Genomic DNA, 72089 nt, shown 5'->3' on the forward strand with positions numbered 1-72089 from the left:
CCTCTGTAGTATATATACAGTATACTGTCCTCTGTAGTGTATATATATACAGTATACTGTCCTCTGTAGTATATATATATACAGTATACTGTCCTCTGTAGTGTATATATACAGTATACTGTCCTCTGTAGTATATATACAGTATACTGTCCTCTGTAGTGTATATATATACAGTGTACTGTCCTCTGTAGTATATATATACAGTATACTGTCCTCTGTAGTGTATATACATTATACTGTCCTCTTTAGTATATATATATGTACAGTATACTGTCCTCTGTAGTGTATATACAGTATACTGTCCTCTGTAGTATATATACAGTATACTGTCCTCTGTAGTATGTATATATACAGTATACTGTCCTCTGTAGTATATACAGTATACTGTCCTCTGAAGTATATATACAGTATACTGTCCTCTGTAGTATATATACAGTATACTGTCCTCTGTAGTGTATATACAGTATACTGTCCTCTGTAGTATATATACAGTATACTGTCCTCTGTAGTGTATACACAGTATACTGTCCTCTGTAGTATATATATACAGTATACTGTCCTCTGTAGTATATATACAGTATACTGTCCTCTGTAGTGTATATACAGTATACTGTCCTCTGTAGTATATATACAGTATACTGTCCTCTGTAGTATATATACAGTATACTGTCCTCTGTAGTATATATATGTACAGTATACTGTTCTCTGTAGTATATATACCGTATACTGTCCTCTGTAGTATATATACCGTATACTGTCCTCTGTAGTATATATACAGTATACTGTCCTCTGTAGTATATATATGTACAGTATACTGTCCTCTGTAGTATATATACCGTATACTGTCCTCTGTAGTATATATACCGTATACTGTCCTCTGTAGTGTATATACAGTATACTGTCCTCTGTAGTGTATATATACAGTATACTGTCCTCTGTAGTGTATATATATACAGTATACTGTCCTCTGTAGTATATATATATACAGTATACTGTCCTCTGTAGTGTATATATACAGTATACTGTCCTCTGTAGTATATATACAGTATACTGTCCTCTGTAGTATATATATACAGTATACTGTCCTCTGTAGTATATATACAGTATACTGTCCTCTGTAGTGTATATATATACAGTATACTGTCCTCTGTAGTATATATATACAGTATACTGTCCTCTGTAGTGTATATACATTATACTGTCCTCTGTAGTGTATATACAGTATACTGTCCTCTGTAGTATATATACAGTATACTGTCCTCTGTAGTATATATACAGTATATTGTCCTCTGTAGTATATAGTATACTGTCCTCTGTAGTATATATATATACAGTATACTGTCCTCTGTAGTGTATATATACAGTATACTGTCCTCTGTAGTATATATACAGTATACTGTCCTCTGTAGTATATATATACAGTATACTGTCCTCTGTAGTGTATATATACAGTATACTGTCCTCTGTAGTATATATACAGTATACTGTCCTCTGTAGTGTATATACAGTATACTGTCCTCTGTAGTGTATATACAGTATACTTTCCTCTGTAGTGTATATATACAGTAAACTGTCCTCTAGTGTATATATAGTATACTGTCCTCTTTAGTGTATATATAGTATACTGTCCTCTGTAGTATATACACAGTATACTGTCCTCTGTAGTATATATACAGTATACTGTCCTCTGTAGTGTATATACCGTATACTGTCCTCTGTAGTATATATACAGTATACTGTCCTCTGTAGTGTATATACAGTATACTGTCCTCTAGTGTATATATAGTATACTGTCCTCTTTAGTGTATATATAGTATACTGTCCTCTGTAGTATATACAGTATACTGTCCTCTGTAGTACATATACAGTATACTGTCCTCTGTAGTATATATACAGTATACTGTCCTCTGTAGTGTATATATACAGTATACTGTCCTCTGTAGTATATACAGGATACTGTCCTCTGTATTATATAGACAGTATACTGTCCTCTGTAGTATATACAGTATACTGTCCTCTGTAGTATATATATATACATATATATATACACAGTATACTGTCATCTGTAGTGTATATATACAGTATACTGTCCTCTGTAGTATATATATATACAGTATACTGTCCTCTGTAGTATATATACATTATACTGTCCTATGTAGTATATATACAGTATACTGTCCTCTGTAGTATATATACAGTATACTGCCCTCTGTAGTATATATACAGTATACTGTCCTCTGTAGTGTATATATACAGTATACTGTCCTCTGTAGTGTATATATACAGTATACTGTCCTCTGTAGTATATATACAGTATACTGTCCTCTGTAGTATATATACCGTATACTGTCCTCTGTAGTATATATATACAGTATACTGTCCTCTGTAGTGTATATATACAGTATACTGTCCTCTAGTGTATATATAGTATACTGTCCTCTTTAGTGTATATATAGTATACTGTCCTCTGTAGTATATATACAGTATACTGTCCTCTGTAGTGTATATACATTATACTGTCCTCTGTAGTATATATATATGTACAGTATACTGTCCTCTGTAGTGTATATACAGTATACTGTCCTCTGTAGTATATATACAGTATACTGTCCTCTGAAGTATATATACAGTATACTGTCCTCTGTAGTATATATACAGTATACTGTCCTCTGTAGTGTATATACAGTATACTGTCCTCTGTAGTATATATACAGTATACTGTCCTCTGTAGTATATATATACAGTATACTGTCCTCTGTAGTATATATACAGTATACTGTCCTCTGTAGTATATATACAGTATACTGTCCTCTGTAGTATATATACAGTATACTGTCCTCTGTAGTGTATACACAGTATACTGTCCTCTGTAGTATATATATACAGTATACTGTCCTCTGTAGTATATATACAGTATACTGTCCTCTGTAGTGTATATACAGTATACTGTCCTCTGTAGTATATATGCAGTATACTGTCCTGTGTAGTATATATACAGTATACTGTCCTCTGTAGTATATATATGTACAGTATACTGTCCTCTGTAGTATATATACCGTATACTGTCCTCTGTAGTATATATACCGTATACTGTCCTCTGTAGTATATATACAGTATACTGTCCTCTGTAGTATATATATGTACAGTATACTGTCCTCTGTAGTATATATACCGTATACTGTCCTCTGTAGTATATATACCGTATACTGTCCTCTGTAGTGTATATACAGTATACTGTCCTCTGTAGTGTATATATACAGTATACTGTCCTCTGTAGTGTATATATATACAGTATACTGTCCTCTGTAGTATATATATATACAGTATACTGTCCTCTGTAGTGTATATATACAGTATACTGTCCTCTGTAGTATATATACAGTATACAGTCCTCTGTAGTATATATATACAGTATACTGTCCTCTGTAGTATATATACAGTATACTGTCCTCTGTAGTGTATATATATACAGTATACTGTCCTCTGTAGTATATATATACAGTATACTGTCCTCTGTAGTGTATATACATTATACTGTCCTCTGTAGTGTATATACAGTATACTGTCCTCTGTAGTATATATACAGTATACTGTCCTCTGTAGTATATATACAGTATATTGTCCTCTGTAGTATATAGTATACTGTCCTCTGTAGTATATATATATACAGTATACTGTCCTCTGTAGTGTATATATACAGTATACTTTCCTCTGTAGTATATATACAGTATACTGTCCTCTGTAGTATATATATACAGTATACTGTCCTCTGTAGTGTATATATACAGTATACTGTCCTCTGAAGTATATATACAGTATACTATCCTCTGTAGTGTATATACAGTATACTGTCCTCTGTAGTATATATACAGTATACTTTCCTCTGTAGTGTATATATACAGTATACTGTCCTCTAGTGTATATATAGTATACTGTCCTCTTTAGTGTATATATAGTTTACTGTCCTCTGTAGTATATACACAGTATACTGTCCTCTGTAGTATATATACAGTATACTGTCCTCTGTAGTGTATATACCGTATACTGTCCTCTGTAGTATATATACAGTATACTGTCCTCTGTAGTGTATATACAGTATACTGTCCTCTAGTGTATATATAGTATACTTTCCTCTGTAGTGTATATATACAGTATACTGTCCTCTGTAGTATATACAGTATACTGTCCTCTGTAGTACATATACAGTATACTGTCCTCTGTAGTATATATACAGTATACTGTCCTCCGTAGTGTATATATACAGTATACTGTCCTCTGTAGTATATACAGGATACTGTCCTCTGTATTATATAGACAGTATACTGTCCTCTGTAGTATATATACAGTATACTGTCCTCTGTAGTATATATATACAGTATACTGTCCTCTGTAGTATATACAGTATACTGTCCTCTGTAGTATATATACAGTATACTGTCCTCTGTAGTATATATATACAGTATACTGTCCTCTGTAGTATATACAGTATACTGTCCTCTGTAGTATATATATATACATATATATATATACACAGTATACTGTCATCTGTAGTGTATATATACAGTATACTGTCCTCTGTAGTATATATATATATACAGTATACTGTCCTCTGTAGTATATATACAGTATACTGTCCTATGTAGTATATATACAGTATACTGTCCTCTTTAGTATATATACAGTATACTGCCCTCTGTAGTATATATACAGTATACTGTCCTCTGTAGTGTATATATACAGTATACTGTCCTCTGTAGTGTATATATACAGTATACTGTCCTCTGTAGTATATATACAGTATACTGTCCTCTGTAGTATATATACCGTATACTGTCCTCTGTAGTATATATATACAGTATACTGTCCTCTGTAGTGTATATATACAGTATACTGTCCTCTAGTGTATATATAGTATACTGTCCTCTTTAGTGTATATATAGTATACTGTCCTCTGTTGTATATATACAGTATACTGTCCTCTGTAGTATATATACAGTGTACTGTCATCTGTAGTGTATATATACAGTATACTGTCCTCTGTAGTGTATATATACAGTATACTGTCCTCTATAGTGTATATACAGTATACTGTCCTCTGTAGTGTATATATACAGTATACTGTCCTCTGTAGTGTATTTATAGTATACTGTCCTCTGTAGTGTATATACAGTATACTGTCCTCTAGTGTATATATACAGTATACTGTCCTCTAGTGTATATATAGTATACTGTCCTCTTTAGTGTATATATAGTATACTGTCCTCTGTAGTATATATACACAGTATACTGTCCTCTGTAGTATATATACACAGTATACTGTCCTCTGTAGTATATATACAGTATACTGTCCTCTGTAGTATATATATACAGTATACTGTCCTCTGTAGTATATATACACAGTATACTGTCCTCTGTAGTATATATACAGTATACTGTCCTCTGTAGTATATATACAGTATACTGTCCTCTGTAGTATATATATACAGTATACTGTCCTCTGTAGTATATATACACAGTATACTGTCCTCTGTAGTATATATACAGTATACTGTCCTCTGTAGTATATATACAGTATACTGTCCTCTGTAGTATATATACAGTATACTGTCCTCTGTAGTATATATATACAGTATACTGTCCTCTGTAGTATATATACACAGTATACTGTCCTCTGTAGTATATATACAGTATACTGTCCTCTGTAGTATATATACAGTATACTGTACTCTGTAGTATATATACAGTATACTGTCCTCTGTAGTGTATATACAGTATACTGTCCTCTGTAGTGTATATATACAGTATACTGTCCTCTGTAGTATATATATATATATATATATATATATAAATATATACATATATATACACAGTATACTGTCCTCTGTAGTATATATACAGTATACTGTCCTCTGTAGTGTATATATACAGTATACTGTCCTCTATAGTGTATATACAGTATACTGTCCTCTGTAGTATATATATACAGTATATTGTCCTCTGTAGTATATATACAGTATACTGTCCTCTGTAGTATATATACAGTATACTGTCCTCTGTAGTGTATATATACAGTATACTGCCCTCTGTAGTATATATACAGTATACTGTCCTCTGTAGTATATATATACAGTATATTGTCCTCTGTAGTATATATACAGTATACTGTCCTCTGTAGTGTATATATACAGTATACTGTCCTCTGTAGTGTATTTATAGTATACTGTCCTCTGTAGTGTATATACAGTATACTGTCCTCTGTAGTATATATATACAGTATACTGTCCTCTGTAGTGTATATATAGTATACTGTCCTCTGTAGTATATATACAATTTACTGTCCTCTGTAGTGTATATATATACAGTATACTGTCCTCTGTAGTATATATATACAGTATACTGTCCTCTGTAGTATATATACAGTATACTGTCCTCTGTAGCATATATACAGTATACTGTCCTCTGTAGTATATATACAGTATACTGTCCTCTGTAGTGTATATATACAGTATACTGTGCTCTGTAGTGTATATACAGTATACTGTCCTCTGTAGTATATATATACAGTATACTGTCCTCTGTAGTATATATACAGTATACTGTCCTCTGTAGTATATACACAGTATACTGTCCTCTAGTGTATATATAGTATACTGTCCTCTTTAGTGTATATATAGTATACTGTCCTCTGTAGTATATATACAGTATACTGTTCTCTGTAGTATATATACATTATACTGTCCTCTGTAGTGTATATACAGTATACTGTCCTCTGTAGTATATATACAGTATACTGTCCTCTGTAGTATATATACAGTATATTGTCCTCTGTAGTATATAGTATACTGTCCTCTGTAGTATATATATATACAGTATACTGTCCTCTGTAGTGTATATATACAGTATACTGTCCTCTGTAGTATATATACAGTATACTGTCCTCTGTAGTATATATATACAGTATACTGTCCTCTGTAGTGTATATATACAGTATACTGTCCTCTGTAGTATATATATACAGTATACTGTCCTCTGTAGTGTATATACATTATACTGTCCTCTGTAGTGTATATACAGTATACTGTCCTCTGTAGTATATATACAGTATACTGTCCTCTGTAGTATATATACAGTATATTGTCCTCTGTAGTATATAGTATACTGTCCTCTGTAGTATATATATATACAGTATACTGTCCTCTGTAGTGTATATATACAGTATACTGTCCTCTGTAGTATATATACAGTATACTGTCCTCTGTAGTATATATATACAGGATACTGTCCTCTGTAGTGTATATATACAGTATACTGTCCTCTGTAGTATATATACAGTATACTGTCCTCTGTAGTGTATATACAGTATACTGTCCTCTGTAGTATATATACAGTATATTGTCCTCTGTAGTATATAGTATACTGTCCTCTGTAGTATATATATATATACAGTATACTGTCCTCTGTAGTGTATATATACAGTATACTGTCCTCTGTAGTATATATATATATATACAGTATACTGTCCTCTGTAGTGTATATATACAGTATATTGTCCTCTGTAGTATATAGTATACTGTCCTCTGTAGTATATATATATACAGTATACTTTCCTCTGTAGTGTATATATACAGTATACTGTCCGCTAGTGTATATATAGTATACTGTCCTCTTTAGTGTATATATAGTATACTGTCCTCTTTAGTGTATATATAGTATACTGTCCTCTGTAGTATATACACAGTATACTGTCCTCTGTAGTATATATACAGTATACTGTCCTCTGTAGTGTATATACCGTATACTGTCCTCTGTAGTATATATACAGTATACTGTCCTCTGTAGTGTATATACAGTATACTGTCCTCTGTAGTGTATATATACAGTATACTGTCCTCTAGTGTATATACAGTATACTGTCCTCTAGTGTATATATAGTATACTGTCCTCTTTAGTGTATATATAGTATACTGTCCTCTGTAGTATATACAGTATACTGTCCTCTGTAGTACATATACAGTATACTGTCCTCTGTAGTATATATACAGTATACTGTCCTCTGTAGTGTATATATACAGTATACTGTCCTCTGTAGTATATACAGTATACTGTCCTCTGTAGTACATATACAGTATACTGTCCTCTGTAGTATATATACAGTATACTGTCCTCTGTAGTGTATATATACAGTATACTGTCCTCTGTAGTATATATATATACATATATATATATACACAGTATACTGTCATCTGTAGTGTATATATACAGTATACTGTCCTCTGTAGTATATATATACACTGTATACTGTCCTCTGTAGTGTATATATACAGTATACTGTCCTCTGTAGTGTATATATACAGTATACTGTCCTCTGTAGTATATATACAGTATACTGTCCTCTGTAGTATATATATACAGTATACTGTCCTCTGTAGTGTATATATACAGTATACTGTCCTCTAGTGTATATATAGTATACTGTCCTCTTTAGTGTATATATAGTATACTGTCCTCTGTAGTATATATACAGTATACTGTCCTCTGTAGTATATATACAGTATACTGTCCTCTGTAGTGTATATACAGTATACTGTCCTCTGTAGTGTATATATACAGTATACTGTCCTCTGTAGTATATATATATATAAATATATACATATATATACACAGTATACTGTCATCTGTAGTGTATATATACAGTATACTGTCCTCTGTAGTGTATATATACAGTATACTGTGCTCTGCAGTGTATATATAGTATACTGCCCTCTGTAGTATATATACAATATACTGTCCTCTGTAGTGTATATATATACAGTATACTGTCCTCTGTAATATATATATACAGTATACTGTGCTCTGTAGTGTATATATAGTATACTGTCCTCTGTAATGTATATATAGTATACTGTCCTCTGTAGTATATATATATAGTATACTGTCCTCTGTAGTGTATATATAGTATACTGTCCTCTGTAGTATATATATACAGTAGACTGTCCTCTGTAGTGTACATATACAGTATACTGTCCTCAGTAGTATATATATATACAGTATACTGTCCTCTGTAGTGTATATACATTATACTGTCCTCTCTAATATATATATATACAGTATACTGTCCTCTGTAGTATATATACAGTATACTACCCTCTGTAGTATATATACAGTATACTGTCCTCTGTAGTATATATACAGTGTACTATCCTCTGTGGTGTATATATACAGTATACTGTCCTCTGTAGTGTATATACAGTATACTGTCCTCTGTAGTATATATATATATAGTATACTGTCCTCTGTAGTGTATATATAGTATACTGTCCTCTGTAGTATATATATACAGTAGACTGTCCTCTGTAGTGTACATATACAGTATACTGTCCTCAGTAGTAGTATATATATACAGTATACTGTCCTCTGTAGTGTATATATAATATACTGTCCTCTGTAATATATATATACAGTATACTGTCCTCTGTAGTGTATATATAGTATACTGTCCTCTGTAGTATATATATATACAGTATACTGTCCTCTGTAGTGTATATATAGTATACTGTCCTCTAGTGTATATATAGTATACTGTCCTCTGTAGTATATATATACAGTATACTGTCCTCTGTAGTATATGTACAGTATACTGTCCTCTGTAATATATATATACAGTATACTGTCCTCTGTAGTATATATACAGTATACTACCCTCTGTGGTATATATACAGTATACTGTCCTCTGTAGTATATATACAGTGTACTATCCTCTGTGGTGTATATATACAGTATACTGTCCTCTGTAGTGTATATACAGTATACTGTCCTCTGTAGTGTATATACAGTATACTGTCCTCTGTAGTATATATACAGTATACTGTCCTCTGTAGTGTATATACAGTATACTGTCCTCTTCAGTATATATACAGTATACTGTCCTCTGTAGTATATATATATATACACAGTATACTGTCCTCTGTAGTGTATATATACAGTATACTGTCCTCTGTAGTGTATATATACAGTATACTGTCCTCTGTAGTGTATATATATACAGTATACTGTCCTCTGTAGTATATATACAGTATACTGTCCTCTGTAGTGTATATACAGTATACTGTCCTCTGTAGTATATATACAGTATACTGTCCTCTGTAGTATATATACACAGTATACTGTCCTCTGTAGTATATATACAGTATACTGTCCTCTGTAGTATATATACAGTATACTGTCCTCTGTAGTATATATACAGTATACTGTCCTCTGTAGTGTATATACAGTATACTGTCCTCTGTAGTATATATATACAGTATACTGTCCTCTGTAGTGTATATACAGTATACTGTCCTCTGTAGTATATATACAGTATACTGTCCTCTGTAGTATATATACAGTGTACTATCCTCTGTGGTGTATATATACAGTATACTGTCCTCTGTAGTGTATATACAGTATACTGTCCTCTGTAGTATATATACAGTATACTGTCCTCTGTAGTATATATACAGTATACTGTCCTCTGTAGTATATACACAGTATACTGTCCTCTGTAGTATATATACAGTATACTGTCCTCTGTAGTATATATACAGTGTACTATCCTCTGTGGTGTATATATACAGTATACTGTCCTCTGTAGTGTATATACAGTATACTGTCCTCTGTAGTATATATACAGTATACTGTCCTCTGTAGTGTATATACAGTATACTGTCCTCTGTAGTATATATACAGTATACTGTCCTCTGTAGTATATATACAGTGTACTATCCTCTGTGGTGTATATATACAGTATACTGTCCTCTGTAGTGTATATACAGTATACTGTCCTCTGTAGTATATATACAGTATACTGTCCTCTGTAGTATATATACAGTATACTGTCCTCTGTAGTATATATACAGTATACTGTCCTCTGTAGTATATATACAGTATACTGTCCTCTTCCATGTCCATTACTTTACACAGTTTAGTGTCATCTGCAAAAATATATACTTTACTATGCAAGCCTTCTACAAGATAATTAATAAATATATTGGAGAATATGGCCCAATACTGACCCCTGAGGTACCCCACTAGTGACAGTGACCCCTCCAGTACTGACCCCTGAGGTACTCCACTAGTGACAGTGACCCCTCCAGTACTGACCCCTGAGGTACTCCACTAGTGACAGTGACCCCTCCAATGCTGACCTCTGAGGTACCCCACTAGTGACAGTGACCCCTCCAGTACTGACCCCTGAGCTACCCCACTAGAGACAGTGACCCCCACAATACTGACCCCTGAGGTACCGCACTAGTGACAGTGACCCCCACAATACTGACCTCTGAGGTACCGCACTAGTGACAGTGACCCCCACAATACTGACCCCTGAGGTACCGCATTAGTGACAGTGACCCCTCCAGTACTGACCCCTGAGGTACTCCACTAGTGACAGTGACCCCTCCAGTACTGACCCCTGAGGTACTCCACTAGTGACAGTGACCCCTCCAATGCTGACCTCTGAGGTACCCCACTAGAGACAGTGACCCCTACAATACTGACCCCTGAGGTACCGCACTAGTGACAGTGACCCCCACAATACTGACCCCTGAGGTACCGCATTAGTGACAGTGACCCCTCCAGTACTGACCCCTGAGGTACTCCACTAGTGACAGTGACCCAATCTGAGTATGTACAGTTAATAACCTCCCTCTGTTTTCTATCCCTCAGCCAGTTACTTACCCACATACAGACGTTTTCACCCATTCTCATTTTATATACTAACCTTTTATGTGGTACAGTGTCCAATGCTTTGGAGAAGTCCAGATATACGACATCCATTGATTCGCCGCTGTCAAGTCTAGAACTTACCTCCTCATAGAAACGTATTAAATTAGTTTGACATGACCGATCCCTCATGAAGCCATGCTGATATGGCGTTATTTGCTTATTTCCGTTGAGCTGCCCTAACATAGCATCTCTCAGAAAACCTTCAAACAGTTTACCCACAACAGATGTTAAACTTACCGGCCTATAGTTTCCAGGCTCTGTTTTTGGACCCTTTTTGAATATTGGCACCACATTTGCTATGCGCCAATCCTGTGGGACATTCGCTGTCAGTATAGAGTCCGCAAATATCAGAAATAAGGGTCTGGCTATGACATTACTTAATTCCCTTAGGATACGGGGGTGTATGCCATCTGGTCCCGGAGATTTGTCTATTTTAATCTTTTTAAGTCGCTGATGTACTTCTTCCTGGGTCAGACAGGACACTTTTAATGGGGAATTTACTTTTACATTCTGCATTTCATCTGACAGTTTATTTTCCTCAGTGAATACATTGGAGAAAAAAATATTTAACAGCTTTACTAACTCCTCGTCGCTCTCTGCGACTCCCCCCTCATTACTCTGTAAAGGGCCGACACCTTCAGATTTATACTTTTTACCAATTTTTATATAATTGAAGAACATTTTAGGGTTAGTTTTACTCTCTTTGGCAATTAATCTCTCGGTTTCTAGTTTGGCCGCTTTTATTTATCTTTTACATATTCTATTTTTTTCCTTATAGTTTTTCAGTGCTTCCGTGCTTGCCCTCCTGTTTTAGTGATTTACATGCTTTCTTTTTGTCATTTATTGCTTTCTTTACAGTTCTGTTTATCCACATTGGTTTCTTTTTGCTCCTTAACCTTTTATTCCCATACGGTATGTACCTCTCACATTGAGATTTTAGGATGCTTTTAAAGATATCCCATTTTGTGGCAGTGTTTTTATTTTTGAGGACTTTATCCCAGTTAGTTAGGCCTATGGCCTCTCTTAGTTGGCCAAATTTAGCTTTTTTGAAGTTTGGTATTTTTGTTCCTCCCTGTAAAAACGCTCTTTTGAATAACAATTGGAAGGTTATTACTTTATGGTCAGTATTTCCCAGGTGTCCCCCGACCTACACGTCTGTTGTTCTGTCATATTACAGTATATCTCTGTTGTAATGGTGCAGAACCCCAAACAACCAGACAGAGTTTAAACAATGTTGGATTTATTAAATGACAGCAGTACAGTCCAGACCAGAAATCCTATGCAGGTATCAATCCAAATAATAACTTGTGCAGAAAAACTCACAAGGGACAGCCAGACCGTGAAATAGTCCGTGTAACGTAGTACCTTGGGACGAGACATTTCCAGGGTCCGATCTGAGGTCCAACACAAGACAAACTGTTCCGCATGGAAGTTTCCCACAGGCAGTCTCTAGAGATGGATTGAGGAAGGCAGAGGCCATGCACAGGTAGTCTAGAAGAATGTGCACAGCGACATACACCCGGGTTGTCAAAACAACAGTGGGCACTGAGCAGCCCGGGAGATCACCTCTTACACACCTGCCAGCCAATCACAGAGTGCCATGTGTCTATTCCTCATAGGCCATATGATTATCCTAATCCCTGACACTTGTGCGGCCTTGGCTGGTCATTGATCACTTAACCCATGCCTGCCCTCTAATCTACTAGAGTTTATGTACAGGTATATTCCCCGTCAGCGGCCGGCGTAGCAAATAAGATGCGCGTACGTTCGGCTGCGTAACCCTTTGCGAACCTCCTCTCAAGCATGCACGCGGACGCTCCAGCGGCCCAGCATGGATACGCGATCACGTCGGCACGGACGCCGGAACCGCGTACGCCCACAAAGGATCTGATCCTACAATATTGATGCCACCTATCCCTCTTGTCATTTTGTCAGTATATGTGCCATATATTTATGGTCTTTCTTTTTCAGGGTATTTTAAGGGTTCAATGTTGGTGATTGTCTAGATTTTCACTCCAGGTGAGCCGCATCACCTGCCCCTCCTCCTGAGGGGGGAGGGGGGGGAGGTTCATATGGAGTGATCTCTACTATGTGCACTGGTCATGAGTAAGGACCGTAATATGAGTGTCCGAAACATGTGGACCGTGTACGTTCATCCTGTGTCTGGAAAACGTCCTTGATTTCACAGAATAAAGGATCTGCTTTTTAAAAGCTGGATTTTCTCTCTTTTGGCTTATATGACTGTGTATTATATCTCTGTATATTATATTACATAAGCAATGGAATATATTTATATCGTGGCTCACCCGTAATTGTTAATATGGTTAAGGTGCTCTGTTTTTTGGATGATTCACCTATTCATCCTATATAACAAATATAATCCAAATGAAAAATAAAAACAGGCCCTCACCAGCTGGTATGTGTCATGGTCTTACCTTCTTGCTGTTCTCCTTCGTTTGACATGTGCTGGCGGCCATCTTGGTTTCTAGGTTTCTTGTAGCCTTCCACCCTGCGGCTCCTGCTTCCCAGTGGGAGGAGCTGGATGCCTAGCTCATATATATAGGAGGTCTGTGGCTTCAGTTCCTTGCTTGGTCCTCCTGTGTTCACATGCTTCTAAGACTGCTGCTGCTTCTGGTTCCTGATCCTGGCTTCGTCCGACTACCCTGCTGGTTCCTGATCCTGGCTTCGTCTGACTACCCTGCTGGTTCCTGATCCTGGCTTCGTCTGACTACCCTTCTGGTTCCTGATCTCTGGCCTCTCAAAGACTCTGCTTCGGTTTCACCATTCGTTTGGACTTTTGCTTTACAGCTTTATTTTCAATAAAGCCTTCTTATTTTCACTTATCTCTTGTTGTACGTCTGGTTCATGGTTCCGTGACATTAGGACCAAGCCATGAATTCTGACGGTACAGGGCCATCCTCGCTACCCATGCTGGTTGCCAGACTTGATCAGCAGGATCACCTGTTGGGTCGGTTCGCTGTGGCGTTGCAAACCCTGCTTGAACGCACGGCTCATTTCGCTCCCGTTGCCGATGGGTCGGTTGTCGCTCCTACTGCCGCTCCGGTTGTTGCGCCAGAGTCTACCCCGACACCTGTTGTTGCGCCTGCGGTGTTTCGGGGTATGACCGGTTCTGCCCCTCTTCCACAGCGCTTTGGGGGAGAGCCAACTCAGTGCCGAGGTTTCCTTAACCAGGTGGGCATTTATTTTGAGTTGCTGCCACATGCCTTTCCTACTGAGAGATCAAAGGTGGGCTTCTTGATCTCGCTGCTCTCGGACAAGGCCTTGGCCTGGGCCAGCCCTTTATGGGAGAACAACAATCCGGTGGTTGCCGAGTTTTCCGGTTTTGTTGCTTCTCTTCGGAAGGTATTCGATGTGCCGGCTCGTGCTGCCTCTGCTGCGAAGCTCCTTATGTCCATCAGACAGGGTTCACGATCCGTAGCTGAATACGCCATTGAGTTTCGTACCCTGGCAGCAGAGGTGGGCTGGAATAATGAGGCTCTGGTCGCTGCTTTCTCTCATGGTCTCTCGGATGCCTTGAAGGATGAGGTTGCAGCTAAGGACCTACCAGTGGAGCTCGAGTCTCTTATTTCTTTCCTGATTTTGATTGACACCAGACTCAGGGAGAGACCTTCCTTTAAGGAGAGCCTGCGGAGGTCTTCTAACAGATTGGCGCCTACGTTTGCTGTCCCACCCGTGCGTCCCTCTCCTCCCACGCCTCCTGGGGATGACTTGTCTGGGGGTGAACCCATGCAGCTGGGGTTTGCTCGCCTGTCCGAGGGGGAGAGGGTACTCCGGAGACGCGAGGGTCGATGCATGTACTGTGGTCTCGGTGGGCATTTTCGGTTGGCATGTCCGAACCGTCCGGGAAACGCTCGTACCTGAGATCCTGTCGGGGGCAGATCTTGGGTGGAGTCTCCTCGTCCCCGGTTTCCCGTGTTGACAAACCACTGATCACTGTTGTCCTCTCCTGGGTCGGGGGCTCGGTGACGACCCAGGCGTTGGTGGACTCCGGTGCTGGTGGTTTGTTCATTGATAGTGTGTTCGCTGCCGCCAATTCCATTCCTCTGCAGGCTCGAGGTTCCCCACTGGCTCTTGAGGCGATAGACGGCAGACCCCTTCTGTCGTCACACGTGACTCATGAGACCCTTCCAGTGGGGATAGCCATTGGTGCCGTTCACAGAGAGTCGGTCTGTCTCCAGGTTATTTCGTCTCCACACTACTCGGTGGTCTTGGGGTACCCCTGGCTCCAGAAGCATAATCCGACTTTCGATTGGAGATCGGCCGAGATCCTCTCGTGGTCACCGCAGTGTGGGGCTAGTTGCATCCATGGGTCTGTCAAGTTGCTGTGTACTTCCTCGGACTCTCTGTTGCCTCCTGAATACGAGGAGTACCGGGATGTATTCGATAAGGTGCGCGCGGTTGCCCTACCTCCGCACCGCCCATACGATTGTGCCATAGAGTTACAACCTGGTGCCGTTCCTCCTCGTGGCAAAGTCTATCCACTGTCGGTAGCGGAGAATGAGGCCATGGAGGAGTACGTGAGGGAGGCGCTTTCACGCGGACACATTCGCAAATCCTCGTCCCCGGCAGGGGCTGGATTTTTCTTTGTGAAAAAGAAGGGCGGTGAGTTGAGGCCTTGCATCGATTACAGGGGTCTCAATCGCATCACGATCAAGAACGCTTACCCGATACCCTTGATTTCCGAGCTGTTCGATCGCCTTAAAGGGGCCACGGTCTTTACCAAACTCGACCTGAGGGCGGCATATAACCTGGTAAGGATCAAGACGGGCGATGAGTGGAAGACCGCGTTTAACACCAGGACCGGTCATTACGAATCCTTGGTTATGCCCTTTGGGTTGTGCAATGCGCCCGCAGTCTTTCAGGAATTCATCAACAATGTTTTCCGTGACCTGTTGCAGCAATGTGTAGTGGTCTATTTGGATGACATCTTGGTATATTCTGAATCCATGGAGGCCCACATTCTGGATGTCAGACGAGTGTTGCAACGGTTACGAGAGAACAAGCTGTTCGGTAAGCTTGAGAAATGCGAATTTCACCGATCCCAGGTAACCTTCTTAGGTTACATCATTTCCGCTGAGGGGTTCTCCATGGATCCTGAGAAGGTTTCGGCTGTCTTACAGTGGCCCCAGCCCAGTGGTCTTCGTTCCCTGCAGCGCTTTTTGGGCTTCGCCAATTATTATCGGAAGTTCATCAGGGACTTTTCCATGCTGGCCAAGCCTCTCACGGATCTGACCAGGAAGGGCAGTAATTCCCAGGTCTGGCCGCTCGAGGCCATCCGAGCTTTTGAGGCCCTAAAGTCCGCTTTTGTGTCGGCTCCGATTCTGTCGCATCCCAACCCTGGGTTGCCCTTTGTCCTCGAGGTGGACGCGTCTGAGACGGGAGTAGGCGCCCTTCTGTCTCAGCGTAGAACACCAGAGGGTCCTCTGCTTCCTTGTGGGTTTTACTCCCGGAAACTGTCTTCCGCGGAGTGCAACTATCAGATTGGTGACAGGGAGTTATTGGCCATCGTGCAGGCCCTTAAAGAATGGAGGCACTTGCTCGAGGGTTCGGTGGTTCCGGTTCTCATCCTGACGGACCATAAGAATCTGACCTACCTTTCTGAGGCCAAGAGATTGACACCACGTCAGGCCAGATGGGCTCTGTTCTTGTCACGTTTTAATTACGTGGTCTCCTACCTACCCGGTTCCAAGAACATCAGGGCGGATGCCCTATCACGGCAGTACTCCGAGCTGTCCAGGGAGGAGTCGATTCCGACTTCGGTCATACCTCCGAATCAGATCCTGGCCGCCATTCGCACCAGCCTGACCTCTCCCCTGGGTGAGCAGATTTTGGCGGCTCAATCTGGTGCTCCCCCTGGGAGACCCAACGGCAGATGTTTTGTGCCTGAGGAGTTGCGCACTCGGTTGTTGCGAACCTACCATAACTCCAAGACCGCGGGGCATCCTGGAAAGAATCAGCTGTCCTGGGCTGTTTCACGTCTGTTCTGGTGGCCTTCCCTACGTTCCGACATCGCCGCATATGTAGCGGCATGCTCCGTTTGTGCCCAGAGTAAGTCCCCTCGGCACCTTCCGTTGGGCCTACTGCAACCCATAGCCACCGGGGAGCGCCCATGGTCACACCTGGGGATGGATTTCATTGTGGACCTCCCTGCATCCCGAGGCCATACGGTCATTCTCATGATTGTGGATCGGTTTTCCAAAATGTGCCACTGTGTTCCTCTCAAGAAGTTACCCTCTGCACAAGAGTTGGCCACGATTTTTGCCAGGGAGGTCTTCCGGTTGCACGGTTTGCCCAAGGAGATTGTGTTGGATCGGGGGAGTCAGTTTGTGTCCAGGTTCTGGCGCGCCTTTTGCTCCCAGTTGGGGATTCATCTCTCCTTCTCCTCGGCCTACCACCCTCAGTCCAATGGGGCCGCAGAACGATCCAATCAGGCCTTGGAGCAATTCCTTCGTTGCTATGTCTCCGATCACCAAGACAATTGGGTTGACCTTCTGCCTTGGGCTGAGTTTGCCAGGAACACGGCGGTGAACTCTTCCTCTGGGACGTCTCCCTTCATGGCCAATTATGGGTTCCAACCTGCCGTGTTACCGGAGGTATTCTCTCCCCAGGATATTCCGGCTGTGGAGGATCACCTTTCCGCCCTACGTGCTTCTTGGGTACAGATCCAGAAGTCCCTTGAGGCCTCTGCGCAGCGCCAGAGACTCCAGGCTGATCGCAGACGAGCGCCTGCTCCTTCCTACCAGGTCGGAGACCGTGTATGGTTGTCAACCCGCAACCTCAACCTTCGAGTGCCCACTCCCAAGCTGGCGCCTCGCTTTGTTGGTCCCTTCCGAGTGCTTCGCAGGGTAAACCCGGTAGCCTATGCCCTTGCGCTTCCTCCTGGCATGCGGATCTCTAACGTGTTTCATGTCTCCCTGTTGAAGCCACTGGTGTGTAATCGTTTCACTTCCTCGGTTCCTCGGCCCCGTCCGGTCCGAGTGGGCAATCATGAGGAGTATGAGGTGAGCAATATCCTGGACTCACGCCTGGTCCGCGGTCGGGTGCAGTTTTTGGTCCATTGGCGTGGTTATGGTCCAGAGGAGCGTTCCTGGGTTCCCTCCGCAGATGTCCATGCTCCTGCCTTGCTCCGAGCCTTCCACGCACGCTTCCCTCAGAAACCGTTTTTTGCTCCGCGGAGGAGGGGCCCTTGAGGGGGAGGTACTGTCATGGTCTTACCTTCTTGCTGTTCTCCTTCGTTTGACATGTGCTGGCGGCCATCTTGGTTTCTGGGTTTCTTGTAGCCTTCCACCCTGCGGCTCCTCCTTCCCACTGGGAGGAGCTGGATGCCTAGCTCATATATATAGGAGGTCTGTGGCTTCAGTTCCTTGCTTGGTCCTCCTGTGTTCACATGCTTCTAAGACTGCTGCTGCTTCTGGTTCCTGATCCTGGCTTCGTCTGACTACCCTGCTGGTTCCTGATCCTGGCTTCGTCTGACTACCCTTCTGGTTCCTGATCTCTGGCCTCTCAAAGACTCTGCTTCGGTTTCACCATTCGTTTGGACTTTTGCGTTACAGCTTTATTTTCAATAAAGCCTTCTTATTTTCACTTATCTCTTGTTGTACGTCTGGTTCATGGTTCCGTGACAGTATGTCTATAGTTGGTATCTTTATATAATAAAATCACACATAAAATAAAATATACATCAAATACAATGTAGCATAAAATCAATATGCACTGAGATCACTGGTATTGGTACATATAGGTCGATCCTATTCACTCTGTATATAGCTATCAGGATGGATATAGTGCTTTTTACAATATATGCTTCAATAAATAAGTATCCTCACCAAAAACAATTCGTGTTGTAATGTGCCTACAAATAACTTGTGATACCAATAAAATCCAATATCCTGTAAATAAAATCAAAATAAAACAATTCGGATAACACAATAAGTGTCCTGTGAAAAATTATATATAAGTGTCCTGTGAAAAAATAGGATAAAATATCCTGTGTAGAAGTGTCCTGTGAAAGGAATCTTGTAGAAACCTAATGACAACTTCTTGTGTAGAAACTGTGTCCATCCAATGTAGCTCTATTGTAGCAACAGATCAAAGCAATTCCTCTGTTGATATTCTATGTTTCAATGCCACACAGAGTCCGCAATCAGGGTTGGGTAAGGCATATAAGTTAAAATATAAAAGGTGATCGGGTTTTGTAACTGGGGCGCCCCCCTGTTAGCAAACCCTCTTACCTTGCCCTTTAAAGTGCCTGTCCCTTATATGGTTGCTGGGTCCTTCGTATCTCCCGGGGTAGCACACGGGATCCGATACTTTAAGTTTTCCTGCTCGCTGCTCCCTGGTCTCGGCGTTCCACGTGGTTTCCTCTTTGCGTGTCTCCGTCCAGGAAGCACTCTGCAGAATTCGCGTGATCTCGCGATAGGTTAAACCAGTTTCTCTTTCACTGGCGTTTAGATCTGTATGGAGATCTTACGATGACCAATACTGTGTTAGGTAGGTCTTTGCTCGGGTTCAGGTGGGTAGTTTATCACTCGCAGGACCAGCCATTGAAACATAGAATATCAACAGAGGAATTGCTTTGATCTGTTGCTACAATAAAGCTACATTGGATGGACACAGTTTCTACACAAGAAGTTGTCATTAGGTTTCTACAAGATTCCTTTCACAGGACACTTCTACACAGGATATTTTATCCTATTTTTTCACAGGACACTTATATATAATTTTTCACAGGACACTTATTGTGTTATCCGAATTGTTTTATTTTGATTTTATTTACAGGATATTGGATTTTATTGGTATCACAAGTTATTTGTAGGCACATTACAACACAAATTGTTTTTGGTGAGGATACTTATTTATTGAAGCATATATTGTAAAAAGCACTATATCCATCCTGATAGCTATATATAGAGTGAATAGGATCGACCTATATGTACCAATACCAGTGATCTCAGTGCATATTGATTTTATGCTACATTGTATTTTATGTATATTTTATTTTATGTGTGATTTTATTATATAAAGATACCAACTATAGACATACCAGCTGGTGAGTGCCTGTTTTTATTTTTCATTTACATTATATCTCTGTATATTATATCTCAGTATATTATATCTCTTATATCTCTGTGTGTTATATCACTGTATATTATATCACACACTGGGGCCCCCCTCTTCTCTATAGAATAACACTGGGGCCCCCCTCTTCTCTACACAATACACTGGGGCCCCCGCTCTCCTCCACAGAATACACTGGGCCCCCCCCCCTCTTCTCTACACAATACACTGAGGCCCCCGCTCTCCTCTACAGAATACTCCTCTACAAAATACACTGGGGCCCCTGATCTCTATATTACATAAACCTTACAAGGGGCCCCTTGTAATAGACATACGGCTGAATAGGTGGCCCTGGGTTTTTGGCCCTGCATCCTCGGGGGCTCCTGGGAGCAGTGGCTGCACTAGTGTTACTATGGGGCGAGTAGTGGAGGGGGCCGCAGCCCCAGAGAATGGTTTGGGCTTTAGGGGACGTGGGGTGAGGGCGACAGGAAGATGACTGGCACCCAGGGGGCCGTACTTCACCTCCCAGGGCAGACGGGAACCGCACACTACCGCAGTCTCCGTGGGGGCGGGTATTTTACATTTTGGTTGGATGAGATAAGGAAGAGCATATCAATCTACTAGGCCTTCACCCGCCTGGAGCGGCTGATAACAGAGACCAACAGCCTGGATTCTGTTACCTGCTGTGGATGACCTACAGAAGGAATAAGAGAAACCATCTTTTCAGCTAAAAATGTCTCTTTGTCTTTTTCTACACGTACTAATAAAGCTGAATGAAAAGAGCTGAAAAGGGTCCTTGCACGTTGCGTCATGGCGTCATTGAGCTGCCTTCAATATTCGCCTGCCCTCCGTCATTCTCCATTGTCATCGGGGTCCTGATAGATGTAGGTGTCCTTGGCGGTGCCTGCTCCATTCTCCTCGGTGCTGTCAGTCTACGGCTCGGCATCTGTCCCGGAATCACCATGTCTGAGGAGACGGAGCGCTCAGATGACCGCATCGTCAAGATGGAGGTGGACTACAGTGCCACCGTGGACCAGCGGCTGCCGGAGTGCGAGAAGCTTGCAGCGGTGAGAGGAGAGGGGTCCTGAGTCACGCCAGCCCGGGGATGTGGAGGCCTGAGGCTGCTGTGCAGTGCAGGCTCCTGGGGCTTAGGTGTTAGATGAGGTCCCCAGAGCTCCAGGAAGTGTCTGTAGTAATCATATAATAGACTGGAAGGGAAGGGGCCACAAGCATGGAGTCTGGGGCCTGAAGTCAGGAGAGAAAAGTATAGTTTAGAGCATGGGGGATATTCAAGGGGGACAACAGGTGGACGGGGCCCTCAGCTGTGAAAGCAGGGTTGGGACGGGGCCCTCAGCTGTGAAAGCAGGGTTGGGACGGGGCCCTCAGCTGTGAAAGCAGGGTTGGGACGGGGCCCTCAGCTGGGAAAGCAGGGTTGGGACGGGGCCCTCAGCTGGGAAAGCAGGGTTGGGACGGGGCCCTCAGCTGGGAAAGCAGGGTTGGGACGGGGCCCTCAGCTGGGAGAGCAGGGTTGGGACGGGGCCCTCAGCTGGGAAAGCAGGGTTGGGACGGGGCCCTCAGCTGGGAAAGCAGGGTTGGGACGGGGCCCTCAGCTGGGAAAGCAGGGTTGGGACGGGGCCCTCAGCTGGGAAAGCAGGGTTGGGACGGGGCCCTCAGCTGGGAAAGCAGGGTTGGGACGGGGCCCTCAGCTGGGAAAGCAGGGTTGGGACGGGGCCCTCAGCTGGGAAAGCAGGGTTGGGACGGGGCCCTCAGCTGGGAAAGCAGGGTTGGGACGGGGCCCTCAGCTGGGAAAGCAGGGTTGGGACGGGGCCCTCAGCTGGGAAAGCAGGGTTGGGACGGGGCCCTCAGCTGGGAAAGCAGGGTTGGGACGGGGCCCTCAGCTGGGAAAGCAGGGTTGGGACGGGGCCCTCAGCTGGGAAAGCAGGGTTGGGACGGGGCCCTCAGCTGGGAAAGCAGGGTTGGGACGGGGCCCTCAGCTGGGAAAGCAGGGTTGGGACGGGGCCCTCAGCTGGGAAAGCAGGGTTGGGACGGGGCCCTCAGCTGGGAAAGCAGGGTTGGGACGGGGCCCTCAGCTGGGAAAGCAGGGTTGGGACGGGGCCCTCAGCTGGGAAAGCAGGGTTGGGACGGGGCCCTCAGCTGGGAAAGCAGGGTTGGGACGGGGCCCTCAGCTGGGAAAGCAGGGTTGGGACGGGGCCCTCAGCTGGGAAAGCAGGGTTGGGACGGGGCCCTCAGCTGGGAAAGCAGGGTTGGGACGGGGCCCTCAGCTGGGAAAGCAGGGTTGGGACGGGGCCCTCAGCTGGGAAAGCAGGGTCGGGACGGGGCCCTCAGCTGGGAAAGCAGGGTCGGGACGGGGCCCTCAGCTGGGAAAGCAGGGTCGGGACGGGGCCCTCAGCTGGGAAAGCAGGGTCGGGACGGGGCCCTCAGCTGGGAAAGCAGGGTCGGGACGGGGCCCTCAGCTGGGAAAGCAGGGTCGGGACGGGGCCCTCAGCTGGGAAAGCAGGGTCGGGACGGGGCCCTCAGCTGGGAAAGCAGGGTCGGGACGGGGCCCTCAGCTGGGAAAGCAGGGTCGGGACGGGGCCCTCAGCTGGGAAAGCAGGGTTGGGACGGGGCCCTCAGCTGGGAAAGCAGGGTTGGGACGGGGCCCTCAGCTGGGAAAGCAGGGTTGGGACGGGGCCCTCAGCTGGGAAAGCAGGGTTGGGACGGGGCCCTCAGCTGGGAAAGCAGGGTTGGGACGGGGCCCTCAGCTGGGAAAGCAGGGTTGGGACGGGGCCCTCAGCTGGGAAAGCAGGGTTGGGACGGGGCCCTCAGCTGGGAAAGCAGGGTTGGGACGGGGCCCTCAGCTGGGAAAGCAGGGTTGGGACGGGGCCCTCAGCTGGGAAAGCAGGGTTGGGACGGGGCCCTCAGCTGGGAAAGCAGGGTTGGGACGGGGCCCTCAGCTGGGAAAGCAGGGTTGGGACGGGGCCCTCAGCTGGGAAAGCAGGGTTGGGACGGGGCCCTCAGCTGGGAAAGCAGGGTTGGGACGGGGCCCTCAGCTGGGAAAGCAGGGTTGGGACGGGGCCCTCAGCTGGGAAAGCAGGGTTGGGACGGGGCCCTCAGCTGGGAAAGCAGGGTTGGGACGGGGCCCTCAGCTGGGAAAGCAGGGTTGGGACGGGGCCCTCAGCTGGGAAAGCAGGGTTGGGACGGGGCCCTCAGCTGGGAAAGCAGGGTTGGGACGGGGCCCTCAGCTGGGAAAGCAGGGTTGGGACGGGGCCCTCAGCTGGGAAAGCAGGGTTGGGACGGGGCCCTCAGCTGGGAAAGCAGGGTTGGGACGGGGCCCTCAGCTGGGAAAGCAGGGTCGGGACGGGGCCCTCAGCTGGGAAAGCAGGGTCGGGACGGGGCCCTCAGCTGGGAAAGCAGGGTCGGGACGGGGCCCTCAGCTGGGAAAGCAGGGTCGGGACGGGGCCCTCAGCTGGGAAAGCAGGGTCGGGACGGGGCCCTCAGCTGGGAAAGCAGGGTCGGGACGGGGCCCTCAGCTGGGAAAGCAGGGTCGGGACGGGGCCCTCAGCTGGGAAAGCAGGGTCGGGACGGGGCCCTCAGCTGGGAAAGCAGGGTCGGGACGGGGCCCTCAGCTGGGAAAGCAGGGTCGGGACGGGGCCCTCAGCTGGGAAAGCAGGGTCGGGACGGGGCCCTCAGCTGTGGGAGCAGGGACGGGACGGGGCCCTCAGCTGTGGGAGCAGGGACGGGACGGGGCCCTCAGCTGTGGGAGCAGGGACGGGACGGGGCCCTCAGCTGTGGGAGCAGGGACGGGTCGGGCCCGTGTGCTGGTTGTTGTCCCGCTCTACTCGCGGTGTCGTGTAATTTGATGATTTTTCTTTTATTTTTTCAGGAGGGAAAACTCCAGGAAGTAATAGAGACGTTGCTGTCCCTGGAGAAACAGACCCGGACGGTGCGTACAGTGAGGCCCCCGATACGATGTACATCTGCCCCGAGGGGAGGAGCCCCCTTCCTTGAGTACATCTGCCCCGAGGGGAGGAGCCCCCTTCCTTGCGTACATCTGCCCCGAGTGGAGGAGCCCCCTTCCTTGCGTACATCTGCCCCGAGGGGAGGAGCCCCCTTCCTTGCGTACATCTGCCCCGAGGGGAGGAGCCCCCTTCCTTGCGTACATCTGCCCCGAGGGGAGGAGCCCCCTTCCTTGCGTACATCTGCCCCGAGGGGAGGAGCCCCCTTCCTTGCGTACATCTGCCCCGAGGGGAGGAGCCCCCTTCCTTGCGTACATCTGCCCCGAGGGGAGGAGCCCCCTTCCTTGCGTACATCTGCCCCGAGGGGAGGAGCCCCCTTCCTTGCGTACATCTGCCCCGAGGGGAGGAGCCCCCTTCCTTGCGTACATCTGCCCCGAGTGGTGGTCCTGGACATAGATATCAGGGAGGGTCCGTCCTCCTCTATAAGCAGTGCTGGCGCTGTCATGGGGGAACTGCGGCTCTTTGCATCATTATGTCCCTTATACACTCCCTATGAGCTGCTTGTTGCATTCTGGTCTTTGTAGTTCCCCATCTCCATGAGGATGTGTGATCAGTGACCCCTCCCCCGTGTATAACCAGCTTTCACTGTGTCTCGCAGGCGTCTGACATGTTGTCCACAGCTCGCATCCTGGTCGCCGTCGTGAAGATGTGCTATGAAGCGAAAGAGTGGGACCTGCTGAACGAGAACGTCATGCTGCTGTCCAAGAGGAGGAGCCAGCTCAAACAGGTGGGGGCCCTTTAAGACGGCCGTCCTCCCTACCACCTGTGTGTTTGTGTTTGGTGGAGGCCTATCCCGGGACCCCCGCTGGAGGTGCACATCCGCATCACTGTGTCAGGGGCTGCCAGGCTCCACGGAGCGCCGCTGCTCCTTCTTTCGGCTTGTTAGACGTGTGTTTTATTTCAGTTTAAGAAGAATGTTTCCATTCACTGATGGTCAGCAGAGCTATGGTTACGAATGCAAAGTCTATTTGAAAGCTGCAGATTTTTCAGTGACGCTGCATTACATTAATCGTCCAGTCTCCTTGGGGTGTCGGGAGCTGACATGACCTCTGACTAGGGGTGGGCGATATGGCCTAAAATCTATATTGCGATCTAATTTTAAGCATGTGCGATATATATCGTGATATATTCTCTAATTCGGGGGGTCAAATTTTTGATTTTGATTTTTTACTTTTTATTTAATAACTATTAGCCTCCTTAGGGGCTAGAACCCGTGTCACATTCCCCCTGATAGAGCGCTGTTGTGGTGAATAGGACCTCACACTGTCCCTGCTGCCCTGGGCCTAGTACACACAGCAGCAGGGAGCCGACTATGGCAGCCAGGACCTGCGGGGTTAATTGCGGTGGATTACAGCGTGCAGTCATAGAGGCTGGGTATGGGATATGGCAGCACACGCAGGCTACGTTTGTATTCGGGCATTAACTATATTCATTGGTGGCGCAGTGGCCACAGCCCCTCCCCTCCTACTCCTCTCTGTTCTCATTGGTGGCGCAGTGGCCACAGCCCCTCCCCTCCTACTCCTCTCTGTTCTCATTGGTGGCGCAGTGGCCACAGCCCCTCCCCTCCTACTCCTCTCTGTTCTCATTGGTGGCGCAGTGGCCACAGCCCCTCCCCTCCTACTCCTCTCTGTTCTCATTGGTGGCACAGTGGCCACAGCCCCTCCCCTCCTACTCCTCTCTGTTCTCATTGGTGGCGCAGTGGCCACAGCCCCTCCCCTCCTACTCCTCTCTGTTCTCATTGGTGGCGCAGTGGCCACAGCCCCTCCCCTCCTACTCCTCTCTGTTCTCATTGGTGGCGCAGTGGCCACAGCCCCTCCCCTCCTACCCCTCCCTGCCTCTTGTTGGAGGGGTCAGAGGTGACGTTCTGTCATGTGACCAGTGTGATACGTTTGGGGAGTCCCTGCCTCTTGGAGGGGTCAGAGGTGACGTTCTGTCATGTGACCAGTGTGATACGTTTGGGGAGTCCCTGCCTCTTGGAGGGGTCAGAGGTGACGTTCTGTCATGTGACCAGTGTGATACGTTTGGGGAGTCCCTGCCTCTTGGAGGGGTCAGAGGTGACGTTCTGTCATGTGACCAGTGTGATACGTTTGGGGAGTCCCTGCCTCTTGGAGGGGTCAGAGGTGACGTTCTGTCATGTGACCAGTGTGATACGTTTGGGGAGACCCTGCCTCTTGTTGGAGGGGTCAGAGGTGACGTTCTGTCATGTGATCAGTGTGATACGTTTGGGGAGACCCTGCCTCTTGTTGGAGGGGTCAGAGGTGACGTTCTGTCATGTGATCAGTGTGATACGTTTGGGGAGTCCCTGCCTCTTGTTGGAGGGGTCAGAGGTGACGTTCTGTCATTTGACCAGTGTGATACGTTTGGGGAGACCCTGCCTTTTGTTGGAGGGGTCAGAGGTGACGTTCTGTCATGTGGGGGGCTCCCTCTGTGTCTGACATCTTGTTTTTTGTTTTTTTCTTCTCTCCCAGGCCGTGGCCAAGATGGTGCAGCAGTGCTGTAAATACGTGGAGGAGATCACAGACCTTCCCATCAAGCTGAAGTTAATCGACACGCTGCGGACCGTGACCGAGGGAAAGGTGGGGCTCGTTCACACAGTCCATTCCTCCCCAGAACTACCCCTAAATGTGACTGTATAGGCTTTTGGGTGATGTGTTCTTGCTAGTTTTGCCCTCCGTGCTGTACACTGCAGCTCGGCTCCATTACAGCCCAGCATGTGGCTCTGTATTGGAGCCAAATACATTGTAAAAAGCCTTGCAGCTGTGATAAGTATCTGTCAGCCTGGGGTCCCGAGCTGTAGAGAGGTTTGTGCTGTGCTTGGCTCCCATGTGAATGTTTCTGTTCACTGACAGCAAGCAGGACGGTTTCTGTATTTACCCAGGACTGCATGCGCTGATTGTACGTTATATTTTCAGATTTACGTGGAGATTGAGCGGGCTCGTCTCACCAACACCTTGGCTGGAATCAAGGAGCAGAGCGGGGATGTGACGGAGGCGGCGTCCATCCTGCAGGAGCTTCAGGTAGGGAGCTGATCCTTGGAATTAAAGGGGCCCTCCACTTACATCAGGCCACGTCTCCTCCATGTCTCATGTCAGAGGGGACAAGAGTTTAATGGTTGGATTTAGGGTCCATTCACACGTTCCGCAACTGTTCTGCGGACCGCACATGGCCGGCACTATGATAGAAATGCCTGCGGACAAGAATAGGCCGTGCTCTATTTTTTTGCGGAGCCGCGGAACAGAAGTGCAGATGCGGACAGCTCGCCGCGTGCTATCCGCATCTTTTGCTGCTCTGTTTAAATGTATGGGTCCGTACCCATTCCGCAAAATTGTGGAATGGACGCGGACCCGTTATGTGGACATGTGAATGGACCCTTAATCTAACTTGATCCCGATGATAAGCGGTACCTGTGTGGCTGATAGACGCTTCTCTCTGGCCGGTCACGTAGGGCGGCGCTGAGATCTAATATTTCCAGCATCTCCCAGCCATGAGAGAACCTCTGTGTGAGGCAGGCTCTGCCCCAATAATGTCCTCTGTGCGGTTATAGGTGGAGACCTATGGATCCATGGAGAAGAAGGAGAAGGTGGAGTTCATCCTGGAGCAGATGCGGCTGTGCCTGGCGGTCAAGGATTACATCCGCACCCAGATCATCAGCAAGAAGATCAACACCAAGTTTTTCCAGGATGAAAACAGTGAGGTAAAGACACCAAGACAAATAACTGAACACTGAGCCCCCCAGACCCGCTAAACACTGGTCCTGAGCTACATCCAGTATTATACTCCAGAGCTGCACTCACTATTCTGCTGGTGCAGTCACTGTGTACATACATTACTTATCCTGTACTGATCCTGAGTTACATCCTGTATTATACTCCAGAGCTGCACTCACTATTCTGCTGGTACAGTCACTGTGTACATACATTATTTATCCCGTACTGATCCTGAGCTACATCCGGTATTATACTTCAGAGCTGCACTCCCTATTCTGCTGGTGCAGTCACTGTGTACATACATTACTTATCCTGTACTGATCCTGAGTTATATCCGGTATTATACTTCAGAGCTGCACTCCCTATTCTGCTGGTGCAGTCACTGTGTACATACATTACTTATCCTGTACTGATCCTGAGTTATATCCTGTATTATACTTCAGAGCTGCACTCCCTATTCTGCTGGTGCAGTCACTGTGTACATACATTACTTATCCTGTACTGATCCTGAGTTACATCCTGTATTATACTCCAGAGCAGCAATCTCCCAGAATTCCCTGCTTGTTCAGTTTCTGCTTAGTGTAATACAGGCTGTGATGTGGGCTGGTTGTTGCACTTCGTCTCTTGGTCTGTTGCTCTTACCTCATGCAGAGAGCAGATTGTGTTCCCCGTCTCTGGGTTTCTGCCGGTTATGAGCGCAGCTGCCATGTTTATTCTCTCTTTGCTTCTGCAGCAACTGAAGCTGAAGTACTACAACCTGATGATCCAGGTGGACCAGCATGAAGGCTCCTACCTCTCCATATGTAAGCACTACCGCGCCATTTACGACACGCCGTGCATTCAGGCGGAGAGTGAGAAGTGGCAGCAGGTGAGTGCTGAGCTCCGCCCCCGCGGAACACAAATCTTCATCAGTCACCTGATCATAGCGACCTTTTCCTGCAGGCTCTGAAGAGCGTCGTCCTCTACGTCATCCTGTCCCCCTACGACAACGAGCAGTCCGACCTGGTGCACAGGATAAGTGCCGACAAGAAGCTGGAAGACATCCCCAAGTACAAGTAAAAACGGCAGTCCTATGTAACACCACAGATTACACAGTGATATCTCTGTGAGCACAGATAATGTAGTAGATGTTTTCTATAGTCCTATATAACATCACAGATAACACAGTGATAGCTCTGTGAGCACAGATAATGTAGTAGATGTCACCTGCAGTCCTATGTAACACCACAGATAACACAGTGATAATTCTGAGTACAGATGATGTAGTAGATGTCACCTGCAGTCCTATGTAACACCACAGATAACACTTTGATAACTCTCTGAGTACAGATGATGTAGTAGATGTCACCTGCAGTCCTATGTAACTTGAGCTGTTTCCTGCAGGGATCTGCTGAAGCTTTTCACCACGATGGAGCTGATGCGGTGGAGCGTGCTGGTGGAGCAGTACGGGAAGGAGCTGAGGGAAGGCTCCTTGGACAGTGAAGCCACAGACGTCTTCAGTTGCACGGAGCAGGGGGAGAAGCACTGGAAGGACTTGAAGAACCGAGTAGTGGAGCATGTACGTGTAGTGAGAGCGCCCCCTACTGCAGACCTGAGGTCAGGGCAGTGGTGATGAGGCTCCTGTTATATATCACTGCGCCCCCTACTGCAGACCTGAGGTCGGGGCGGTGGTGATGAGGCTCCTGTTATATATCACTGTGCCCCCTACTGCAGACCTGAGGTCGGGGCGGTGGTGATGAGGCTCCTGTTATATATCACTGCGCCCCCTACTGCAGACCTGAGGTCGGGGCGGTGGTGATGAGGCTCCTGTTATATATTACTGCGCCCCCTACTGCAGACCTGAGGTTAGGGCGGTGGTGATGAGGCTCCTGTTATATATCACTGCGCCCCCTACTGCAGACCTGAGGTCGGGGCGGTGGTGATGAGGCTCCTGTTATATATTACTGCGCCCCCTACTGCAGACCTGAGGTCAGGGCAGTGGTGATGAGGCTCCTGTTATATATTACTGCGCCCCCTACTGCAGACCTGAGGTCGGGGCGGTGGTGATGAGGCTCCTGTTATATATTACTGCGCCCCCTACTGCAGACCTGAGGTCGGGGCGGTGGTGATGAGGCTCCTGTTATATATTACTGCGCCCCCTACTGCAGACCTGAGATCAGGGCGGTGGTGATGAGGCTCCTGTTATATATTACTGCGCCCCCTACTGCAGACCTGAGGTCGGGGCGGTGGTGATGAGGCTCCTGTTATATATCACTGCGCCCCCTACTGCAGACCTGAGGTCGGGGCGGTGGTGAAGAGGCTCCTGTTATATATCACTGCGCCCCCTACTGCAGACCTGAGGTCGGGGCGGTGGTGATGAGGCTCCTGTTATATATCACTGCGCCCCCTACTGCAGACCTGAGGTCGGGGCGGTGGTGATGAGGCTCCTGTTATATATCACTGCGCCCCCTACTGCAGACCTGAGGTCGGGGCGGTGGTGATGAGGCTCCTGTTATATATCACTGCGCCCCCTACTGCAGACCTGAGATCAGGGCGGTGGTGATGAGGCTCCTGTTATATATTACTGCGCCCCCTACTGCAGACCTGAGGTTAGGGCGGTGGTGATGAGGCTCCTGTTATATATCACTGCGCCTCCTACTGCAGACCTGAGGTCAGGGCAGTTGTGATGAGGCTCCTGTTATATATTACTGCTCCCCCTACTGCAGACCTGAGGTCGGGGCGGTGGTGATGAGGCTCCTGTTATATATCACTGCGCCCCCTACTGCAGACCTGAGGTCGGGGCGGTGGTGATGAGGCTCCTGTTATATATCACTGCGCCCCCTACTGCAGACCTGAGGTCGGGGCGGTGGTGATGAGGCTCCTGTTATATATCACTGCGCCCCCTACTGCAGACCTGAGGTCGGGGCGGTGGTGATGAGGCTCCTGTTATATATCACTGCGCCCCCTACTGCAGACCTGAGGTCGGGGCGGTGGTGATGAGGCTCCTGTTATATATCACTGCGCCCCCTACTGCAGACCTGAGGTCAGGGCGGTGGTGATGAGGCTCCTGTTATATATCACTGCGCCTCCTACTGCAGACCTGAGGTCAGGGCAGTGGTGATGAGGCTCCTGTTATATATCACTGCGCCCCCTACTGCAGACCTGAGGTCGGGGCGGTGGTGATGAGGCTCCTGTTATATATCACTGCGCCCCCTACTGCAGACCTGAGGTCGGGGCGGTGGTGATGAGGCTCCCTTTGTCTGGGGAGGGGTGGGGGTCATTCACTGCGGCCGCTCACTGAGTTTTTGTACGTTCACAGAATATCAGAATAATGGCGAAGTATTACACGCGGATCACGATGAAGAGAATGGCGCAGCTGCTAGATCTCTCCGTAGACGTAAGTGATGAGCGTTGCTGGTTGCAGGGTGGTGCCTCATGTCTCTGGCGCCGCTGATCGACCTAGTTTTTTGGCAGGAGTCTGAGGAGTTCCTCTCCACTTTAGTCGTCAATAAGACGATCTACGCCAAGGTGGACCGGCTGGCCGGGATCATCAACTTCCAACGGCCGAAGGACCCCAACGACCTCCTGAACGACTGGTCCCAGAAGCTGAACTCGCTGATGGCGCTGGTCAACAAGACGACGCACCTGATCGCCAAGGAGGAGATGATCCACAACCTGCAGTGACCGCCTGCGGGGGGTGCTGCGTCATCAGACTGTGTTTTTTATGTTTTGCTTTATGTTTTGTTTAATCTTAATAATAAAATGGAGGGTCTGATGACTTCCGATTCCTCACTGCACGTTCGGTGACTGTTGTCGCCCCCTCCCCATATCCAGCAGTCCTATGTAAGCAATGCTAGAGCCATCACAATTGTAACAGTGCTCTGCGAGGAGGTGACAACCTGGATGAGACATAGCAAAGCTGAGATGGCTACTTACCTCTGGTGGGAGGGTTGGGTCATAGGCAGGCTCCATGACTCCTTCAGATCTGGTACATCGTCCTTCCAGAGATACAGGGCAGAAGCCTGGAACATGTGGACGTCCTCTGGAGTAACCCTTCAGGAATATTACGTCTCCCACAGCCGGATGTGGTCACTGCAGTTATTCCGAAAATTCTGTCCTGCTTATTGTTGTTGGGAAAGTTAGGTGACTAACAATGTCTGCCACTAGAGGGCGTGTTACCCAAGTAACAACCAGCAGAATAGTGAGTGCAGCTCTGGAGTATAATACAGGATGTAACTCAGGATCAGTATTGTATGTACACAGTGACTGCACCAGCAGAATAGTGAGTGCAGCTCTGGAGTATAATACAGGATGTAACTCAGGATCAGTACAGGATAAGTAATGTATGTACACAGTGACTGCACCAGCAGAAAAGTGAGTGCAGCTCTGGAGTATAATACAGGATGTAACTCAGGATCAGTACAGGATAAGTAATGTATATACACAGTGACTGCACCAGCAGAATAGTGAGTGCAGCTCTGGAGTATAATACAGGATGTAACTCAGGATCAGTACAGGATAAGTAATGTATGTACACAGTGACTGCACCAGCAGAATAGTGAGTGCAGCTCTGGAGTATAATACAGGATGTAACTCAGGATAAGTAATGTATGTACACAGTGACTCCATCAGCAGAATAGTGAGTGCAGCTCTGGAGTATAATACAGGATGTAACTCAGGATCAGTACAGGATAAGTAATGTATGTACACAGTGACTGCACCAGCAGAAAAGTGAGTGCAGCTCTGGAGTATAATACAGGATGTAACTCAGGATCAGTACAGGATAAGTAATGTATATACACAGTGACTGCACCAGCAGAATAGTGAGTGCAGCTCTGGAGTATAATACAGGATGTAACTCAGGATAAGTACAGGATAAGTAATGTATGCACACAGTGACTGCATCAACAGAATAGTGAGTGCAGCTCTGGAGTATAATACAGGATGTAACTCAGGATCAGTACAGGATAAGTAATGTATGTACACAGTGACTGCACCAGCAGAATAGTGAGTACAGCTCTGGGCAATCAAAATCATCTAGATGCATGAAGAATAAATAACACCAATAAATAAAAAATACAAATATAACCGTACATTATAATAAACAAGGGAGGGAAAGGGTGGGCAATACTCGCCTCCGTGTCTTTAATAAAACCATGACTTTATGTCATAGACTAGGAAAATCATGCAGTTTTAGGCTCCATTCACACATCCGCAATGTGTTTTGCGGATACACGGAGTCACGGATCCGCAAAACACGGAAAACGGCAATGTGCGTTCCGCATTTTGCGAACCGCACATTGCCGACATAATAGAATATGCCTGTTCTTGTCCGCAATTGCGGACAAGAATAGGACATGTTCTATTTTTTGGCGGAAACGGAAGCACAGATGCGGAAGTGCGGATCCGCAAATGTGGATGCGGACAGCACATTCCGTCCCCATAGAGAATGAATGGGTCCGCACCCTTTCCGCAAAATTGCGGAAAGGATGCGGACCCATTTTGCGGACGTGTGAATGGAGCCTAACATCAAGACACGGATGCTCCTATTGCAAGTTCAAAGCTGTTCAATTATGGTAGAAAAAACATTCGGAAGAAGACGAAAATAAAATTCCCTGAATGTCGTTACCCTAGACCAATCAGCTAGGCGTAAGATGTCCTCCAAATGAGCCCCAGAAATTGCCAAAGTAGCAGCTGCACCATTTTCACCGCGCATTCGGTGAGAGGAAGTATCCACTCCCGCCAGGGAGATAACCCACTTCATCCAACAAGCTAAAGTAGGGCTGGAAACTGGGCCGAAAGGATGGCGAATGGAAAGAAAAAGCTGATTCGTACTCCCGTAAACAGGCAACCGGACAAAGAGCCGGCACAGACGGGAAACTGGCATATGATTCCGATCTGATATTGGTCTTAGTGCGTCTGGAAATGTTGAAGGTGACGCCTTCAGGAGTAAAGGATCTGGCATCATGATCAAGAGCCCGGACGTCAGAGACCCGTTTGCACGAAATAAGACAAAAGAGAGTCACCAACTTGGCCGACAACTGCCGCAAAGAGAGGTCCGGATTATTGGGCCATGAAGAAAAGAACGACAATACGGAAGAAACATCCCAAGTTGTAGTAAAACGAGGACGGGGAGGACGAACCAGTCGAGACCCACGCAATAAACGACAAACCGAAGGATGCTGCCCGGCAGGGGTACCATCAAAACCCTGATGCGTGGAAGAAATGGCAGATCTAAAGATGTTAATCGTCCGATACACCTTACCTGCCTCAAATAAGGAAGTGAGGAACTGTAACAGGTGTCTCACAAGTGCCGAAACGGGATCCAGGTGCCGTTCCCGGCGCCAGACAGACCAAGTTCTCCAGGCTGCCCTATAAGATTTTCTGGTGCCGGAAGCCCATGCATTGTCCAGGAAGCGTCTAGTTGCGTCCGAAATGCCTTCGACTTCTCCGGGCGTCCTGAGATCCGGCAAGCCAGCAACTGAAGAGATGGTGCCGGGAAAACGGCTTGAATAGAGAGATGATACGGGCTAGCTGGCGCAGCGACAGGTGGGGAGCCAACAGAGCATGTCGGAGTTCCTTGCGTATAGAGTGTAGCTTCATCGTCGGGAGGCTGAGTGACTCTGCAATCGAGTCCACGGTGAATCCCAAAAACTCTATTCGTTGTGACGGGCTCAGGCATGACTTCTCCAGATTGAGGAGGAAGCCGAGGCGTGAGAGGAGATCTGAAGTCCAATGAAGGTGTTCCAGCAGGGCCGTTCTGGACTGATGCATGTGGAGGATATCGTCCAGATATACAATCAGCCGCACTCCCCGACTGCGTAGCCATGACATGGAGGGACGCATCAGTTTGGTAAAACACCAAGGAGCCGACGACAAGCCGAAGGGAAGGCAGGTGAAACGCCAGACTTCCCCTCTCCAGCGGAAGCGCAGGAGATCCCTGGATGGCGCTGAAACTGGAACCGTCAAGTAAGCGTCTTTGAGGTCCAGTTTCACCATCCAGTCCCCAGGAAGAAGATCCCAGAGCAGGTGAATCCCCTTCATCTTGAAGTGGCGATAACAAACTACTGAATTCAGAGCCTGAAGATTTATGACCGGGCGCATCTGACCACCTTTCTTCTGCACTAAGAAAATATTGCTGAGGACTCCCTCGGGGAGAGGGGGAGCCCTCTCGATCGCTCGCTTGCAAAATAGAGACATCAGTTCCTCGTCTACGAGTGCACCGTGGGGTCGCCACAGTAGAATAGCCGGTGGAGGGGGAACTAGGTCTGGGGAGTCTACCAGCTCGATGTAGAACCCTTTCGCCGTGGCCAAGACCCAGGGGTCTGATGTGATGGCTGACCAAGCATGGAAAAAATGACGGAGTTTGTCCCCGATGTAATGTTCCGAAAAACCACCGTCTAGGGGAGGACTTACCGTAGGGTCTCCTGGAGTTGGGATTTCCTCTGAACAACCTGGAGCGCCACTGGCCACCTCTGGCTGGGAAGAAGGGTGATGGGTTCCTCTGCTCCTGGAATGGAGGTCTTTGGTTGAAGGAGCCTCTGCCCGCGCTACGGGTGTGGAAGCCGGAACGGCCGGACAGGCGGCCCCTGCTGGCCCTAGTGGAGACCCGTCGCTGAAAAACTTTCCTCATAGAGGACTGTTCCTTATTGAGGGCCGTAAACGCCCTCACAAAACGACTCAGGTCTTTGATGAACGAGTCTCTGAACAAGAGGCCTTGGGCGTCCTTGCCTGCCTCAGTTAGGGCCAGGTTGGCCAGTTTAGGGTCAATTTTAAACAAAATGGCTTTACGCCGTTCAATTGCAAGGGAGGTATTGGTACTACCTGCGATACAAATCGCTCTCTGGACCCAGCCCCTAAGTTCTTCCGGATCTACCGGAAAGCCTTCTGCTCTGGCAACTTCTGCCATTTCAAGCAATTTGGCCAGGGGACCAAAGATATCAAGCAGTTTGACCTGGCAACTGCGTAGAGCGGAATCCAACCCTTTACGTTCCAGCCGGATTTGGAGAGGAACTGCGTGACTTTGGGGTCAACGACCGGAGTCTCGCACACTCTATTGGGGACCAAAGGTCTAGGGCATTCCGCCCTGAGCTTACTACGTGCCTCCTTACTATGGGGGCGACGTACCCAGTGTTCAAGGTATTTACCCACATGATCGGCCGGAAGCCACTCTGCCGATCTTGGGTGATGGAGTGCATCTGGGTCAAACATAGGCTCCCCTGTAGGGGGGTGGCTACATTAGTGACGGAGGAAGAAGCATCGTCTTTGACCAGCGAAGTGGAAGGAGTGGGGCAGGCCGGGGCCGAATGTTGGTAAGGGGTTTCCTCCTCCTCCGAATCATGATGTGCATCCGCAAAAGCCTCCTCGTCTGAGCCCCTTTCGGAGCCAGACTCACTGTCATGTTGCGCTCTAGCGCATTTCTATAGCCGCGCCCGTTCTGCCCTGCGTGGTAAGGCTCTCTTGCGCGAACTCAGCACGTTTTCAGGGGTGGCATTATGCGCACCAGTCATTGTTTCCTGTAATACAGGAGGATCTAGATTGGTAGGCTGCGGAGCAATAATAATGGGGGCGGTATGTAAATTCTCTCTAGGAGGGTGAGCAGACAAGGCCTGAGAAATGCTCTGGGATAGGATGGTAGACATAGAGCCCATGGCAGCCATGATGGCACAAGAGACAGAGCGCTGGAGCGCCAGCGCCTGGTCATCACTCCCAGTGTGCAGGGTGCCCTCAGGGGATGAGGGGGGGCTATTTGTATTGGGAGGGGGGTCAGAGCGAGGCATAACTACTAATAGACAGCCCAAGGGGAAACCAAAAACAGGGCCAAAGTATCAAATATAGGGGCCGGAGGTCTAATAAACAACCCAGGGAAACAAATGGAGGGAAGAGGAAAACCTATATAGGGTTAATCACCCTAGACGGTGCAGCAGCAGCAGAGGGGATATCGAGCTCACCGAGTGAAAGCCGCCGGAAAACGGCCGCCGAAATCTCGCGAGAAGGCGGCGCTAAGACGGCCGCCGAAATCCCGTGAGATCTCGGGTAATGGCGCCAGAATAGGCGCGCAAGATGGCCGCCGAGATCTCGCGAGCAAAGACCGGATGAGAGGAGAAAGATGGCCGCCGAGATCTTGCGAGCGGCGGCCGGATGGGAGGAAAAAGATGGCCACCGAGATCTCGCGGCCGACCGGGAAAATAAAAGGAGAACCAGCGCAGAGAGACGGGGGATAAAGGACAACCAGAAAAAGCAGATAAGAGGGCGGGGAACGGGCGACAGGGGTAGTGGGGGGCTATAGGGTGGTAACAAACGGAAACCAGGAAAAGGACCAACAATAATGCAGAATAAGAATCAGAGGCCCCAAAGAGGTCTAATGCAGAGGCTACAGAGTGGAGCAAACAATGCACACTAGAGAATCAGAGACACCTAGAGAGGTATCATACAGAGGAGTACTTATCTGGTGGCAGCAGCAAAGAAAGGGGAAGGTCCAGAGGAGGAGCAGCCTGTTATAGGGGCTGTCTGGGGAGGGACCTGGTTACTATGGTTACTTATTCTTAAATAATTTTGTCAAATATATTCTTTGCTGCTATTGGTGGACAGTAAAGAAAGGGAAAGCAATAGGAGCCTCCGTGTCTTGATGTAAAACTCAGGATCAGTACAGGATAAGTAATGTATGTACACAGAGAGTGCACCAGCAGAATAGTGAGTGCAGCTCTGGAGTATAATACAGGATGTAACTCAGGATCAGTACAGGATAAGTAATGTATGTACACAGTGACTGCACCAGCAGAATAGTGAGTGCAGCTCTGGGGTATAATACAGGATGTAACTCAGGATCAGTACAGGATAAGTAATGTATGTACACAGTGAATGCACCAGCAGAATAGTGAGTGCAGCTCTGGAGTATAATACAGGATGTAACTCAGGATCAGTACAGGATAAGTAATGTATGTACACAGTGACTGCACCAGCAGAATAGTGAGTGCAGCTCTGGAGTATAATACAGGATGTAACTCTGGATCAGTACAGGATAAGTAATGTATGTACACAGAGAGTGCACCAGCAGAATAGTGAGTGCAGCTCTGGAGTATAATACAGGATGTAACTCAGGATCAGTACAGGATAAGTAATGTATGTGCACAGTGACTGCACCAGCAGAATAGTGAGTGCAGCTCTGGAGTATAATACAGGATGTAACTCAGGATCAGTACAGGATAAGTAATGTATGTACACAGTGACTGCACCAGCAGAATAGTGAGTGCAGCTCTGGAGTATAATACAGGATGTAACTCAGGATCAGTACAGGATAAGTAATGTATGTACACAGTGACTGCACCAGCAGAATAGTGAGTGCAGCTCTGGAGTATAATACAGGATGTAACTCAGGATCAGTACAGGATAAGTAATGTATGTACACAGTGACTGCACCAGCAGAATAGTGAGTGCAGCTCTGGAGTATAATACAGGATGTAACTCAGGATCAGTACAGGATAAGTAATGTATGTACACAGTGACTGCACCAGCAGAATAGTGAGTGCAGCTCTGGAGTATAATACAGGATGTAACTCAGGATCAGTACAGGATAAGTAATGTATGTGCACAGTTGTCTGCACCAGCAGAATAGTGAGTGCAGCTCTGCAGTATAATACAGGATGTAACTCAGGATCAGTACAGGATAAGTAATGTATGTGCACAGTGACTGCACCAGCAGAATAGTGAGTGCAGCTCTGGAGTATAATACAGGATGTAACTCAGGATCAGTACAGGATAAGTAATGTATGTACACAGTGACTGCACCAGCAGAATCTGAGTGCAGCTCTGGGGTATAATACAGGATGTAACTCAGGATCAGTACAGGATAAGTGATGTATGTACACAGTGACTGCACCAGCAGAATAGTGAGTGCAGCTCTGGAGTATAATACAGGATGTAACTAAATGATTTTCCTATTTCATGACGTAAAGTCATAGTTTTATTAAAGACACGGAGGCGAGTATTGCTTTCTCCTTCTTTACTGAACCACCAATAGCAGCAAAGAGAAAAAATGTACATACAGGGAACCATAGCAACCAAGGTCCCTCACCACTGGCCCCTATAATAGGCCGCTCTTCCTCTGTAACTTCCTCTTTCTTTGAAAACTGATGCTGACATCCCGAACATCCCAACGATAACTCCGAACTTTAAACTGGAACGGAAAGTCCAACGCCCATGTAGCGCAATCAACAAGCCAACCTGGCTAAACTGTAGAAGACCTCAACCGGTAACACGGCATCTGATAACGGAAATAGCTTCATCCTGGAAAATAAAACAGACCATAGGTCTAGGTGAAACAAACATGTCAGGACAGAATGTCCGGACTCCATCTACGCAACTGACTCAACAGGTGTAAAATGACAGAACACAATAACAATTGTAATAAATAACATGCAAACAATGGCAATGAAACAAACACTAGGACAATAAACCCCTAAAACAAAATAATTTAAAAGGTTAATAATACATAGAGGTAATGATACATGACCCCTGTAACAAAAAACCTCGAGAAAAAACCCCAAGGGAGGGAACAGGGCGGGCAATACTCGCCTCCGTGTCTTTAATAAAACTATGACTTTACGTCATGAAATAGGAAAATCATTAAGTTTTACATCAAGACACGGAGGCTTCGTATTGCAAGTTCAAAGCCCGTCTATGATTGAAGAAAACAAATTAGGTGGAGGACGGAAATAGAACTCCCTAAACGTGGTAACATTGGACCAATCAGCCAGACGCATAACATCCTCCAATCTGGCCCCCGAAACCGCCAAGGCGGTGGCAGAGGCCCCACGCGCAGAATGGGCCGTGAAGACAGAAGTGTCAACACCCGCTAATGACATGACCCATTTAAGCCAGCGTGCTAACGTAGGGCTAGAGACCGGTCCAAAAGAATGACGAATAGAAATGAACAACTGAGAGCTGGCCGGAGACCGATGCGTCAGCGTCCTGGACTCATATTCCTTCAGGCACGCCACGGAACATAAGACCGGAGAGGCAGGAAAACTGGGATAGGATACGAAACGGATGCTAGTCTTGGTGCGACGCGAGATGTTAAAAGTAACGCCCTCCGGGGTAAAGGAACGTGCATCATGATCAAGCGCCCTCACATCCGATACCCTCTTGCATGAGATAAGGCAAAATAACGTCAACAATTTAGCTGACAATTGCCTAAGTGTGAGGTCAGAATTCCCGGACCAAGAGGCCAAGAAGGTAAGGACCAGGGAGACGTCCCATGTAGTAGAAAAACGAGGACGCGGGGGACGAGACAAATGAGCCCCCCTTAAGAGGCGGGACACCGAAGGATGTTGGCCAGCCGCGACGCCCTCGAAGCCTGCGTGGGTAGAAGAAATAGCGGACCTGAAAAGGTTAATGGTCCGATATGCCTTCCCCGCCGCAAATAGAGAGGTGAGAAATTCTAGCAAGTGGGCTACAGGTGCCGAAACGGGATCCAAGTCCCGTTCCACGCACCAGTTAGCCCAAGTTCTCCAGGCTGCCCGGTACGACTTCCTGGTGCCGGGAGCCCATGCACTGTCCAATAGCTGTCGAGTTGCTGCCGAAACTCCCTCGAACGATCCAGGTGTCCGGAGATCCGGCATGCCAGCAGCCGTAGGGATCCGTCTAGTAGAAGAGGGTGTTGTAGACCCAGAGGGTTGCGGAGGAGATCCGACCGGGACAGGAGAAGAACAGGAACCTCCACTAGAATCCTCAGCAACGAGGGGAACCATACCTGAGACCCCCAGAATGGGACCACCAGAACCAGGTCCGCCCGATGACGAATCACCTGCAAGAGTGTCCTCGGAATCATCGAGAATGGAGGAAACGCGTACAGGCGGGATACCGACCAATCTTGAAGAAACGCATCCACTGCTAATGCCTCAGGATCCGGACGCCAGCTGTAAAACCGGGTGAGCTGTCTGTTCAGACGAGATGCGAACAGATCGATAGACATCGGACCCCACAATTCCGAAATTGCTGAGAAGATCCGAGGATCCAACTGCCAATCGCTGCCATCCGACAGGTAGCGCGAATTCCAATCCGCCTGAACGTTGTTCAGCCCCGGCAAGTACTCCGCCTGCACCATGATGTCCCTGGACAGGCAAAAGGACCAAAAGTCTTTGGCCAAGCGAGCCAAAGTTGCCGAGCGGGTACCCCCCAACCGGTTGACATACTGGACTGCCGATATATTGTCCATCCGTAACTTGATGCACGCGCTGGCGATCCCGTTGGAGAAACTCCTCACCGCAAAAGATCCCGCAAGGAGCTCCAACGCATTGATGTGCAGGAGGGACTCCTCCGCTGACCAGGGGCCCCCCGTGGAAACGCCATTGCAATGGGCACCCCAACCCTGGGAGCTTGCATCTGATTCTATTGTCAATTCCGGCAAGAACCCGAAGAACGCTTTGCCGTTCCACGCCTCCAGATTGGCAATCCACCAACTCAACTCCTCTCGGGCCTCCGCGTCCAGAACCACCTCGCCTGCAAAGGAAGCACCGGTCCGAAGATGGGCGATCTTCAGTCGCTGAAGCGCCCGGTAATGTAACGGGGCTGGAAACACCGCCTGAATGGACGAGGCCAAAAGCCCGATGATGCGGGCCAGATGGCGCAATGAGAGATGAGGTATGAGGAGTGCATGTCTCAATTCTTTGCGGATTGCCCGCAACTTTGCCGTCGGCAGACTGAGGGACTCCGAGAGAGAGTCCACCGTGAATCCTAAGAATTCCATCCTCTGAGCCGGGATGAGGCAAGACTTCTCTATGTTGAGGAGGAATCCGAGATCCGACAGCAAATCTGATGTCCACTGGAGATGTTCCAGTAATCCCACCCTGGACTCGTGCATCAGGAGGATGTCGTCCAGGTAAATGATGAGGCGGACGCCCCGAGTCCTTAACCATGACACGACTGGACGCAGCAACTTGGTGAAGCACCAAGGAGCTGAAGACAGTCCGAATGGCAGACAGGTGAACCTCCAGACCTCGCCATTCCACCTGAACTGGAGCAAGTCCCTGGAACGAGTGGCCACTGGGACCGTCAGGTAAGCATCCTTCAGGTCCAGCTTTACCATCCAGTCCCCAGGAACTAGCAAGTCCCGCAGAAGGTGGATCCCCTCCATCTTGAAATGCCGGTAGCGAACTACCGCATTCAGCGCGCGAAGATTGATGACTGGCCTCATCTGCCCGCCCTTCTTCTGAACGAGAAATATATTGCTGATAACAGTCCCCCACGCAGGGGACGCTCGTTCTATTGCCCGCTTTTGTCTGAGGGAGCACAGCTCCGCGTCCACCAGAGCGCAATCTGGGTGTGACAGGGGGACAGGCGGGGGGGAGGGAATAAGGTAGGGAGACCCCGTAAGCTCTATGTGAAATCCCCTGATTGTGGACAGCACCCACGGGTCTGAGGTGATGAGACTCCAAGCATGAAAAAAGAGTCGGAGTCTGCCCCCTACACAAGGTACCATAGAATCCCCAATCTGGGGAAGACTTACCCAAGGGTCTGCGATGGTTGGGGTTGCCCCGGAAGGAGCGAGAACGCCACTGATTTCCTCTGGAGGCGAAGAAGGGAGACGGATTACGTTGTTCTTGGAAAGATGGACGTTGTCCACCGGCACCTCTATTCGTTCCGCGGGCCTGGAAACTAGCACGGCCGGACAGGCGGCCCCTACCACTGCCGACCCTGAAATACTCTGCGCATCGAATTTTGGGCCTTGTCAAGCGCAGTAAAGGTGCCCACAAAACTGCTCATGTCCTTAATGAAGGATTCGCCGAAAAGGAGGCCCTGGGCTTCCTTTCCCGCCTCAGTGAGCGCCAAATTAGCTAGCTTAGGGTCTATTTTAAATAAGATAGACTTGCGCCTCTCAATCGCCACTGCTGTATTGGCGTTACCGGTAAGGCATATGGCCCTCTGGGTCCAGCCCCGTAATTCCTCGGGGTCTATCAGGAATCCCTCATTCATGACTCGGCCATCTCCAAGATCTTGGTCAGTGGACCAAGGACATCTAAGATCTTGTCCTGGCAGCTGGCTGCGGAGCGCTGAATCCAGCCCCTTTTTGGAGTTCCAGCCAGTCTTGGCCAGAAATTGAGCCATCTTGGGATCCACTATTGGGGTCTCGCAGACCTTATTGGGTACCAATGGCCTGGGACACTCAGCTCTGAGTTTGTTGCGTGATTCGCGGGAAAGCGAGTGACGCACCCAGTGTTCCAAATAAGCTCCCACATGAGGGGAGGGGAGCCATTCCGCCGAACGCGGGTGATGTAAAGATTCAGGGTCGAACATAGGTTCACCTGAATCATCTAGTACCGCCACAGAGTGGGTAGCGTTCACAGGGGACACCACATCCTTGGCAGAGGAGGTCGCCGCAGCGGCAGCTGAGGGGCCCTGAACTGGGGGGGTGACCTCCTCCTCTGCCTCATAATCCATATCCGCAAATGCCTCCTCGTCTGAAGCTCTGTCAGAGTCAGACAGTTCCGGTGATTGCGCTCTCGCGCATTTCCATGTCCGCGCCCGTTCTGCCTGGCGGGAAGAGGCCCTTTTCCGTGATCTAAGCACGGTCTCTGGGGTGGCAAGATGCGCACCAGTCAAAACCTCCTCAGTAATAGGAGAGTCATTGGAGGTAGGCTGCGGTGTGGCAATGGGGTCCTGCAAAGGTACATTGGAAGGTGGGACGGACAGGGCCTGGGTAATGGTCTGTGAAAGTATGGATGACATGGAGCCCATGGCTGCCATGATCGCATCCGATACCGAGCGCTGTAGGGCCAGAGCCTGAGCATCCACATGAGTGGAGTTGGATCCCTAAGGGGGGGAGGGGGGCCTACTGGCAGTATGAGGGGAAGTAGGTACCGACATATCAGCAATCTGGCCTAGCTAAGGTGCAAAACCGTATAAATAAGCAACTCACTGAGCAGGGCAAAGATCTATGGGAGAAGCGCTGGACGCTAGCTGGCAGAGGGAGCAGGAGCCGCCGACCGTGCTGTGTGCAGGAAGCGAATGACCGGAAGGGACAGGAGACGCTGAAGCTCCGCCCCCCAGAAGCCCGCGAATCGCGGCCGCCAATCCCAAGATGGCCGCTGAGATCTCGCGGCCCCACTGATCAGGAAGTGCCCGAGACGGCGCGGCAGCCAGAAGGGACGGAGGACCCGCCCACCAAACACCGGGAACCGCACTAACAAACAGGTAGGACCATCTGGGCCCAAAGTAAGTGGATTGGGGTAGCGAAACCTCCCTGGGATAAGGGATAAGGGAAATGAAGGGGGGAGACGCGGGGAAGCGACAATGAAAACAATCGAGCGCAGTGATAAGCGCAGGGAACCTAAACTATCAGCCCCAGCAATCGGCAGAACGCATAAAGGAAAGGGAGCGCTGCAAGCAAGCAGGGTTAGTCACCCTGGGTAAACAGCGCAATAGACATCAAACATCAATGACACATGCATAGAAGAAGATGTACTTAACTTGGTGGCAGCAGCAAAGAAAGAGGAAGTTACAGGTGAAGAGCGGCCTATTATAGGGGCCAGTGGGGAGGGACCTTGGTTGCTATGGTTCCCTGTATGTAAATTTTTTCTCTTTGCTGCTATTGGTGGTTCAGTAAAGAAGGAGAAAGCAATACGAAGCCTCCGTGTCTTGCTGTAAAACTCAGGATCAGTACAGGATAAGTAATGTATGTACACAGTGACTGCACCAGCAGAATAGTGAGTGCAGCTCTGGAGTATAATACAGGATATAACTCAGGATCAGTACAGGATAAGTAATGTATGTACACAGTGACTGCACCAGCAGAATAGTGAGTGCAGCTCTGGAGGATAATACAGGTTGTAACTTAATGATTTTCCTATTTCATGACATAAAGTCATAGTTTTATTAAAGACACGGAGGCGAGTATTGCTTCATATTGCTTTCTCCTTCTTTACTGACCACCAATAGCAGCAAAGATAAAAAATTTACATACAAGGAACCATAGCAACCAAGGTCCCTCCCCACTGGCCCCTATAATAGGCCGCTCTTCCTCTGTAACTTCCTCTTTCTTTAAACATTTGGTGCTGACATCCCGAACCTTCCAACGATAACTCCGAACTTTAACTGGAACGGAAAGTCCAAACGCCCATGAAGCGCAATCAACTAGCCAACGTGGCTACACTGTAGAACCCATCCACCGGTAACACGGCATCCTGCAACGGAAAGAACTTCATCCTGGAAAATAAAACAGACCATAGGCCTAGGTGAAATAAACATGTCAGGACAGAATGTCCGTAAACCATCTACACCACTGACTCAACAGGAATAAAGACAGAGAGCAATAAAAATTGTAATAAATAATATGCAATACAATGGCAATGAAAACACATTAGGACAATAAAACCTAAAATACAATAACTAAAACGGTTAATAAAAAAAATACCTAGAGTCAATGATACATGACCCCTGTAACAAAAAACGCGAGAAAAAACCCCCAAGGGAGGGAATAGGGTGGGCAATACTCGCCTCCGTGTCTTTAATAAAACTATGACTTTACGTCATGAAATAGGAAAATCATTAAGTTTTACAGCAAGACACGGAGGCTTCGTATTGCAAGTTCAAAGCCCGTCTATGATTGCAGTGAACAATTCAGATGGAGGCCGGAAATAGAACTCCCTGAACCTGGTAACCTCGGACCCATCAGCCAGACGTATAACATCCCCCAAACTGGCCCCCAAAACCGCCCAGACGGAGGCAGAGGCCCCACACGCATAAGGGGCCCTGAAGATAGACGTGTCAACACCGGCCAAGACATGACCCATTAAAAGCCAGCGTACTAACGTAGGGCAAAAACCTCATCCAAAAAGATGACAAATAGGAATAAATAACCGAAAGCTGGCCGGAGACCGATGTGCCAGAGTCCTGGACACGAATTCCCAAAGGAACGCCATGGAACAAAAGACCAGGGAGGAATGAAAACTGGGGTAGGACACGAAACACTGCTAGTCAAGATGCGACGCGAGATGTTGCAAGTGACCCCCACCAGGGTAAAGGAACCTGCGTCGTAATCAAGAGCCCTCACCTCCGAGAACCTAATGCACGCAATAAGGCAAAATAACGTCAGCAATTTAGCTGACAATTGCCTAAGTGTGAGTCAGCCACAGCAGGGATCCGTCGAGGAGAAGGGGATGGCGCAGACCCAGAGGGTTGCGTAGGAGATTCAACCGGCTCGAGAGAAGGACAGGGAATCTCCTTCCGAATTTGTAAAAATGAAGGGAAACAGACCTGGGACCCCCAGAACTGAACCACCAGAACCCGGTCCACCAGATGGCGGAGAACCTGTGCGAGTGTCCACAGGAACAACGAGAATGGAGGAAAACCTGTACAGGTGAGACACCGACCAGTCCTGGAGGGATGCATCCACCGCCACCGCCCTCGGGTCCGGACGTCCGCTGAAGAACCGGGTGAGATGACTGTTGAGCCGAAAAGCGAAGAGAGCGACGGACATCGGCCCCCATAAATCCGCAATCGCCGCGAACACCCTGCCAGGAGTTCCAAGGCACTGATGTGTAGGAGGGATTCATCCGCCGACCAGGGGCCCCAGTGGAGAGGCCGTTGCCATGGACACCCCAGCCCCGGAGGCTCACATCCGATTAGATAGTCAACTCCGGTAGGGATCCAAAGATCGCTGTCACGTTCCACGCCTCTAGGTTGGCAATCCACCAACTCAACTCCTCCCGGGCTCCCGAATCCAGAACCACCGTGTCCGCAAAGGAGGCACCGTACCGAAGATGGGCGATCTTTGGTCGCAGGAGCGCCCGGAATGCAGTGGGGCATGGGGACACCGCCTGAAGTGATGAGGCCAACAGGACCGAAATGCGGGCCAGGTGACGTAACGAAAGATGGGGAGCGAGGAGCGCATGTCTCAACTCCTAGCGGATCGTCCGCCACTTCGCCGCCGGCAGACTGAGGGACTCAGAGTGTGAATCCACCGTGAATCCTAAGGACTCCATCCTCTGGGCCGGAGTAAGGCATGACCTCTCCCAGTTGAGGGGGCAACCGAGATCCGACAGTAGGTCCGCCGTCCGGCGTAGATGTTCCAGCGATCCCGCTATGGACTCGTGCATCAGAAGGGTGTCGTCCAGGTAGATGATGTGGCGCCCACCCCGAGTCCGCAACCATGACACGACCGGACGCAGCAACTTGGTGAAATACCAGGGAGCTGAAGACAGCCCGAACGGCAGACAGGTGAGCCTCTAGACCTCTCCTTCCCACCTGAAACGAAGCAGGTCCCTGGAACGAGTGGCTACCGGGACCGTCAGGGAGGCATCCTTGAGGTCCAGTTTCACCATCCAGTCCCCAGGGACTAACAAGTCCCGTAGGAAAAGGATCCCTTCCCTTTTGAAGAGACAGTAACTAATTACCGCTTTCAACAAGCGAAGGTTGATGCCCTGTCTCATCCGCCCATATTTCTTCCGCACGAGGAAAATATTGCTGATCACACCCGCCAATGAAGGGCCAACTTCTGTCTGATGGACTGCAATTCCGCGTCCACCAATGCACACTGGGGAATGAGCGGAGGGACAGGAATTAGATAAGGGGACCCCATAAGCTCTATGTGGAATCCCCTGACCGTGGTAAGTACCCATGGATCTGTGGTAATGAGGCTCCAAGTGTGGGAAAAATCAGGAGTCAGCTCCCTGCACAAGGTACCATAGAATCCCCAAACCGGGGAGCACTTACCCAATGGTCTGCGAATGTTCGGGTTGCCCAGGAAGGAGCGAGAACGCCATTGATGTCCTCTTGTGGCGAAGAACGGAGCTGCGTTGCCCTGGTCCTGGAACTGAGGACGATGTCCACCGGAACCTCTGTATGCTCCAATGGCCTGGAAATTTGCACGGCCGGACAGACGGCCCCTACCACTGCCGGCCCGATGAGAGGCCCGTCCCTGGAAGACCCTACGCATAGATGCTTGGGCCTTGTCCAGCGCTGTAAAAGTGCCCACGAACCGGCTCATGTCCTTGATGAAGGACTTGCCGAAGAGGAGGCCCTGGGCGTCCTTCCCTGCCTCAGTGAGCGCCAAATTGGCCAATTTGGGGTCTATCTTAAACAAGATAGCCTTGCGCCTCTCAATCGCAATGGCCGTATTGGCGTTGCCAGTAAGGCATATGGCCCTCTGGGCCCAGCCCCTCAATTCCATAGGGTCAATTGGGGTACCCTCAAACCTAGCCGCCTCGGCCATCTCCAAAATCCTGGTCAAAGGACCAAACACGTCTAAAATCTTGTCCTGGCAGCTGCGGAGCGCTGAATCCAGGCCCTTTTTTGGGTTCCAACCCGTTTTGGCTAGGAACTGCGCCATCTTGGGGTCCACCAACGGGGTGTCACACACCTTATTGGGGACCACTGGCCAGGGACACTCGGACCTAAGCTTATTGCGTGACTCGCGGCTAAGCGCGTGACGCACCCAGTGCTCCAAATACGCTCCCACATGAGGGGAGGGGAGCCATTCTGCCGAACGAGGGTGATGTAGCGACTCGGGGTCGAACATCGGTTCGCCCGAATCGTCCAACACAACCTCAGAATGGGTAGCGGCGGAAGTCAAAGCCACTTCCTTGGCAGAGGAGGCCGCCGCAGCGGAGGTCGAGGGGCCCTGAACTGGGGGGGCAAGATCCTCCTCTGTGCCGTAATCAAAATCCGCTAACGCCTCCTCGTCTGAAGCTCGATCCGAGTCAGACAGGTCCGGTGATTGCGCTCTAGCGCATTTCCATGTCCGCGCCCATTCTGCCTGGCGGGAAGAGGCCCTTTTCCGTGAGCTAAGCATGGCTTCTGGGGTGGAAAGGTGCACACCAGTCAAAGTCCCCTGTAATACAGGGGGGTCAATAGAGGTAGGCTGCGGTACGGCAATGGGGTCTTGCAAGGGAGCACTAGCGGGACGTGCGGACATAGCCTGAGCAATAGTCTGTGACAAAACTGACGACATGGAGTCCATGGCTGCCACAATCGCGTCAGAAACTGATCTCTGCAGGGCCAGTGCATGCGCATCGGTCTCAGTGGGGAGAAGTCCCACCGGGGAGGAAGGGGGGCGACTGGCAGTAGGAGGTGGAGTAGGAGCAGACATGTCTAAAGCTAATGCCTAAATGGGGGCAGCGCTGGGACAACTAATAACCCAGGGGACAAGGCCGAGATCACCTGAAAGGCAAGGAGCAGAGGAGCAGGAGAGCAGGAGCCGCCGACCGTGCAGGGAGCCGGAACAAGTGACCGGAAGCAGGAAAACCTAGAAGGACCGCCCCCAAAAGCCCGCGAAATGCTGTCGCCCTCACTAAGATGGCCGCCGAGATCTCGCGGCCGGCCGATCACAGAGGGCTTCCAAGATGGCCGCCGAGATCTCACGAGATCTCGCGGCCACCTGGATCTGAGAAGCGCCGGGAATAGCGCCGCCGAAATCGAGAGGGAGGACCCGCCGCCCAAGCTCCTGGCAGTGTGGACGCCAGCGACAGGTAGGAATGCTACTGGGGGTCGGGGAAGGCCAGTGAAGCGCACAGCCATATTCAAGGCAAGCCCAGAATGAACTTTGAAACCGGTGGGGGAGGGGAAGGGGAAGGGGAAGGGGGAGAGCCCTAATGGCGCTGACTGAATAACCCCAAAGCGCGGGGATAAGCGCAGCGACATGAAAACCCCCCACCTGTAACACAAGACAAAAAACGCAAGTGAAGCGCTGAGCAGCAAACAGGGTTAATCACCCTGTGTACGCAGCTCAAAACTACAAGAGACAACAACACAATAGCTAAAAACAGTAGAGAATAAAGGATGTACTTAGCTTGGCAGCAGCAAAGAAAGAGGAAGTTACAGAGGAAGAGCGGCCTATTATAGGGGCCAGTGGGGAGGGACCTTGGTTACTATGGTTCCTTGTATGTAAATTTTTTCTCTTTGCTGCTATTGGTGGTCAGTAAAGAAGGAGAAAGCAATATGAAGCCTCCGTGTCTTGCTGTAAAACTCAGGATCAGTACAGGATAAGTAAAGTAATGTATGTACACAGTGACTGCACCAGCAGAATAGTGAGTGTAGCTCTGGAGTATAATACAAGATGTAACTCAGGATCAGTACAGGATAAGTAATGTATGTACACAGTGACTGCACCAGCAGAATAGTGAGCGCAGCTCTGGAGTATAATACAAGATGTAACTCAGGATCAGTACAGGATAAGTAATGTATGTACACAGTGACTGCACCAGCAGAATAGTGAGTGCAGCTCTGGAGTATAATACAAGATGCAACTCAGGATCAGTACAGTATAAGTAATATATGAACACAGTGACTGCACCAGCAGAATAGTGAGTGCAGCTCTGGAGTATAATACAGGATGTAACTCAGGATCAGTACAGGATAAGTAATGTAAGTGCACAGTGACTGCACCAGCAGAATAGTGAGTGCAGCTCTGGAGTATAATACAAGATGCAACTCAGGATCAGTACAGGATAAGTAATGTATGAACACAGTGACTGCACCAGCAGAATTTTGAGTGCAACTCTGGAGTATAATACAGGATGTAACTCAGGATCAGTACAGGATAAGTAATGTATGTACACAGTGACTGCACCAGCAGAATAGTGAGTGCAGCTCTGGAGTATAATACAGGATGTAACTCAGGATCAGTACAGGATAAGTAATGTAATGTATGTACACAGTGACTGCACCAGCAGAATAGTGAGTGTAGCTCTGGAGTATAATACAGGATGTAACTCAGGATCAGTACAGGATAAGTAATGTATGTGCACAGTGACTGAACCAGCAGAATAGTGAGTGCACCTCTGGAGTATAATACAGGATGTAACTAAATGATTTTCCTATTTCATGACGTAAAGTCATAGTTTTATTAAAGACACGGAGGCGAGTATTGCTTCATATTGCTTTCTCCTTCTTTACTGTCCACCAATAGCAGCAAAGAGAAAAAATTTACATACAAGGAACTATAGCAACCAAGGTCCCTCCCCTATGGCCCCTATAATAGGCCGCTCTTCCTCTGGAACTTCCTCTTTCTTTGAAAACCTGGTGCTGACATAACGAACATCCCAACGATAACTCCGAACTTTTACTGGAACGGAAAGTCCAACGCCCATGAAGCGCATCCAACTAGCCAACCTGGCTAAACTGTAGGAGACATCAACCGGTAACACGGCATCTTATCACGGAAAGAACTTCATCCTGGAAAAGAAAACAGACCATAGGCCTAGGTGAAACAAGCATGTCAGGACAGAATGTCCGGAAGCCATCTACTCAACTGACTCAACAGGTGTCAAGTGACAGAAAACAATATAAATTGCAATAAATAACATGAAATACAATGGCAATGAAACAAACATTAGGACAATAAATACCTAAAACAAAATAACTTAAAAGGTTAATAATACATAGAGGCAATGATACATGACCCCTGTAACAAAAAAACGCGAGAAAAACCCAAGGGAGGGAACAGGGCGGGCAATACTCGCCTCCGTGTCTTTAATAAAACTATGACTTTACGTCATGGAATAGGAAAATCATTTAGTTTTACAGCAAGACACGGAGGCTTTGTATTGCAAGTTCAAAGCCCGTCTATAATAGAAGCAAACAAATTAGACGGAGGGCGAAAATAAAATTCTCTGAACGTGGTAACACTCGACCAATCAGCCAAATGCATGACATCCTCCAATCTGGCCCCCGAAACCGCCAAGGCAGTGGCAGAGGCACCCCGCGCAGAATGGGCCGTGAAGATAGAAGTGTCGATACCTGCAAGAGACATGACCCATTTAAGCCAACGTGCCAACGTAGGGCTAGAAACTGGACCAAAAGGGTGCCGGATCGAAAGGAACAATTGGGAAACGGCGGAAGACCGGTGTGACAAAGTTCTGGACTCATACTCCTTAAGGCAAGCCACAGGGCACAAGATAGGAGAGGAAGGAAAACTGGGATAGGAGACAGACCGAATGTTAGTCTTGGTTCGACGCGAAATGTTAAAGGTGACCCCCTCCGGGGTAAACGAACGAGCGTTGTAGTCAAGGGCCCTCACATCCGAGACCCTTTTACAAGAAATAAGGCAAAACAATGCCAACAATTTTGCGGATAATTGCCTAAGCGTAAGGGCAGAATTCTCGGGCCAAGAGGATAAAAAGGATAGGACCAGGGAGACGTCCCACGTAGTGGAAAAACGAGGCCGAGGAGGGCGAGCCAACCGTGCCCCACGTAAAAGGCGAGACACAGAGGGATGTAGACCAGCCGGAACACCCTCGTACCCAGCATGGGAAGAAGAAATAGCGGACCTGAAAAGGTTGATGGTCCGATACGCCTTCCCCGCCTCAAAGAGAGAGGTGAGGAACTCCAGCAGGTGGGCTACAGGAGCCGAAACGGGATCCAAGTCCCATTCCACGCACCAATTAGCCCAAGTTCTCCAGGCTGCCCGGTAAGACTTTCTGGTACCGGGAGCCCATGCGTTATCCAGTAACTGTCGAGTCGCTGCCGAAATGCCCTCGACAGCTCCAGGTGTCCGGAGATCCGGCACGCCAACAGCCGTAGGGATCCGTCGAGGAGAAGTGGATGGTGTAGACCCTGAGGGTCGCGTAGGAGATCCGGTCAGGTCGGGAGGAGAAGAGGTACCTCCACTAGGATCCTCATCAGCGAAGGGAACCAGACCTGAGACGCCCAGAACGGAACCACCAACACCACATCCGCCAGGTGATGTTGGACCTGGAGGAGAGTCCTTGGAATCATCGAGAAAGGAGGAAAAGCGTAGAGGCGGGATACCGACCAATCTTGGAGAAACGCATCCACCGCCACCGCTTCCGGGTCTGGACGCCAGCTGAAAAACCGGACGAGTTGCCTGTTGAGCCGAGAGGCAAAGAGATCGACAGACATCGGACCCCATATCTCCGAGATTGCTGAGAAGATCTGTGGATCCAACTGCCAATCGCTGCCATCCTCTTTGTAGCGTGAGTTCCAGTCCGCACGAACGTTGCTCAGTCCCGGCAAGTATTCCGCCTGTACCATGATGTCCCTGGACAGGCAAAATGACCAAAAATCCTTGGCCAACCGAGCCAAGATTGCCGAGTGGGTACCTCCCAAACGGTTGACATACCGGACCGCCGATATATTGTCCATCCGTAGCCTGATGCACGCGTTGGCGATCCCGTTGGAAAAACTCCTCACCGCAAACGAACCGGCTAGTAGTTCCAAGGCATTGATATGGAGGAGGGATTCCTCCGCCGACCAGGCTCCCCCCGTGGAGACCCCATTGCAGTGGGCGCCCCAGCCCTGGAGGCTCGCATCCGATTCGATGGTCAATTCTGGCAGAAATCCAAAGATCGCTCTGCCGTTCCACGCCTCCAGATTGGCGATCCACCAACTCAACTCCTCTCGGGCCTCCGAGTCCAGAACCACCGCGTCCGCAAAGGAGGCACCGGTCCGAAGATGAGCGATCTTCAGCCGTTGTAGAGCCCGGTAGTGCAACGGGGCCGGAAACACGGCCTGAATCGATGAGGCCAACAAACCGATGATGCGAACTAGGTGACGCAATGAGAGGCTGGGCATGAGAAGAGCATGCCTCAACTCCTTGCGGATGGCTCGTAACTTCGCCGTCGGCAGACTGAGGGACTCCGAGAGCGAGTCCACCATGAATCCCAGGAACTCCATCCTCTGGGATGGGATGAGAGAGGACTTCTCCTTGTTGAGGAGGAAACCGAGATCTGACAGTAGGTTCGCTGTCCACTGGAGATGTTCCAGTAGTCCCGTCCTGGACTCGTGCATCAACAAGATGTCGTCCAGGTAGATGATAAGGCGCACGCCCCGTGTCCTCAACCATGACACGACCGGACACAGCAACTTGGTGAAACACCAAGTTGCAGATGACAGTCCGAATGGTAGACAGGTGAATCTCCAGATCTCGCCTCTCCACCGGAACCGGAGGAGATCCCTGGAATGAATGGCCACTGGGACCGTCAGGTAAGCATCTTTCAGATCCAGCTTTACCATCCAGTCCCCGGGAACTAACAAGTCCCGAAGGAGGTGGATCCCCTCCATCTTGAAATGCCGGTAGCGTACTACCGAATTTAGAGCGCGAAGGTTGATGACAGGTCTCATCTGACCCCCTGTTTTCTGGACGAGGAAGATGTTGCTGACCACCCCTCCCCCATAAGGGGGCGCTCGTTCTATCGCCTGTTTTTGCCTGAGAGAGACCAGTTCCGAGTCCACCAGAGCGCAATCTGGGAGCGACAAGGGTATGGGTGGAGGGGAGGGGATTAGGGAGGTGGAACCCGTGAGTTCTATGTGAAATCCCCTGACCGTGGAAAGTACCCATGGATCTGAGGTGATGAGACTCCAAGCATGCGAAAAAAGATGGAGTCTGCCCCCTACACAAGGGACCATAGAATCCCCAATCTGGGGGGAACTTACCCAAGGGTCTGCGATAGCTTGGATTTCCTCTGAAGGAACGAGATCTCCATTGATTTCCTCTGGTGGAGAAGAAAGGTGACGGGTTGCGCTGGTCCTGGAATGACGGTCGTTGACCACCAGCACCTCTGCTCGTGCCACGGGCCTAAAGGTTTGCACGGCCGGACAGGCGGCCCCTACTACTGCCGGCCCGATGAGAGACCCGTCCCTGGAATACTCTGCGCATATTGGCTTGGGCCTTGTCAAGTGCGGTAAAGGTACCCACAAAACGGCTCATGTCTTTAATGAAAGAGTCTCCGAAGAGGAGACCCTGGGCGTCCTTAACCGCCTCAGTAAGAGCCAAATTTGCCAACTTGGGGTCGATCTTAAACAAGATAGCTTTGCGCCTCTCGATTGCCAAGGAGGTATTGGCGTTACCGGCAATACAAATTGCCCTTTGGGTCCAACCCCGCAGTTCCTCGGGGTCTATTGGAGAGCCCTCATTTCTAGCTGCTTCAGCTAATTCAAAAATCTTTGCCAGCGGGCTAAAGATATCCAAAACCTTGTCCTGGCAGCTGCGGAGAGCTGAATCCAGGCCCTTCTTAGGGTTCCAGACAGTTTTGGCCAAGAATTGTGACATCTTGGGGTCCACTATGGGGGTGTCACACACTTTGTTAGGCACTATTGGCCTGGGGCACTCGGCCCTGAGCTTGTTCCGTGTCTCACGGTTAAGAGGGTGACGTACCCAATGTTCTAAATAGGACCCCACATGTTCAGTGGGGAGCCACTCAGCCGAGCGCGGATGATGCAGAGTCTCAGGGTCGAACATGGGTTCGCCTGACGCATCTAGCAAAGCCTCTGAACGATTAACGTTAGAAGAGGATGCCACATCTTTGGCAGCGGAGGCCGCAGTAGCGGATGCAGAGGGACTCTGCACTGGGGGGGCGATATCCTCCTCTGACCCGTAATCAAAGTCCGCAATAGCCTCCTCGTTTGATGCTCTGAATCAGACATTTCCGGTGATTGTGCTCTAGCGTACTTCCATGTCCGCGCCCGTTCTGCCTGGCGGGAAAAGGCTCTTTTCCGTGAACTATGCACGGTCTCTGGGGTGGCATGATGCGCACCAGTCAAAGTCTCCTGTGGCACAGGAGGATCATTATAGGTAGGCTGCGGAGGAGTACTATGGTCTGGCAAAGACCTACTAGCTGGCTGGGCGGACAGAGCATGGGTAATGGTTTGCGACAAAATAGTCGACATGGAACCCATGGCCGCCATGATAGCGTCTGATACAGAGCGCTGCAAGGCCAGCGCCTGTGCATCCACATCCGTGGGATTGTGACCCTCAGGGGAGGAGGGGGGCATATTAATAGCAGGAGGAGTAGGGGTAGACATGATCCCAATATGGCCTAGATATTGAAGCACCCTGACAATATAATGCGCAGGCTAAAACTAAAAGCACCTGATATATACAGCGACCGCAGCTAAAGGCAGAGCAGGAGCCGCCGACCGCAGATCACAGGAGCAGATAGACGCAGGGCCGGAAGTGACGGAGGTACCGGAAGCTGCGCTGTAAAGCCCGCGAAATGCGGTAAGCTAATACAGAACAGCCGCTGAGATCTCGCGAGATCTCGCGGCCGGGTCACTGAAGGTATTCCAAAATGGCCGCCGAGATCTCGCGAGATCTCGCGGCCGCTCTGACTACCGGAGGCGTTCAGGAGAGGCGCCGCTGGACCCCGGGAGAGGAGCCACCTTACCCCAAGGAGACTGCTCCGGTGAGTGGGAAGAAAGGTGGGGGGGGGGGTGCGCCGCACAAGCAATACAGATCGCCGCAGTGAGCGGAAGAAAGTAGTGAAGGGGAGAGCTGCTAGCAAAGAAGCACAAGTGGAGGCACAATAAGCGCAGTGAATAAGCGCACGGCCCTAAAAAACTCAGCAGGGGCAAAAGCGGGCAAACAAGCAAAATAGTTAGCGCTGCTAGCAAAGACAGGGTTAGTCACCCTGGGATAAGAGCGCAAATAAACAGTAACACAAATCACTGATAAACACAAGTCACTGATAAGAAATCTCACAAGTGTACTTATCTGGTTAGGTAGCAGCAAAGAAAGAGGAAGTTCCAGAGGAAGAGCGGCCTATTATAGGGGCCATTGGGGAGGGACCTTGGTTACTATGGTTTCCTTGTATGTAAATTTTTTCTCTTTGCTGCTATTGGTGGACAGTAAAGAAGGAGAAAGCAATACGAAGCCTCCGTGTCTTGCTGTAAAACTCAGGATCAGTACAGGATAAGTAATGTATGTACACAGTGACTGCACCAGCAGAATAGTGAGTGCAGCTCTGGAGTATAATACAGGATGTACCTCAGGATCAGTACAGGATAAGTAATGTATGTACACAGTGACTGCACCAGCAGAATAGTGAGTGCAGCTCTGGAGTATAATACAGGATGTAACTCAGGATCAGTACAGGATAAGTAATGTATGTACACAGTTACTGCACCAGCAGAATAGTGAGTGCAGCTCTGGAGTATAATACAGGATGTAACTAAATGATTTTCCTATTCCATGACGTAAAGTCATAGTTTAAAGACACGGAGGCGAGTATTGCTTCATATTGCTTTCTCCTTCTTTACTGACCACCAATAGCAGCAAAGAGAAAAAATTTACATACAAGGAACCATAGCAACCAAGGTCCCTCCCCACTGGCCCCTATAATAGGCCGCTCTTCCTCTGTAACTTCCTCTTTCTTTGAAAATCTGGTGCTGACATCACGAACAACCCAACGATAACTCCGAACTTTAAACTTTGCCCATGAAGCGCAATCAACTAGCCAACCTGGCTAAACTGTAGAAGACATCAACCGGTAACACGGCATCTTATCACGGAAAGAACTTCATCCTGGAAAATAAAACAGACCATAGGCCTAGGTGAAATAAACATGTCAGGACAGAATGTCCGGAAGCCATCTACGCAACTGACTCAACAGGTGTCAAGTGACAGAAAAGAATATAAATTGCAATAAATAACATACAATACAATGGCAATGAAACAAACATTAGGACAATAAATACCTAAAACAAAATAACTTAAAATAATACATAGAGGCAATGATACATGACCCCTGTAACAAAAAACCGCGAGAAAAACCCAAGGGAGGGAATAGGGCGGGCAATACTCGCCTCCGTGTCTTTAATAAAACTATGACTTTACGTCATGGAATAGGAAAATCATTTAGTTTTACAGCAAGACACGGAGGCTTCATATTGCAATTTTAAAGCCTGTCTATAATAGAAGCAAACAAATTAGACGGAGGGCGAAAATAAAATTCTCTGAATGTGGTAACACTCGACCAATCCGCCAAACGCATGACATCCTCCAATCTGGCCCCCGAAACCGCCAAGGCAGTGGCAGAGGCACCCCGCGCAGAGTGGGCCGTGAAGATAGAAGTGTCGATACCTGCAAGAGACATGACCCACTTGAGCCAACGCACCAACGTAGGGCTAGAAACCGGACCAAAAGGATGTCGGATTGAAAGAAACAATTGGGAAACGGCAGAAGACCTGTGAGACAAGGTCCTGGATTCGTACTCCTTAAGGCAAGCCACAGGGCACAAGACCGGAGAGGAAGGGAAACTGGGATAGGAGACAGACCTAATGTTAGTCTTGGTTCGACGCGAAATGTTAAAAGTGACCCCATTCGGGGTAAACGAACGAGCGTCGTAGTCAAGGGCTCTCACATCCGAGACCCTTTTACAGGAAATAAGGCAAAACAATGCCAACAACTTTGCGGATAATTGCCTAAGTGTAAGGGCAGAATTCACGGGCCAAGAGGATAAAAAGGATAAGACCAGGGAGACGTCCCATGTAGTGGAAAAACAAGGTCGAGGTGGGCGAGCCAACCGTGACCCACGCAAAAGGCGAGACACAGAAGGATGTTGACCAGCCGTCACACCCTCGAACCCAGCATGGGAAGAAGAAATAGCGGACCTGAAAAGGTTGATGGTCCGGTACGCCTTCCCCGCCTCAAAGAGAGAGGTGAGGAACTCCAGTAGGTGGGCTACAGGTGCCGAAACGGGATCCAGGTCCCGTTCCACGCACCAATTAGCCTAAGTTCTCCAGGCTGCCCGGTAAGACTTTCTGGTACCGGGAGCCCATGCGTTATCCAGTAACTGTCGAGTTGCTGCCGAAATGCCCTCGACAGCTCCAGGTGTCCGGAGATCCGGCACGCCAACAACCGTAGGGATCCGTCTAGGAGAAGTGGATGGTGTAGACCCTGAGGGTTGCGTAGGAGATCCAGACGGATCGGGAGGAGAAGAGGTACCTCCACCAGGATCCTCATCAGTGAAGGGAACTAGACCTGAGACCCCCAGAACGGAACCACCAACACCACATCCGCCAGGTGACGTTGGACCTGAAGAAGAGTCCTCGGGATCATCGAGAAAGGAGGGAAGGCGTAGAGGCGGGATATCGACCAATCTTGGAGAAACGCATCCACCACCACCGCTTCCGGATCTGGACGCCAGCTGAAAAACCGAGCGAGTTGTCTGTTGAGCCGAGAGGCAAAGAGATCGACCAACATCGGACCCCACATCTCCGAGATTGCTGAGAAAATCTGTGGATCCAGCTGCCAGTCGCTGCCATCCACTAGGTAGCGTGACTTCCAGTCCGCACGAACGTTGTTCAATCCTGGCAAGTATTCCGCCTGTACCATGATGTCCTTGGACAGGCAAAACGACCAAAAATCCTTGGCCAACCGAGCCAAGGTTGCTGAGTGGGTACCTCCCAATCGGTTGACATACCGGACCGCCGATATATTGTCCATCCGTAGCCTGATGCACGCGTTGGCGATCCCGTTGGAAAAACTCCTCACTGCAAACGAACCGGCTAGTAGTTTCAAGGCATTGATATGGAGGAGGGATTCCTCCACCGACCAGGCACCCCCCGTGGAGACCCCCTGGCAGTGGGCGCCCCAGCCCTGGAGGCTCGCATCCGATTCGATGGTTATTTCCGGCAGAAATCCAAAGATCGCTCTGCCGTTCCACGCCTCCAGATTGGCGATCCACCAACTCAGCTCCTCTGGGGCCTCCGAGTCCAAAACCACTGCGTCCGCAAAGGAGGCACCGGTCCGCAGATGGGCGATCTTCAGCCGTTGTAGAGCGCGGTAGTGCAACGGGGCTGGAAACACGGCCTGAATCGATGAGGCCAACAAACCAATGATGCCAGCTAGGTGACGTAAGGAGAGGTTGGGCATGAGAAGAGCATGTCTCAACTCCTTGCGGATGGCTTGTAACTTCGCCGCCGGCAGGCTGAGGGATTCCGAGAGCGAGTCCACCATGAATCCCAGGAACTCCATCCTCTGGGATGGGATGAGAGAGGACTTCTCCTTGTTGAGGAGGAAACCGAGGTCTGACAGCAGGTTCTCTGTCCACTGGAGATGCTCCAGTAGACCCGTCCTGGATTCGTGCATCAACAAGATGTCGTCCAGATATATGATAAGACGCACGCCCCGTGTCCTCAACCATGACATGACCGGACGTAGTAACTTGGTGAAACACCAAGGGGCGGATGACAGTCCGAACGGTAGACAGGTGAATCTCCAGATCTCGCCTCTCCACCGGAACCGTAGAAGATCCCTGGAATGGCTGGCCACTGGGACTGTCAGGTAAGCATCCTTCAGATCCAGCTTTACCATCCAGTCCCCGGGAACTAGCAAGTCCCGAAGGAGGTGGATCCCCTCCATCTTGAAATGCCGGTAGCGTACTTGATGACAGGTCTCATCTGACCCCCTTTCTTCTGGACGAGGAAGATGTTGCTGAGCACCCCTCCCCCAAAAGGGGGCGCTCGTTCTATCGCCTGTTTTTGCCTGAGAGAGACCAGTTCCGCGTCCACCAAAGCACAATCTGGGGTTGACAAGGGTATGGGTGGAGGGGAAGGGATTAGGGATGTGGGACCTGCGAGTTCTATGTGAAATCCCCTGACCGTGGAAAGTACCCATGGATCTGAGGTGATGAGGCCCCAAGCATGCGAAAAAAGATGGAGTCTGCCCCCTACACAAGGGACCATAGAATCCCCAATCTGGGGAGGACTTACCCAAGGGTCTGCGGTAGCTTGGATTTCCTCTGAAGGAACGAGACCTCCAATGATTTCCTCTGGTGGAGAAGAAAGGTGACGGGTTGCGGTGGTCCTGGAATGATGATCGTTGACCACCGGCACCTCTGCTCGTGCCACGGGCCTGAAAGTTTGCACGGCTGGACAGGCGGCCCCTACTACTGCCGGCCCGATGAGAGACCCGTCCCTGGAATACTCTGCGCATATTGGCTTGGGCCTTGTCAAGCGCGGTAAAGGTACCCACAAAGCGGCTCATGTCTTTAATGAAAGAGTCTCCGAAGAGGAGACCCTGGGCGACCTTACCCGCCTCAGTAAGAGCCAAATTTGCCAACTTGGGGTCGATCTTGAACAAGATGGCCTTGCGCCTCTCGATTGCCAATGAGGTATTGGTGTTACCGGCAATACAAATTGCCCTTTGGGTCCAACCCCGTAGTTCCTCAGGGTCTATTGGAGAGCCCTCATTTCTAGCTGCTTCAGCTAATTCAAAAATCTTTGCCAACGGGCCAAAGATATCCAGAACCTTGTCCTGGCAGCTGCGCAGAGCTGAATCCAGGCCCTTCTTAGGGTTCCAGCCAGTTTTGGCTAAGAATTTTGACATCTTGGGGTCAACTATGGGGGTGTCACACACTTTGTTAGGCACTATTGGCCTGGGGCACTCGGCCCTAAGCTTGTTCCGTGTCTCACGGTTAAGGGGGTGACGTACCCAGTGCTCTAAATAGGACCCCACGTGTCCAGTGGGGAGCCATTCCGCCGAGCGTGGATGATGCAGAGCCTCAGGGTCGAACATGGGTTCGCCTGACGCATCTAGCAGAGCCTCTGAGCGAATGGCATTAGAAGAGGATGCCGCATCTTTGGCAGCGGAGGCCGCAGGAGCGGATGCAGATGGACCCTGCACTGGTGGGGCGATATCCTCCTCTGACCCGTAATCAAAGTCCCCCATAGCCTCCTCGTCTGATTCTCTATCTGAGTCAGACATATCTGGTGATTGTGCTCTAGCGCACTTCCATGTCCGCGCCCGTTCTGCCTGGCGGGAAAAGGCTCTTTTCCGTGAACTATGCACGGTCTCTAGGGTGGCATGATGCGCACCAGTCAAAGTCTCCTGTGGCACAGGAGGTTCAATAAAGGTAGGCTGCTGAGAAGTGTTATGGTCTGGCAAGGACCTACTAGCTGGCTGGGCGGACAGAGCATGGGTAATAGTTTGTGACAGAATAGTCGACATGGAACCCATGGCCGCCTTGATAGCGTCTGATACAGAGCGCTGCAGGGCCAGCGTCTGTGCATCCACATCCGTGTGATTGTGACCCTCAGGAGGGGAAGCGGGCATATTCATAGCAGGAGGCATGAGAGGCGCCGCTGTAATCCGGGAGAGGAGCCACCGGATCCCAAGGAGATGTTCCGGTGAGTGAGGAGAAGGTGGGGGGCATGCGCCGCGCAAGCAATGACGATCGCCGCAGTGAGCGGCGCAAGTAGTGAAGGGGCAGAGAGGCGCAAGCGGAGGTACAAAAGAGCGCAGTGGATAAGCGCAAGGTCCTATCGGCAGAGGTAAAAGCGGGCAAAATCAAAATAGTTAGCGCTGCTAGCAAAGACAGGGTTAGTCACCCTGGGTAAATAGCGCAAGCAACAGCAATAAATCACTGATAAACACAGTCACTGATAAGAAATCTCACAAATGTACTTATCTGGTGGCAGCAGCAAAGAAAGAGGAAGGTCCAGAGGAAGAGCGGCCTATTATAGGGGCCAGTGGGGAGGGACCTTGGTTGTTATGGTTCCTTGTATGTAAATTTTTTCTCTTTGCTGCTATTGGTGGTCAGTAAAGAAGGAGAAAGCAATATGAAGCCTCCGTGTCTTGCTGTAAAACTCAGGATCAGTACAGGATAAGTAATGTATGTACACAGAGACTGCACCAGCAGAATAGTGAGTGCAGCTCTGGAGTATAATACAGGATGTAACTCAGGATCAGTACAGGATAAGTAATGTATGTACACAGTGACTGCACCAGCAGAATAGTGAGTGCAGCTCTGGAGTATAATACAGGATGTAACTCAGGATCAGTACAGGATAAGTAATGTATGTACACAGAGACTGCACCAGTAGAATAGTGAGTGCAGCTCTGGAGTATAATACAGGATGTAACTCAGGATCAGTACAGAATAAGTAATGTATGTACACAGTGACTGCACCAGCAGAATAGTGAGTGCAGCTCTGGAGTATAATACAGGATATAACTCAGGATCAGTACAGGATAAGTAATGTATGAACACAGTGACTGCACCAGCAGAATAGTGAGTGCAGCTCTGGAGTATAATACAGGATGTAACTCAGGGTCAGTACAGGATAAGTAATGTATGTACACAGAGACTGCACCAGCAGAATAGTGAGTGCAGCTCTGGAGTATAATACAGGATGTAACTCAGGATCAGTACAGGATAAGTAATGTATCTACACAGTGACTCCACCAGCAGAATAGTGAGTGCAGCTCTGGAGTATAATACAGGATGTAACTGAGGATCAGTACAGGATAAGTAATGTATGTACACAGATACTGCACCAGCAGAATAGTGAGTGCAGCTATGGAGTATAATACAGGATGTAACTCAGGATCAGTACAGGATAAGTAATGTATGTACACAGAGACTGCACCAGTAGAATAGTGAGTGCAGCTCTGGAGTATAATACAGGATGTAACTCAGGATCAGTACAGGATAAGTAATGTATGTACACAGTGACTACACCAACAGAATAGTGAGTGCAGCTCTGGAGTATAATACAGGATATAACTCAGGATCAGTACAGGATAAGTAATGTATGAACACAGTGACTGCACCAGCAGAATAGTGAGTGCAGCTCTGGAGTATAATACAGGATGTAACTCAGGATCAGTACAGGATAAGTAATGTATGTACACAGAGACTGCACCAGCAGAATAGTGAGTGCAGCTCTGGAGTATAATACAGGATGTAACTCAGGGTCAGTACAGGATAAGTAATGTATGTACACAGAGACTGCACCAGCAGAATAGTGAGTGCAGCTCTGGAGTATAATACAGGATGTAACTCAGGATCAGTACAGGATAAGTAATGTATCTACACAGTGACTCCACCAGCAGAATAGTGAGTGCAGCTCTGGAGTATAATACAGGATGTAACTGAGGATCAGTACAGGATAAGTAATGTATGTACACAGTGACTGCACCAGCAGAATAGGGAGTGCAGCTATGGAGTATAATACAGGATGTAACTCAGGATCAGTACAGGATAAGTAATGTATGTACACAGTGACTGCACCAGCAGAATAGTGAGTGCAGCTCTGGAGTATAATACAGGATGTAACTCAGGATCAGTACAGGATAAGTAATGTATGTGCACAGTGACTACACCAACAGAATAGTGAGTGCAGCTCTGGAGTATAATACAGGATGTAACTCAGGATCAGTACAGGATAAGTAATGTATGTGCACAGTGACTGCACCAGCAGAATAGTGAGTGCAGCTCTGGAGTATAATACAGGATGTAACTCAGGATCAGTGCAGAATAAGTAATGTATGTACACAGTGACTGCACCAGCAGAATAGTGAGTGCAGCTCTGGAGTATAATACAGGATGTAACTCAGGATCAGTACAGGATAAATAATGTATGTGCACAGTGACTGCACCAGCAGAATAGTGAGTGCAGCTCTGGAGTATAATACAGGATGTAACTCAGGATCAGTACAGAAGTAATGTATGTACACAGTGACTCCACCAGCAGAATAGTGAGAACAGCTCTGGAGTATAATACAGGATGTAACTCAGGATCAGTACAGGATAAGTAATGTATGTACACAGTGACTGCACCAGCAGAATAGTGAGTGCAGCTCTGGAGTATAATACAGGATGTAACTCAGGATCAGTACAGGATAAGTAATGTATGTACACAGTGACTCCACCAGCAGAATAGTGAGTGCAGCTCTGGGGTATAATACAAGATGTAACTCAGGATCAGTACAGGATAAGTAATGTATGTACACAGTGACTGCACCAGCAGTATAGTGAGTGCAGCTCTGGAGTATAATACAGGATGTAACTCAGGATCAGTACAGGATAAGTAATGTAATGTATGTACACAGTGACTGCACCAGCAGAATAGTGAGTGCAGCTCTGGAGGATAATACAGGATGTAACTCAGGATCAGTACAGGATAAGTAATGTATGTACACAGTGATTGTACCAGCAGAATAGTGAGTGCAGCTCTGGAGTATAATACAGGATGTAACTCAGGATCAGTACAGGATAAGTAATGTATGTACACAGTGACTGCACCAGCAGAATAGTGAGTGCAGCTCTGGAGGATAATACAGGATGTAACTCAGGATCAGTACAGGATAAGTAATGTATGTACACAGTGATTGTACCAGCAGAATAGTGAGTGCAGCTCTGGAGTATAATACAGGATGTAACTCAGGATCAGTACAGGATAAGTAATGTATGTACACAGTGACTGCACCAGCAGAATAGTGAGTGCAGCTCTGGAGGATAATACAGGATGTAACTCAGGATCAGTACAGGATAAGTAATGTATGTACACAGTGACTGCACCAGCAGAATAGTGAGTGCAGCTCTGGAGTATACTACAGGATGTAACTGAGGATCAGTACAGGATAAGTAATGTATGTACACAGAGACTGCACCAGCAGAATAGTGAGTGCAGCTCTGGAGTATAATACAGGATGTAACTCAGGATCAGTACAGGATAAGTAATGTATCTACACAGTGACTCCACCAGCAGAATAGTGAGTGCAGCTCTGGAGTATAATACAGGATGTAACTGAGGATCAGTACAGGATAAGTAATGTATGTACACAGTGACTGCACCAGCAGAATAGTGAGTGCAGCTATGGAGTATAATACAGGATGTAACTCAGGATCAGTACAGGATAAGTAATGTATGTACACAGTGACTGCACCAGCAGAATAGTGAGTGCAGCTCTGGAGTATAATACAGGATGTAACTCAGGATCAGTACAGGATAAGTAATGTATGTGCACAGTGACTACACCAACAGAATAGTGAGTGCAGCTCTGGAGTATAATACAGGATGTAACTCAGGATCAGTACAGGATAAGTAATGTATGTGCACAGTGACTGCACCAGCAGAATAGTGAGTGCAGCTCTGGAGTATAATACAGGATGTAACTCAGGATCAGTGCAGAATAAGTAATGTATGTACACAGTGACTGCACCAGCAGAATAGTGAGTGCAGCTCTGGAGTATAATACAGGATGTAACTCAGGATCAGTACAGGATAAATAATGTATGTGCACAGTGACTGCACCAGCAGAATAGTGAGTGCAGCTCTGGAGTATAATACAGGATGTAACTCAGGATCAGTACAGAAGTAATGTATGTACACAGTGACTCCACCAGCAGAATAGTGAGAACAGCTCTGGAGTATAATACAGGATGTAACTCAGGATCAGTACAGGATAAGTAATGTATGTACACAGTGACTGCACCAGCAGAATAGTGAGTGCAGCTCTGGAGTATAATACAGGATGTAACTCAGGATCAGTACAGGATAAGTAATGTATGTACACAGTGACTCCACCAGCAGAATAGTGAGTGCAGCTCTGGGGTATAATACAAGATGTAACTCAGGATCAGTACAGGATAAGTAATGTATGTACACAGTGACTGCACCAGCAGTATAGTGAGTGCAGCTCTGGAGTATAATACAGGATGTAACTCAGGATCAGTACAGGATAAGTAATGTAATGTATGTACACAGTGACTGCACCAGCAGAATAGTGAGTGCAGCTCTGGAGGATAATACAGGATGTAACTCAGGATCAGTACAGGATAAGTAATGTATGTACACAGTGATTGTACCAGCAGAATAGTGAGTGCAGCTCTGGAGTATAATACAGGATGTAACTCAGGATCAGTACAGGATAAGTAATGTATGTACACAGTGACTGCACCAGCAGAATAGTGAGTGCAGCTCTGGAGGATAATACAGGATGTAACTCAGGATCAGTACAGGATAAGTAATGTATGTACACAGAGATTGTACCAGCAGAATAGTGAGTGCAGCTCTGGAGTATAATACAGGATGTAACTCAGGATCAGTACAGGATAAGTAATGTATGTACACAGTGACTGCACCAGCAGAATAGTGAGTGCAGCTCTGGAGGATAATACAGGATGTAACTCAGGATCAGTACAGGATAAGTAATGTATGTACACAGTGACTGCACCAGCAGAATAGTGAGTGCAGCTCTGGAGTATACTACAGGATGTAACTGAGGCTCAGTACAGGATAAGTAATGTATGTACACAGTGACTGCACCAGCAGTATAGTGAGTGCAGCTCTGGAGTATAATTGTAACAGTCCTACAGGCTCACCTGAGTCAAAGGACCGCTGGCTGGAGGTAGGAGTGGAGCCCAGTGGCAAGGACCGCAGGCAGGTAGTAGGTGCAGGAAGTCTGGCAGAGGCGTAGTCGGTAGGCAGGCGGTGGGTCAGGGCAGGCGGCAGTAAGCGTAGTCAGACAATCCGGATGGCAACGGTGGTAGCAGTTCAGTAGGTAGGGACAAGCAGAAGAGTAGTCGGTAGGCAGGCGGTGGGTCAGGGCAGGCGGCAGTAAGCGTAGTCAGACAATCCGGATGGCAACGGTGGTAGCAGTTCAGTAGGTAGGGACAAGCAGAAGAGTAGTCGGTAGGCAATTCCTGGTCAGCAGTGGACTTCCAGTTGTAGCAAGAGCAGCAGATGAGGAGAAGCTTGATCAAGGCTCAGGAGCTCAATAATCAGCAAGTTAGAGTGCAAGGGGCTGGACTTAGATAGGGAAGTACCAGGTGATGAGCAAGGCTTGGCAAGACTGAGGTTACATAATACGTTTCAGGGAGTAATGTCTAGAGAGGACGGTAGCCTACTAAGCAGGGCTACCGCCTGGGATGTGGCTGGTCACGGGTTCGAATCCCGACAGTACTCCCCCCCTTCCAAGGTGACCTCCGGGCACCGCAGGGGCAGGCTTACCGGGGTGCTGTTGGTGGAACTCTTTTACCAGTCTGGGGGCGTGGACTTTTTCTTCTGGCTCCCAGGAGTTATCCTCGGGAGGGTAACCCTCCCACCCAATTAGGTATTGTAGTCTTCCCCGGTGGATCCTGGAGTCGAGGATCTTTGCGACAATGTATTCTTCTTCACCCTGTACCCTCACGGGTGGTGGAGGGGGCGAGTGGCGGCCTGTGAAGGTGTTCTCCACGTATGGCTTGAGGAGTGAGCAATGGAAGACAGGGTGCACCCTAATGGAGTCCGGAAGGTCGAGCCGGAACGTGACCTCGTTGATTTGTTCGGTGACCCGAAACGGACCCATGTATCTTTGGGCCAACTTTTTGGAGGGGACCTTCAATCTGAGGTTCCTGGTGGACAGCCACACCTTGTCTTCCACATGGAAGCCCGGGGTGGGTTTGCGACGTCTGTCTGCTCCCTGTTTAAAACGCCTCTGGGCGAGCTGGAGGTTGTCTATAATGTTCTTTTGTGCCTCCTGTAGGGTTGTTAGGCGTTCAGCCACTGCTGGGAGGGTGGAGGCGACGGGCAGGTGGGGAATGAACACCGGGTGCGAGCCTGTGTTAGCAAAGAAAGGGCTGTGCTTGGTTGAGCTATGCTCAGCATTGTTGTAGGCGAACTCGGCCGTGGGGAGATGGTCAAGCCAGTCATCCTGCAGGTGGGAGCTGAAACAGCGTAGGTACTGCTCTAGGGTCTGATTAGTTCTCTCAGTCTGCCCGTTTGACTGAGGGTGGAAAGCGGAGGATAGGTTCACTTTAACCCCGAGCGCCAGGCAGAAGTTCTTCCAGAACTTTGAGGCAAATTGAACGCCTCGGTCGGAGACCACGTCGTCCGGGATCCCATGCAGCCTGAAGACCTCTCTGAGAATTAGATCGGCCGTCTGTTTGGCGGTGGGTATGCCTTTGTAGGGGATGAAATGGGCCATCTTGGTGAGACGGTCGACCACGACCAGGATAGTGTTCATCCCTTTTGAAGGAGGAAGGTCTACCACAAAGTCCATGGAGATCGAGCCCCAGGGGCGGGAGGGAATAGGGAGGGGTTGTAACAGACCCACAGGGGAGGAACGAAGAGTCTTATTGCGGGCACAGACCGCGCACGAGGAGATGTACCTCTTGATGTCCTCCTTGTATGTTGGCCACCAGAAGGAGCGGGAGAGAAGCTCCTGGGTCTTTCTTATGCCAAAATGGCCGGCCAGCTTGGAGTCATGGTTGAATTTGAGCACTTCGAGCCGTGCGATTTCTGGTACATATAGTTGTAGGTCCTGATGAAACCAATGACCGTTCTTAAACGTAAGGCTGATATTCCTTGTGGGGTGGGCGAGGAAGGGGTCATTTTCGTATCCTTCTTTGATTGTGCCCAGGAGTTCTTTAGAGTAGGTGGCCCCTACGACCCTTCTCTCGGGTAAGATGTTATTTTGGCCCTTGTTACTCTGTGAGGGCTCGGAAAACATTCTGGAGAGGGCGTCAGCCTTGCCGTTTTTTGATCCAGGGCGATAGGTGATGAGATAGTTGAAGCGGGAAAAGAATAGGCTCCATCTGGCCTGTCTGGCTGAGAGTCTCTTTGCGCTGCGGATGAACTCGAGGTTCTTGTGGTCAGTTAGTACGATTATGGGGTTGGTGGCTCCCTCCAGCAGGTGTCTCCACTCGGAGAAGGCATCCTTGATCGCCAGCAGTTCTTTGTTCCCGATGTCATAGTTCTTCTCGGAGGGGGACATCTGGCGGGAGAAATATGCGCACGGGTGTAATAGCATCCTCTCCCCTGTCCGTTGTGACAAAACTGCCCCCACCGCAGAGTCTGATGCATCCACTTCGACTGTAAATGGGAGCTCGGGGTTCGGGTGGATTAGGATTGGGGCAGAAGTGAAGAGGAGTTTCAACTTGGTGAAGGCCTCCTGGGCCTCGGGTGTCCAGGAGAAGGGGACTGCCTTCTTGGTGAGTTGGGTGATTGGTGATATGACCTTGGAGAAGTTCCGGATAAACTTCCGATAGAAGTTGGCGAAGCCAATGAATCTTTGTATCTCCTTCTCGTTTTTCGGAATGGGCCAGTTCATCACAGCTTGGACCTTCCCCGGGTCCATACTTAGGCCCTCTGGGGAGATGATGTATCCGAGGAACTGAGTGGTGGTTCGCTCAAACTCGCATTTCTCTAGCTTGATATAGAGAGAGTTCTGTCTGAGTCTCTGCAGTACCCTGCGGACGTGTTCGCGGTGCTGCTCGAGGTCTTCAGAGAAGATCAAGATGTCGTCCAGGTAAACGACTACAAACAGATCCAGCATGTCCCTGAGGACGTCGTTAATGAAGTGCTGGAAGGTGGCGGGAGCATTGCAGAGTCCGAAAGGCATGACCAGGTACTCGAAATGACCATAACGTGTCCGGAAGGCGGTCTTCCATTCGTCCCCAGGGCGGATTCGGACGAGGTTGTAGGCCCCTCGAAGGTCGAGTTTGGTGAAGATCTTCGCTTCCCGGAGTCTCTCAAGGAGTTCGGAAATCAGTGGGAGCGGGTACCGTTTTTTTACGGTTATGTCATTAAGCTTTCTGTAGTCTATGCAGGGACGCAGGGAGGAGTCTTTTTTCTCTACGAAGAAAAAGGGGGCTCCCGCGGGGGAGGTGGAGGGCCGGGAGTTGACTCTGTAGTTCAATAATCTCCCTCTGTTGGCTTTGGACTACGCCTTGGAGCTGGGCAAATTTCTCCTGATATGTAGTACCAAATTCTTGAAGTTCGGAGACCTGCTTACGCAGAGTGGCCATTGCGGACTCCATAGTGTGGCTGATTATTCTGTAACAGTCCTACAGGCTCACCTGAGTCAGAGGACCGCTGGCTGGAGGTAGGAGTGGAGCCCAGTGGCAAGGACCGCAGGCAGGTAGTAGGTGCAGGAAGTCTGGCAGAGGCGTAGTCGGTAGGCAGGCGGTGGGTCAGGGCAGGCGGCAGTAAGCGTAGTCAGACAATCCGGATGGCAACGGTGGTAGCAGTTCAGTAGGTAGGGACAAGCAGAAGAGTAGTCGGTAGGCAGGCGGTGGGTCAGGGCAGGCGGCAGTAAGCGTAGTCAGACAATCCGGATGGCAACGATGGTAGCAGTTCAGTAGGTAGGGACAAGCAGAAGAGTAGTCGGTAGGCAATTCCTGGTCAGCAGTGGACTTCCAGTTGTAGCAAGAGCAGCAGATGAGGAGAAGCTTGATCAAGGCTCAGGAGCTCAATAATCAGCAAGCTAGAGTGCAAGGGGCTGGACTTATATAGGGAAGTACCAGGTGTGGGGAATCAAGGGTGATGAGCAAGGCTTGGCAAGACTGAGGTTACATAATAGGTTTCAGGGAGTAATATGTCCAGAGAGGACGGTAGCCTACTAAGCAGGGCTACCGCCTGGGATGTGGCTGGTCACGGGTTCAAATCCCGACAATAATACAGGATGTAACTCAGGATCAGTACAGGATAAGTAATGTATGTACACAGTGTCTGCACCAGCAGAATAGTGAGTGCAGCTCTGGAGTATACTACAGGATGTAACTCAGGATCAGTACAGGATAAGTAATGTATGTACACAGTGACTGTCTGCACCAGCAGAATAGTGAGTGCAGCTCTGGAGTATAATACAGGATAAGTAATGTATGTACATAGTGACTGCACCAGCAGAATAGTGAGTGCAGCTCTGGAGTATAATACAGGATATAACTCAGGATCAGTACAGGATAAGTAATGTATGTACACAGTGACTGCACCAGCAGAATAGTGAGTGCAGCTCTGGAGTATAATACAGGATGTAACTCAGGATCAGTACAGGATAAGTAATGTATGTACATAGTGACTGCACCAGCAGAATAGTGAGTACAGCTCTGCAGTATAATACAGGATGTAACTCAGGATCAGTACAGGATAAGTAATGTATGTACACAGTGACTGCACCAGCAGAATAATGAGTGCAGCTCTGGAGTATAATACAGGATGTAACTCAGGATCATTACAGGATAAGTAATGTATGTACACAGTGACTGCACCAGCAGAATAGTGAGTGCAGCTCTGGAGTTTAATACAGGATGTAACTCAGGATCAG

General features: G+C 48.6%; 1 protein-coding gene across 1 annotated transcript; it reads left to right on the plus strand.

Annotated features, from left to right (window-relative positions):
• Nucleotides 1-21703: 21703 nt before the first annotated feature.
• On the plus strand, nt 21704-32338 carry PSMD12 (proteasome 26S subunit, non-ATPase 12). The gene is made up of 11 exons (XM_040437440.1): nt 21704-21908; nt 24725-24784; nt 25456-25584; nt 27326-27433; nt 27770-27874; nt 28402-28551; nt 29298-29432; nt 29507-29619; nt 29948-30122; nt 31863-31940; nt 32018-32338. Exons 1-11 carry the CDS (start codon nt 21804-21806, stop codon nt 32225-32227), a joined length of 1368 nt encoding a protein of 455 aa, XP_040293374.1. The 5' UTR covers nt 21704-21803; the 3' UTR covers nt 32228-32338.
• The last annotated feature ends 39751 nt before the right edge of the window (nt 32339-72089 follow it).

This window comes from Bufo bufo, chromosome 6, assembly GCF_905171765.1.
Source record: "Bufo bufo chromosome 6, aBufBuf1.1, whole genome shotgun sequence".
Taxonomy (NCBI): Eukaryota; Metazoa; Chordata; class Amphibia; order Anura; family Bufonidae; genus Bufo; species Bufo bufo.

What these genes read in the sequence shown, in the direction of transcription:
- PSMD12 (XM_040437440.1), top strand. Translation starts at nt 21,804, where the DNA reads ATGTCTGAGGAGACGGAGCGCTCAGATGACCGCATCGTCAAGATGGAG. An exon ending in CCATCCTGCAGGAGCTTCAG is followed by an intron (nt 27,875 to 28,401) that starts GTAGGGAGCTGA and finishes GTGCGGTTATAG; the next exon opens with GTGGAGACCTATGGATCCAT. An exon ending in AGAGTGAGAAGTGGCAGCAG is followed by an intron (nt 29,433 to 29,506) that starts GTGAGTGCTGAG and finishes CTTTTCCTGCAG; the next exon opens with GCTCTGAAGAGCGTCGTCCT.